This window comes from Podarcis filfolensis, assembly GCF_964270895.1.
Source record: "Podarcis filfolensis genome assembly, chromosome: Z".
In the NCBI taxonomy this organism is placed as follows: Eukaryota; Metazoa; Chordata; class Lepidosauria; order Squamata; family Lacertidae; genus Podarcis; species Podarcis filfolensis.
Genome location: NC_139617.1, coordinates 21990819 through 22062350, shown reverse-complemented (window position 1 = coordinate 22062350; position 71532 = coordinate 21990819). Strand labels below are relative to the sequence as shown.

At 44.1% G+C, this 71532-nt stretch overlaps 3 protein-coding genes and 1 long non-coding RNA gene across 7 annotated transcripts in view; 2 read left to right on the top strand and 2 right to left on the bottom strand.

Moving 5' to 3' along the window:
• The window catches only part of CHMP1B (charged multivesicular body protein 1B), a 13717-nt gene extending 2925 nt beyond the window's left edge, over window positions 1–10792 (bottom strand). Inside the window, exons 1-5 of the mRNA XM_083595308.1 lie at window positions 10613–10792; window positions 4572–4669; window positions 3585–3731; window positions 3198–3266; window positions 2989–3096 (exon numbers count right to left, since the gene is read on the bottom strand). Of these exons, the coding sequence (XP_083451434.1) occupies window positions 2989–3096; window positions 3198–3266; window positions 3585–3731; window positions 4572–4669; window positions 10613–10628 (438 nt within the window). The 5' untranslated portion in view covers window positions 10629–10792. The remainder of the gene's footprint in view (window positions 1–2988; window positions 3097–3197; window positions 3267–3584; window positions 3732–4571; window positions 4670–10612) is intronic.
• Window positions 10793–16359: 5567 nt separating this feature from the next.
• On the top strand, window positions 16360–23682 carry LOC310754638 (DNA excision repair protein ERCC-6-like). Its single transcript, XM_083596704.1, has 2 exons — window positions 16360–16798; window positions 19804–23682. Exons 1-2 carry the CDS (start codon window positions 16746–16748, stop codon window positions 23354–23356), a joined length of 3606 nt encoding a protein of 1201 aa, XP_083452830.1. The 5' UTR covers window positions 16360–16745; the 3' UTR covers window positions 23357–23682.
• A 17194-nt stretch (window positions 23683–40876) lies between these two features.
• On the bottom strand, window positions 40877–41267 carry LOC310753943. Its single transcript, XR_014543518.1, has 2 exons — window positions 41143–41267; window positions 40877–40992 (listed from the first exon to the last, which is right to left on the bottom strand). It is a non-coding gene; the product is annotated as an uncharacterized lncRNA (long non-coding RNA).
• Window positions 41268–41307: 40 nt separating this feature from the next.
• TENT5D (terminal nucleotidyltransferase 5D) lies at window positions 41308–57739 on the top strand. Of its 4 annotated transcripts, none has more exons than XM_083596052.1 (5): window positions 41313–41669; window positions 48302–48426; window positions 50500–50636; window positions 51299–51388; window positions 56446–57739. In XM_083596052.1, the coding sequence occupies exon 5, from the start codon at window positions 56462–56464 to the stop codon at window positions 57638–57640; it is 1179 nt and encodes a 392-aa protein (XP_083452178.1). In that variant the 5' UTR covers window positions 41313–41669; window positions 48302–48426; window positions 50500–50636; window positions 51299–51388; window positions 56446–56461; the 3' UTR covers window positions 57641–57739. The 4 variants fall into 4 exon arrangements, with proteins under 4 accessions (XP_083452175.1, XP_083452178.1, XP_083452176.1 ...); XM_083596050.1 differs by lacking the exon at window positions 51299–51388 and adding an exon at window positions 44348–44491 and having other exon boundaries at window positions 41344–41669; XM_083596049.1 differs by lacking the exon at window positions 51299–51388 and having other exon boundaries at window positions 41308–41669.
• The last annotated feature ends 13793 nt before the right edge of the window (window positions 57740–71532 follow it).

Genomic DNA, 71532 nt, shown 5'->3' with positions numbered 1-71532 from the left:
TGGAATCCAGCGTAATAGAAAAGATCATGTGCGGTTTTTTGAACCTGTGAATACCACTAGAGGGAGCTAACACATTCACAAAGCAAACCTGGCCTCTCAAAATGCAGCTTCTTAACAAGCAATTAAAACTAGTGTTATCTGCACAAGCCTATGCCTATTTATTGGGGGGGGTAAGCCCTACTGAACTCAGCAAATCTTACTTCCAAATAACCATTCATAGGATTGTGCTGCATTACACTCAAGCCTATTTTTGATTTGTTTTTATTCATCATTTAGCGATGCTATCACTACATTTGCATGTATACTTTGTAGCTTAAAGATGCTGCTGCTGAGACTACTACCACTACTACTACTACTAATATTACCGTATTTTTCGCACCATAGGACACACTTTTTCCCTCCTAAAAAGAAAGGGAAAATGTGTGTGCGTCCTATGGAGCGAATGCAGGGGGGAGGCAGGCGGGAAAAGCCCCCAAGAGCCGCACACAAGCTTCGTGTGCTCTTGCGGGCTTTTCCCCAGGAGGGAGAAGGGACTGACTGGCCGCACAGTCCCTTCTCCCTCCTCGGGGAAAAGCCCCCAAGAGCGGCGCGCTCTTTAAAGGCTGCGCTGCTCCTGCGGGCTTTTCTACGAGGTGGGGGAATCCCCCCACCTCCCAGAAAAGCCAGGAGAAGCCGTGCAGCCCCTTTAAAGAGCGCGCGGCTTCTGCGGGAGGTGCGGGAAGCTGCAGCAGATTCCCTCCTCCCGGGCTCCCTTTGAAGCGGCAATGTGGGAGGGGAGCAGCTTACACTCGTGTAAGCAGCTCCTCTCCCACTTTCCTGCTTCAAAGCAACTACGGAGGAGGGAAGGAAAGGGACCATGGATCCTCCACTGCTTGCGGCTGCAGCGGATTCCCTCCTCCTGGGCTCCCTTTGAAGCAGGAAAGTGGGAGGGGAGCAGCTTACACTCGTGTAAGCAGCTCCTCTCCCACTTTCCTGCTTCAAAGTGGAGGGAATCCACTGCAGTTGCGAGCAGAGGATCCATGGCTCCGCTTCCTTCCCTCGAAGCAGGGTGCGGGGGTGCAGGGGGTAAAGACGGCAGGAAATAGATGCCGGGCAGGAAGACACAACCACACTTTGACCACTGGAAAGTCCACCTCAGCCTCCCCAGATTTCCACTGAGACGGCCAGGCTAATCTCGATGGCCATAAGTGAGGCTCAGCATTATTAACTGGACTTAGATAAGCCATGGTTCCCTTTCCTACCCTCCTCTGAGGCTCGATTTAAAGCAGCAAAGCGGACAGGAGCCACCCGCTTTGCTGCTTTAAATAGTTTAGTGCAACATTTAATTCAGAATATTTTTTTTCCGTATTTTCCTCCTCTAAAAACTAGGTGCGCCCTATGGTCAGGTGCGTCCTATGGAGCGAAAAATACGGTAATTTTATTATTTATACCCTGCCCATCTGCCTGGGTTTCCACAGCCACTCTGGGTGGCTTACAGCACATATAAAACATAGTAAAATATCAAACATTAAAAACTCCCCGATACTGGGGCTGCCTTCAAATGTCTTCTACAACTAATCCAGAATGCAGCAGCTAGACTGGTGACTGGGGGCGGCCGCCGAGACCATAAAACACCGGTCTTGAAAGACCTACATTGGCTCCCAGTATGTTTCCGAGCACAATTCAAAGTGTTGGTGCTGACCTTTAAAGCCCTAAACAGCCTCGGTCCAGTATACCTGAAGGAGCGTCTCCACCCCCATCATTCTGCCCGGACGCTGAGGTCCAGCGCCGAGGGCCTTCTGGTGGTTCCCTCATTGTAAGAAGCAAAGCTACGGGGAACCAGGCTGAGGGCCTTCTCAGTAGTGGCGCCCTTCCAGCAGATGTCAAAGCGATAAACAACTACCTGACATTCAGAAGACATCTTAAGGCAGCCCTGTTCAGGGAAGTTTTTAACGTGTGATATTTTACTGTATTTTTGGTTTCTATGGAAGCCGCCCAGAGTGGCTGGGGAGGCCCAGCCAAATGGGCGGGGTATAAATAATAAATTATTATTATTATTATTATTATTATTATTATTATTATTATTATTCTAAAAGTTATGTAGCTCTTTATCTCATTGACATCTGAAGGGAGGGCTTCCCACAGGGAGGCCTTCAGCATTCTACTAAAACAGTTACAGTGGTACCTCGGGATGCGAACGGGATCCATTCCAAAGCCCCGTTCGCATCCTGAATGGAACGTAAGACGCGACGGAGCATCTGTGCATGCACGGGTCACGTTTTGCCACTTCCGCACATGGCGTCATTTTGAGCGTCTGAGTATGCACGAACGGCAAAACCCGGAAGTAACGTGCCACCCAAAAGCGCTCAACCTGAAGCACATTCAACTCAAGGTATAACAGTACTAATTTTTCCTACTTTTAAAAAAACAAAACACACACCCAATAATTAATACTGACAAAGTTCCTAGTGTAGATGCACTAATGGTTTTCTAACTTTCTGTCTTCAAGGAGAACCTTCCATACTGACTCGTCTGCAGAGGAACCCTGTTTATTGTAGAGAATATTCTCTGAATATTCTAGGCTGCACATCTTCCGGGCCTTGCCATCATCCAAAATATATTGGCAGCAGGCCACTGCAAAAAATCAGAGGAGATGGACAAGCTGCTGCTCAGGAGAGTTTCCAAGCTCTTCCTGATTTCCTCATTAAATAATCGCTGAGAAGCACTTGAGGAAGCCCAGTGAAAAACCACTGTAATAATTATTATTATTATTATTATTATTATTATTATTATTATTATTATTATATTATTTTGTCAGCAGAATAAATGGAGTAAACTTGACTCCATTCTCTAGCTGAGTCAGAGAAGGTCCAGCTATAAGGGCAGAGTCTATTTAGCCCAGCCATATTTTTCTCTGAAAGTCTCTCTCTCATATTAGTCAAGAAAGCACCCAGGGGCAGCTAGATAGGACTGCCAATGGCAAATTATATCTACTTCAATGTTACTTACTTGTGGTGTTGTTAGTGTAGTAGTATTACTCATTGTGTCTTCCATCTGTGCCGTCTGAACATCTAAGGTTTCAAACTGCTGCTCAAATTTGTCCATCAAGGCAGATATCTGCACATAAGCAAATGATGTCAAGCCAGGAGCACAAATGATGTCAAGCCAGGAACAAAAGGAAATACCTTAAAACTCAACTTCTGAATTTATTTGTTTACCTTTTCCAAGTTCATACTTTTCAACGTAGCATCCATCGATTTAACTACTCCAGCCATTGACTTTGTTACCTAGGAGAACAACGTATATAGTAACCACATTTTTTAAATTTCTTATTTGAAACTTTGGGCAACTATAGCCCAAAATAAACTAACATGACATGAAATTGCACAACACTAGCCATTGTTACAATAGTTAGCTGCTTCTTCAGGAGATTCAAATAGACCACATTTCTATTTAACACAGCATTTGAAATTCTACAGGGTTTTACCTACTTAGCAGCAAAAGGTCTGTGGACTTGCCTTGTACAAACCATCTTATGAAAACGTACATAGTGCAAGTTTTTCGTAAACTTGTGTTTCTTGCTAAAACATGATAAAGCTGATTACCTTGCCCATTGTTACTGCTGTTTGAACTCTTGCCGCTACAGCATCAACCCGAGCACTCATCCGCAAGAAGTTGATGGCTTGATTCTTCTGCCGGATTGCATTTTCTGCATGTATTCTTGCCACTTCAGTATTGCCTTTCTGAATTGCCTTTTATTTAAACAAAGAGAAGCAGAACACAGCTTTTCAACTAATTAAGAAATGCACCCTAATAAATCTTAGCTTTCAGACCTAGACCGTCACCGTCAGATTGCGGTACACACATGGCAATAAGAAGGATGATGGCATATGATTACTATTACACTTATTTCCTTGGGTACCAGTGCTCTCATTGTCTAAAAAAATACAGGAAGAAGGCCAGCACTCTACATTAACAACACCAAACTGGCAGGTCCCTCAGGAGAGCTTATCGAAGCTTTGCAAATTGCTGGCAGACACATACCAATAGTCCAACTAAAGATCAAATCAGATGATCTGCTACAGATGGGATAACATCACTACCCATCACTACCCACTCTCCTGGACACACACACTGGATTCTGAATGAGGAGCTGGTACTGTATGGATGGGTATGAAAACTGACACTGTTTACTTTTCGGCCAGTAAATTTACTGCTGGGTAAGGTTCAATAATTCCCCTACCTGAAAAAGGAAAAAAAGGGGGGGAAGGGGGATGGGGAAAGGGAAAAAAGAAAAGAGAAGAAAATCCACTTTGAAAATGGCTGCTTTAGAGTCCAAGGATTCATGTTCAACCATTATCTACATGTGTTGGGGGATGGAGATATTCTGTTAATTAGTTTGCAATAAATTAATATTTTATTTTTAGTTTCTAATGCAAACATATTGCAGTAAGCAACTGTGCCATCACCAATGATGTGTATAAATAGTGCAAACTTTTATTTATAACTTCCTACTGTCACAGCGAAAGATCGTGCACACACACTATCAAACAGTATATATGGGGAACTTCCAATATAATTTCATGTCTCACCTTCTTAATTTTGGCTTTTTCAACCTTTTCTTCTTTATCACACTTTTTGGCATTTCTGTTAAGTTCTTTGGCAGCGAACTTCAAGTTAAAAAGATGCTCTTAAATTTAAGTTAAGGATGATGTTCTCAGTTAACAAGTAATATAAATGCTGACAGTATGAAGATGGTCTCGTTGAAGTTTTAAAGCTATATTCATGGCATTGTACACAAAATTCTCTCAATTCAGTACTGGATTTGATAGTTCACTGCAGACAAGGCCATTATTAAAAAGATGGGCTCCAACACACCAATCCCACCTAGAGGAAGTACTGACAACCTTGATCAATAAATTCATCTGCCCTTTACCAGTCAGCTATAGAGTACACATAGCACACTCCAAAAATTCATGCACCTTGTCTACTTTCTTCAGGGGTGGGCAAGCTGAAGCAATTAAGCAACTGAGATAAGCAACTGCTTGTGACATCTCCAGCCCAGGCTCTGCTGTAGCAGCATTAGATTCAAACCACATCCCAGTGATTGTAATCAGCAATTATTTAAAAATCTACATTTGATAGAGATTCTTCTCCACAAAAAATGTCTCCTCACAACTATGAGTATCTCTGTTGATGCAATGGCATCAGAGAAGAAGATCTGTTCAGCTCTGCCACTGCCATTTCATTGGTCCTTCAACCAGATACCATGATACAGACAAAGCCAACCCAAGTATCTTGTGATTTAAATTCCAGCCATTTCCCAGGTGTTTGGACAGTCTAAAACTCCTTATTATATAAAGCTCCTGGATGTCTCCAAAAGGGAGGGGGAACCTGTTCTTTAGTATATCCCGACTATTAGCCTTCTGATAGTCTTGGGGAAGGACACAGTAGAAATATCAGCTCTTCCAGTAATGAGGCAGGCAACAAAAAATAAGAGCAACAATAACTCTCTAAAATCTCTGTAGTGTCCACCTACAGGCACCCAACAACAGGATGGGCTGGGGTCAATAAAAGAAAAAGTTGGTTGCATCATTGCAAGAATCCTGCCTGTATCAACTGGCCACATAAACTGTGATTGATCCCACAGAGAAGGCATTGCACTGGACACTTCAGCTGGAGTTGCAACAACAGTGGTATCTATGGCGCTATGGAGCCAAGCAACTTTATCCTCAATGTGCCATGCAAAGTGCTCACAACTTTCTGCCAAGTGTTCCAGAAGTCCAGCCATCATCCCTGGTACAACTAGTCTTCAGACCACCCAAAATGATTTGGCTGGCTGGCTCTTGGAGAATGCAATGGAAGCAGCAAATTAGTTCTCCTTCACTGCCCTTAGTGCTGCTTGGTATGCAGTTGTGTCCGATTTGGAGTGAGTTTTCAGCCACCAAGACTCCAGTTGTCTCCAAGTCTGCTTCACTAACTACAGATCCTTAGTAAACTCTGCAGCTCCTTGGTAAGCAGGGAAGACTCTGCAGGACCAGAGACGAACCTTGGGAGTGTTTGTGTTGATAACCCTCCTCATCTCATTATCCCATAATGGCAGCAGGGACTTGACAGTATCACTAGCTCTGGCTTCTGGAAAATCCTCTAGAGCAGTCAGGAACCTACCAGGTTCATTTATCCTCTGGGTTGGACCATCTGTATCAGTTATCACTCCTGCAGAGTGGGACTGCTGCCAAAAGTCCAAACTTCTCTAGGATGCAATCTGACAGTGACAATAACAACAACAACAATAGTAATAAATTTTTATTTATACCCCGCCCTCCCCAGCCAAGACCAGGCTCAGGGCGGCTAACAACCAATAATAAAAGCAAGTTGATTAAAATACAATTTAAAAAGATTAAAATACAACATTAAAACATTAGGGTGCAGCCTCTTCACAGGAGAAGAAAGGAAAAAGGAAGAGGGGGAGGGAATTAAACTGATTCTAAGCCAAATGCCAGGTGGAACAACTCTGTCTTACAGGCCGTGCAGAAAGAAATCAGATCCCGCAGGGCCCTGGTCTCATGAGGCAGAGCGTTCCACCAGGCCGGAGCCAGTGTTGAAAAGGCCCAGGCCCTGGTTGAGGCTAATCTAACTTCCTTAGGGCCCGGGACCTCTAGGGTGTTGCTATTTAGGGACCTTAAGGTCCTCCGTGGGGCATACCAGGAGAGACGATCCTGTAGGTACGAGGGTCCTAGGCTGTGAAGGGCTTTAAAGGTCAAAACCAGCACCTTAAATCTGACCCTGTACTCCACCAGGAGCCAGTGCAGCTGGTTAAGACAAGCCCTCCCTCCATATTCTGATAACCCCTCTCTCTCTCTACAAAGCCCTGTTCTATAGGTTGAGACCAAAGACCATCTGAGGCCGTCCCATGGTTCCCATGAAATCCTGAGCTGGCTCCGAGGCATTATCGAAATGGGTAGTGAAGTCACCCAGGGCTAGAGTCTGAGTCTATCCAAACCCACACTAGAGACCACCTCAGCTAGCTCAGTAAGGGAAGCTGTTGGACAGCAAAGTGGAAAGTACATCAACAGTATCCCCAATCAGTCTCCATGACCCCATGCCACATGCAGGGCTCTCCAGTCCAGCTCTTAAGCAGAGATGTTTCCTAGTAAAGGAAAGAGAACTTCTATAAACTATGACATCTTCTCCTCTCAGAGGCTCTGGTCTGAACTGGTGTTCCACAGGGTATCCAGCTGGGCAAAGCTGTGTCAGATCAGGCCCACCTAGCCCCGCAATACAGACTACATCAGCTATTCATTCATGTTAGGATGTTCAACATGGTCTTTTTATGAATTGGAGTAGCACTGAGAAACAACAACACCAGACCATTGAGCACACTGGATGAGCTTCCGAAGATATTCCTGATTACCCCTGCCCAGTCTCTCATCCAGAATTGATCAACATCCAGATCATCTAGAAGATCAACAGGGTCTTATTATGGGATAATAGTGCCTCTGAAAAAGAATGGGAACCATTTACAATATATCTGCAGAAACAACAGAAAGAAATGGTCTCGCTGGCAGGATTTAAATAAACGTTTACAATTTTATTTACAGAGAACAAGAAGTACTACAATGTGATAACATAATATTGTATATAAACAGCAGAATGTATCATCTGACGTAACAAACCAGAAATGGTAGTTGAGGGAAGTCAACAGGGAGGGGGGAAATTGGAAAATGTATGTTTAGCAATGATATTGGATACTTGTTTTGAGAAAAGAAAATTAATAAAAAAATTTTTTTAAAAGAACAAAAAAAACCCAGGGTCTTATTATGAATCAACAGCATTCAGAAACAACAGCAGACTAATAGGCACACTGGACAAGCTTCAAGTGATACTACAGATGGGAAGCAGGCAACATACTGCAAGCATCTGCAAGCGTCTTGCAGACCTACCTCTATACAACTATGTCTATCTGTCCCTGCACCCACAGGAATACTTGAGATCTGTGTCCCTCCCAGACACACTTGTCAAGCACCCTCCCCTCCAGAAGCGCACACTGCTCCAGCCAAACATAGACTCACAGTACAGGCAGTAACAGGAAGCAAACAGTCTTACCAACAACACTAGTTAAATAATTTGTTTACCCAAATTTCTTTTGGGAAACAAACAAACTCCCCACCCAGTCTCTCACCCAGGGTACCAGCCCAACAGGACTGAATCAGTCCCACAATCTGAACAGTCCTGGGACCACTAACCAACCAAGTATGAGCATAAACTGCAGCCACACCTCATAGAGCCATACTACACATTACCCCAGCATAAAACCAATCAGAGTTGTTGGTGCTCTTGCCCTTGCCTCAACTCGAAGTGACTACCCCTTTGCTGTCATTTCCTACAGCTTAAAAGGACTCACAGAAACACATCAATAGTGTGCTTCTTTCCACACATATAGAGTGGAGCCTACTGGTCTGGACTCCTAAGAAACAGTCAAAAAAGGGTAGGACACACCCTATAGTGACAGACATTCCATTATGGGCAACCTGGTGGGGGGAAAAATGGGAACGAGGAGGAGGAGGAGGAGGAGGAAAGGAGACAAGGGTGGGGGAAAGAGATAAATTTATGTCCATTTACTTGACTGTACAAGATTTTTAAACACATGGATGAAAACTGTATTTGCTGCTAAAAGATAACAAAGAAAACACTACGGTCTCCTACTTGTTGCCTTACTAGTCCTGGGCTAAGCAGAGCAACAGATCTTAAGATGAGATATTTGAGCCTAACATCTAAGAGTGTGTGGCCTAATTTGGGGGGAGGGGGGAGAGGAGAAGAGGGGACCCCTGCAAATGAATGGTATAGACTCACAGATCCCAAGCCCTAATTTGAGAAGGACTACTGTAGTGGGGAAAATCCTAGAAGGAAATTGTATTGCTCCTGTTTATTTTAGCAAGCACAAGAGGGGTAACCATGCTAATCTATGACAAGAACAGGGAGAAGGAGCACACTGAGAGAAGTCTTTAAGGCACTGCTAGAACCTAATGGCTTGTGGCAGAAACTTCCATGAACTAGACATTGTAAATTATATGTCATCCACACTTCACAGAGACACATACAGCCATAAAGTAACACAAAGCACAGAAGGTCATACTACCACCAATTACACTTGTGTATGGACAGTACAGTGGGACCTAAGCTCCCAAACGCCTTGGGAGCCGAACGTTTCAGCTCCTGAATGAACGAAAACCGGAAGTAATTGTTCCAGTTCTTGAACATTCTTTGGAAGCCGAACATGACTGCAGAAAGCTGCTGCAGCCAATCAGAAGCCGTCCCTTGGTTCCCAAACTGTTTCGGGAATCGAACAGACTCCAGGAATGGATTAAGTTTGGGAACCAAGGTTTCACTGTACAATTACATTGTATATGCTGCAGGGTGTTTTGAAAAAAGAAAGAAAGGCCACCTTTCATGTTTTCTTCACCCGCTACTGTATGCAATTATTTTCTCTGTACTCATTCATGTAAGAATACCTTCAGATCTGCTTCTACAGATGCACAAATAGGTGCATCTATGAAAGCCAACGTTGCAATAAACCTGCAATCAGCTTTTATGGTACCACCACAGATACTTTCTTTTGCCTTAGGAAGTAGTGCTATTAAACCATAGTGGTGTACAGGTTGAAGCACTGGATCAGGGCTGGGTTCAAAGTACAATTCAACCACAAAGCAGTAGCTTAGGCCCAGTTTAGCCCCCACCCCCTCAAAGCATCTTACCACGCAGGCAAAGGTGTGTGGGAGGAAGAGTGCCAGTGTGGTACAGAGATTAATAAAATCATCTAAAGGAAAAGGGGAGAAAATTGTCAGACTAGGACCTGGGAGACCAGGGATCAAATGCCTACTCTGCCATGAAACGCACCAGGCGGTCTTGGGCCAACCACTGCCTCTCTGGTTAACCTACCTCACAGGTTTGTTGTGAGGATTTTTTAAAAAATGGGGAGGGCAACCAAAAGCTTCTTGGACGAAAAATGATATAATAAATAAATTTCTTTCCGCAGGGCCTGTAAGACAGAGTTGTTCCACCTGGCCTTTGGCTTAGAATCAGTTTTATTCCCTTCCCCTCTTCCTTTTTCCTTTCTCCTCCTGTGAAGAGGCTGCATCCTAATGTTTTAATGTTGTGTTTTAATCTTTTTAAATTGTATTTTAATCAATTTGTTTTTATTATTGGTTGTTAGCCACCCTGAGCCCGGTCTTGGCTGGGTAGGGCGGGTATAAATAAAAAATTATTATTATTATTATTAAATAAAACAAGTATGCAAAAAGTGCAATAACACCCCCCACCCTCTCTATTATTGTAAACAGAGCAGTACACCTCCTAGGAGGGGTTTTTGGGGAAGGGGTTAGAGCCCTCTCCCTCAGCTGTCGCTCCCGAAGGGAAACACCAAGGTGGGAAAGGTCTGCTCCGAAGCTCCGCCCACCCATAGAACACCCGAAGCCCACCAATCGAGAGCTCCCTCTGCCGTCCGGGTGGTTCCAATAGCCACGCCCTTCGCCCCTGTCTACCGCAGCGGGGGAGGGGCTCCCGTTGCCCCCCCAGGCTCCATTCCGGAGATCCCACTCCCCCCGCCTCCTCCCTCCGGCGTTACCAAGGATACTCTCCATGTTGGACATGGCGGCGCTTCAGGGCCGGCAAAAGTGGGAGGCAAGTGAGCTCCGGTTCGATGGCGTCTGCTGCTTCTTTAAAATCCCGGCTTGTTTGTGTTCCGTGTTGAGTGTTTTTTTCCCCCTCTCTTCCTCCTTTCGGGAATCCACTTCCTACTTCCTCCTCCTCCTCCTCCCATCAGCATCCTGTCACGTGGTCCGGGTCAGTGTCAGGGCCGCAGAAAAGACGGGGGGGGAAAGGGAGGGGACTGAAACTGCGCGTGCGTACAGAGCCCTGGCCAATGAGAGCGCAGCCTTCACTCTGAGGGGAGTAGAAAGGAGGGCGACGGGAGGAGCTTTTCCTGCAGCCTAATGGGTACTAGTACTGGGTGGTGACGTCACGGCCCTGCGAGTAAGGCGGGGGCGCCTGTCAGTGCTCGCTTTGGGATTTTGAATCACTGCCCCCTACAGGGAAGCAGAGGCAACTGACTGGCGCTGATCGCTCGCTCACGTGTCAGCTCCAATTTGTAGTGTAGTTTTTTGGAACGCGCAGTGATTCTTGAGGATGAAATGGAGAGAGCAAACATGCTTCTAAATCTTCAATAAGGATTTGTTACACTTCCATCCTTTCTCCCGAATGAGCCCAAGGCATCAAGTATTAAAGAAGAAAAACAATGCAATTAAAAATTAAACAAAAAGTTCAGTGGGTACAGTCAGTGCTTTTTTTAAAAAAAATGTTTAGGGGTACTCTCATTTTGACTCAAGAAAACCACCATTTTATAGTTCAGGTGGGGGAGGAGAATACAGTAAACGGACCAAAGTACAGAGATTCACAAAATGTTTAGGGGTATGTGTACCCCTGTGGTCCCCCCCCCCCAGAAAAAAGCACTGGGTACAACATGAGACTCTTAATCTCAGGGTTGTAGATTCGAGCTTCACACTGAGCAAAAAAATCCAACATTGCAGGAAGTTGGAGCAGATGATCCCTTGTCCCTTCCAATCCTACTATTCTATGATTCTGTGTCTTTAAAAACATTTAAAACAGGAACAACAAAAAACAACAAACCCTTCATTCACAACTTTCAGGTTCAGGACTGCCAGCTTGGCCCCACAACCATGGGTGCCTGGGGCTGTGGGTGCCATTCAACGTGCATGGCCCTGGAACTGAAATATGTGGGTGCCTGGCCCCTTCATGGGAAATTTCATGGGTGCTTGAGCACCCAGGGCATCAGGTTGTTGGCACCTATGTTCAGGTTAGTTTCAACCACACTGGTTCTCTTTACTGCCTCCCACTCCCCTCCGGTTTGTTAGCACAAATGTTAATTTTGCTAGAATCTGTTATGAGACTGTGATGCAAACAGCCTGCAGAAGGATAATCATGCTGTTATGTACTGAAGTTCTCACCCTGGGCCAGCAGGGGGATACTTTAGATAGTTTTCACTCAGGTCCACTTATGCAAATAAGGAATTGAAAGTGACAGTCAGTGATTGGATAGATACAGAAAGTTGTTACTGTTGTTTGTAGTTGAGCTCTATATAAGCAGGCTGGCTGAACCCTTCAGCCCAGCTCTGTTCTGACCTGTGAATAAACAAGAGCTGTCTGAAGAATCGCTGTGTCGTCTGATATGTTCACCCACAACTTAACACATGCATGTCTACTAAAAGTTAAATCCCACTGAATTCAATAGAGTTTGCCCCCTGTTAAGTGTAGGATTGCAAGTTTAGTATTCATCCGATTCCCTCCCACCCCCCAAAAAAATCCACAGGAAGTGATAAGCAGGCATATTACATTAATGTCCATCACTGAACCTCTCCCTGCTCCAAGCTTACAATTCATTCTGCTGATTTTCTTCCATTTTATGAACACCCTGCAGTCTTGGCTGAAGTTTTTCTCTGAAGTTGGGTGTATGTTTAACTTCACTTGATGAAACAGTTTCAGCCACCTTCATCTCCCTGGCCAGTAGCCTCAGGCAAAAGAAGGAAACAAGAAACCAAAGAAGCCGGGAAGTGGGAAACATCTGTCTGGATTTTCATTTCATTAGCCTTCTTACTGAGCATTCCAGATTACTGCTTTATGTTACATAAGAAATGTGCAAAGACGCTCTCAAGGCAAATCTTTAAAAATGTAGTATAAACACTGACAACTGGGAATCACTGGCCTGCAAGCATTCCAATTGGAGAATAGCCTCTACCAAAGGCATCATGAACTTTGAAGAAGCACAAAATCAGGATAAAAGGGAGAAACAAGCTAAGAGGAAAGCAGAGCCATGGCTAGAGGGGGTCTAACAATGGTTTCTGCTCCAGGTGAAACCTCCATAAGGGCGCCATTGAGACTCCCAGCCTCCCAGGATGTCTGGGCTTCAGCCAGAGAGAAAGATGAAAAAGTGAAAGGTAGCCACAAATTCCACCCTTCGCCTTTCGCCATGAAGCTGAAGAAGGCTCATTTACAACTCGATCCAGGCTGAGGGGGAGTTGGAAAATCTGGAAAGGCTGTGTGGTTCTCCCCAGCGAAGCAGAAAATAGAAATCCCCTGTGGGTTTGCTACTGTATGAGAAAGAAATTCTGGAGGGATAGAGGGAAGGGCAGGAAGCTGAGGAAGAGAATCAGTTGGCCTGGATCAGAGGTTTTCAACCTTTTAAAGTCCATGGATCCCTTGACCAACTACATTCTTTGTGCGGCACCCCTGTGGGGCTCAGGAGCCGAGTTATGTCACCCCTTGCTTGCAGAGCTGAAAGCATCTCACCCTTTTTCGAACACACTCCCTTGTGGAATGTTCCCTCCCCCTCCTCTCCTCCCCCCTCTCCTTGGGAGTCCTCCAGGCAAGGGGCGGAGGAAGGGGTGTGTGGTGGGTGCGGGCCACCCCGGGTGTCACCACTGAGAGGGGTGACAAACTGCCGGGCGGCACTCACCACAGGGCCTGCAGTGTGCCCGAGCCACACATCTCTCCTGGGAGTGACGCGGTGGCTTGAGAGCACACAGGCTGTGCGCTGCCCAAACGGTCTGCTCGCCACCTCCACCCCAGCTTTAGGGTGGCTGAGTGGCAGGAGGCAGGCAGACTCCAGAGTTCCGTGGTGCACCCTGCCCCTATGGGCAGCTTGCCCAGCCACTGGGCGCACCACCCCAGGCGCCTGAGCGGCTTCCTCCACCGCTGCTCCAGGCAGCGGCTGCTGCTGCCCTGGTCTCTAAGCTGCCCCCCTCCTCCCCAAAAAGAAATACTTCCTCATACTGCCCCACAGGGGCCTGGGAAGAAGATGTCCCCAGCCTTAGTGACCCAACGGAGACTTAGTGACCCAACGGAGACTGGCCAAAGGTGAACCTTACCTTGGGAAGCAGCGGTGGCAGCAGTGGGCACTGCTGGGACTGCATAAAGGAAAAGCCTTCAGCACTCGGCACTCAACTCCAAGGCAGGCCTTGCACACAGCAAGCACAATAACAGCCAGCGCAGTGCCTGCCTGCCAACCTGGCCTTGCACTTGCCTATCCATTTCCAACAGCAGGGACTGGTAGACTAGCTGGCTGGGTTCCCTCACCCACTTGCTTGCTTACTCCAAGGGCACCTCAGTTCCTGGCAACCAGCACCCCCTGGCCAGCCCCAGAGGCATCATTCGCCTGGAGAGCTTGTAGCCAGGGCTGCAACAAACAGCTGTGCAAACCTTTCAGTAAGCAGAGATGCAAGAGGGTTTCAGAGGAGGGAGGGAAGAGGGACAGAGGCCAGCGTTGCCCGCAGCACCCCTGATCTTCATTCAAGGCACCCCAGGATGAAAACCCCTGGACTAGATGATCCTTAGGGTGACAGCAGTCACAAAATTAAAAGACGTCTGCTTCTTGGGAGAACCTAGACAGCACCTTAAAAAGCAGAGACATCACCTTACCAACAAAGGTCTGTATGGTTTTCCCAGTAGTGATGTATGGAAGTGAGAGCTGGACCATAAAGAAGGCTGATCACCGAAGAATTGATGCTTTTGAATTATGGTGCTGGAGGAGACTCTTGAGAGTCCCATGGACTGCAAGAAGATCAAACCTATCCATTCTGAAGGAAATCAGCCCTGAGTGCTCACTGGAAGGACAGATCCTGAAGCTGAGACTCCAATACGTTGGCCACCTCATGAGAAGAGAAGACTCCCTGGGAAAGACTCTGATGTTGGGAAAGATTGAGGTCACAAGGAGAAGGGGACGACAGAGCACGAGATGGTTGGACAGTGTTCAATTCAAAACCTGATCTCAGATAGACAATTGCTGCACATGGAAGTTCTACTTTTGACAAACAATTTGCTTTTACTAGAAAGGGATGCTCTTTTTGACTTTGGTCATGCAGTCATAGTTCTTCCTAGGATTCCTTTGCATTAAAATGATATATTACCTACTTTTTATGCCCTTTATGAATAAATGTATTGAGATGTGTGTGTATGTGTTTGTATGTATATGTATGTATGTACGCAAACACACATCCGGGGCGTGGGTATTTGACCTGGGTGACAGAAAACCTAGGAAGGCACGTTTGGCAAATCCTCACCTTGATCAATTTCCACCTGGAAACCTATGTCCCCAATGTGGAAGGATGTGCAAATCCAGAATTGGCCTCCACAGTCACTTAAGGACACACTGTTAAGACCATATGGAAGACAATCTCATTCGACTACAAGTGACAGCCAAAGAAGATGATGAATTATTGGGTAAAAAGACAATTCCGAGCATACATGCCAACTCCCTGTGGCCCTGGGTGCCCGAGCACCCACATAATTCCTCACGAAGAGGCCGGGCACCCACATATTTCAGTTCCAGGGCCATGCACGCTGCATGGCACCCACAGTCCCAAGCACCCATGGTTGTGGGGCCAAGTTGGCACTCCTGATTCTGAGTAAACATGAGGGGCTTCTGGATCATCTCTATTTTCATATATGGTTAAGATTGCACTGTTGGTAATGCAATGAATAGAACAGTATCTTGGAGATCACAAAGTGAGAATGTTGAAGCTCAAAAGTGGCAGCACATTGTTCTTTTCACCCCCATTTTATCCTTACAACAACCCTGTGGGGTAGGCTAGGCTGAGAGACTGTGGCTGGCCCAAGGTAACCTTCTGAGTTTCATGGCTCAGCAGGGATTTGAATCCTGGCCTCCAACATTCTAACTGCTACAGGACACTGTGGCACAGAATTCTTTAATTGCCTGTAGGGTGATTTTTAAATGGCTAAAAAGTTGCAGTCTTTTATCCTGTGAATCCAATGCTGTCAATGAGACTTTATTCTGAATACATGAATAGTACAGTACTGCGGTTTAACTGTAAAGTACTGTGCAGGCCTATGGGACATGGGTGGCGCTGTGGGTTAAACCACAGAGCCTAGGACTTGCCGATCAGAAGGTCGGTGGTTCAAATCCCCGCGACGGGGTGAGCTCCCATTGCTCAGTCCCTGCTCCTGCCAACCTAGCAGTTCAAAAGCACGTCAAAGTGCAAGTAGATAAATAGGTACCGCTCTGGCGGGAAGGTAAACGGTGTTTCCGTGTGCTGTTCTGGTTCGTCAGAAATGGCTTAGTCATGCTAGCCACATGACCCGGAAGCTGTACGCCGGCTCCCTCGGCCAATAAAGCGAGATGAGCGCCGCAACCCCGGAGTCGGCCACGACTGGACCTAATGGTCAGGGGTCCCTTTACCTTTACTGTGCAGGCCTACTCAAAAGTAAGTCTCATTAAAGCCTAAATCATATTTTTCACACGAAATACGATCTGAATTAGGAAGAGCATCAATGCTCCTCTTTTCTTCTCCAGTTACAGCTCCTGCCCCCAAATCATACATTCTTCAAAGTTTTCTATGGTCACTTAACGGCGGCGCGGGAGCAGCCGGAGTAAAACGAATCCAGGAACCGAACTTCCACACATCTGAATTGTGACTCTACATTTTTATCTCAGTGGTGTGAATGAATGAACGAATGGTGTGAATGAACGAATAAACATTGAATGAGCCGCCACCTCCTTCTGGAATGAGAACGCCTCCTCTGTTTTCGGAACGAGCTGAAAGGCTAAAAACTTCGTGCCTCATTTGCATTCCGCTCAGTGATAGGCTGGGAAGGTTAAGGAAGTAGACGCTGCTGCTTGCCGCGCAGTTTTGAAATCTCACTGGCAGCCGGTTCCGTGTTTGTTTCTGCTGCGAAAGTATGGCTGAGCCGTTGGGCACTGATAATCCTGAGCGGGATGAACAGTACCGGAGGTAAACGAAAAGGATTTGGAACGGGAGGGTGATTCTGCATTTAAGGTTTACTTCTGAGCTAAGATTCCAGAGCTTTTTTCCTTTCCCGGATAAGAAATGTGATAACGCCGTTTCTCCTGGGCAAGTGGGAGTCAAGACTGTACAATCCCAGCACTTGCCCGGTGGACTCAGTTGGTCTTACTTCTGAATACACCTGTGTATGGTTACTTTGCAGAGCTGTAATATTCGAAATATTTAATAACAGTTATTTCAATGATTACTAGCTCACATTTCACGGTGCACAAGTTCCCTTGGCAGGTTGCAGCAGATCTAAAAAATGCAGTGTTAAAATTCCAGGATGTAAAACAGCAGCAAAAACAATTAATAGTGTTAAAATAACAGCAGGTCAGAAAGTTATTCAAAATAACAATAGTAAAATGTATGTAGCCCTGCTGGCTTATTTTTATGAGGAAGAGGTGGGGACCCAGTACAGAATAGCTTTATTTCCACCACTCAGAATGTCCTAAAATATAGCATACAGTGGTACCTCTGGATGCGAACGGTATCCGTTCTGGAGCCCCGTTTGCATCCTGAAACGAACGCAACCTGCTTCTGCACATGCGCGGGTTGCCGCTTCCACGCGTGACATCATTTTGAGCGTCTGCGCATGCGCGAGCGGTGAAACCCGGAAGTAACGAGCTCCATTACTTCCGGGTCGCCGTGGAGCGCAACCCGAAAATATTCATCCCGAAGCATATTTAACCCGAGGTATGACTGTACAAGCTTTCTGAGTTCTTCATGCTGGATGTTAAAGGGTGTGTACAGAGAAAAAGCAGAACCTCCAAAATCTACCATTTTTAAGATACCCACTGAATGCTTTTAAAGCACATTGCTTCCCCCCAAAGAATCATGGGAACTATAATTTGTTATGAGTAGCTCTTTGAGGGAAACCACATTTCTCAGGATTCCTTGTTGGAAGCCATGTGCTTTAAATATGTGGTGTGCCTCTGCCCTAACACTACAATGTCCACTCAGAAGTATATACAGTGGTACCTCTGGATGCGAACGGAATCCGTTCCAGAGCCCCATTTGCATCCTGAAGCGAACGCAACCCGCGCTTCTGCGCATGCGCGTGACGTCATTTTTAGCATTTGCGCGAGTGGTGAAACCTGGAAGTAACACGTTCTGTTACTTCTGGGTCACCACGGAGCGCAACCCGAAAATGCTCAAGCTGAAGCTACTTCAACCTGAGGTATGACTATATCAGTGAATTCAATGGTACTTACTCTCATAGGACTGCAGCCTTAATCAGGTTAGGTTCTGCTAGGTGTAAAAAATATTTCAAGATGCATGAAAAGCTGCTGAGGCGAAGAAGCAACATTCCTCTATATTTTTAAAATATAAAATCTACCAAGTATCTGCTAAATCTCCAGCTTTGCAAATATAAGGATTACTGTGTTGGTGTTTTTACTTCTGCTCACTTTAAGTTCCTGATTGTTCCTTTGCAATCACATCTGTACCTGCCCCACAACCTTGTGTTCAGATTAGGACCCATACTGGGCCTAATTAGAACCAGAGGTTGGGCCAGAGGTTTCCCATTGATGATAAAAGCTCAATGGCATGGTTAATCCTGTGATTTGGCCTTTTTTAAAAAGAGAGAGAGAGAGAGAGAGACTTTTGGTGGTGTCACTGCAGTTCTGTAAGACCTGTGCTATAGATTTAAGCACTATCATACCAACTGAAACAGCCATGGCTTCCCCTAAAGACTTCTGATGGTGCTGAGAGTCTCCTGATTCACTTCACAGAGTTGTTAGAATACCCCTATTTTCCTCATAGAGCTACATTGGTTCCCTGGGAAGACGGATTGCTATGTGGAAAACAGGGATCTTCTAACAACTCTCAACACCCTCAACAAACTACAGTTCCCAGAATTCTTTAGGGGTAGCCATGACTACTTAAAGTGGTTTCTTAGAGATTTAAATGCATAGGTCAGGTGGGGTCTTGTGGAACTGCACTGACAGCACCCAAAATACTGTGTCCTTGGGCAGATGAGGCCTAATTCTCTCTGGAGAAACTTACCAAAACTTCACTTCTAATTTTTCCAACGCAATCCTATTTAGTCTACTCAAAAGCAAGTTCCATTGAGTTGAAGTGATCTTTGGGTGTTAGATGGAATAAGGCAGTTGGGAACAGGGTCTGGGCAGAAATCGCAGAAATGTCCAGGAAAATCCAGACGTTTGGCAACCCATGTCAGAAGTCTCGATTTTGGTGAATTTCCTTAAAAATAGCTCAAAAACTGCAATATTTTTCTAGCTGAGATTTTGCAAAACAAGCTCAACAACTTTGACAAAAGAAAAAAGCTCAACAACTTTTGTGCCCGGTTTTCACTTTTTGAAATATGGCAACCCTAGTGTTGAACATCTTTTTATTCCACAAAGGTTTTAATATTTTATATTTATTTATTTAGAAACTGCTTAATCAAACAAATCTTTAAACAGCGTGCATAAAACAATTATCAGTAATACACAAATGAATTCAGCAAATATTGGTAAACTAATATGTGTCTGGACAGGATTTCTGAATTTTAAAAAAATGGTTTTAGCAGATTTCTAATATAGAAAGCAAGGCTATCTGTCTAGCTTTGATTGGAAAGGAAAGCATACATGGTGCCACGCTGAAAGATAAACTCCTAGCAAATGCAGAATGAACATTATATGGCACTTATAGAAGTGCGAGTTCTGCAGATCAAAGTGCTTGAGCTAGAACACATGGAGCAAGTAAATGATACTAGTAAACCAGTCCCAAATTTTTATATAATTTCTAATGCTGTGTGTGAGTGGTCTCTGAGTTTTTAGAGCTATTGTGTGAGAGAGAAAATAAATAATAAACAATAAAGGACCGTTGTTTTGTAGGCATGCTATATTGTGTGAATCAAATGCATGGATGCTGCTGTCCTTCCTACATTTTAAGACCCTGAGTTGATTTTTGCGGGGTATTTCTGACTCTTCAAACTTTATATTTTGCAGATTTGTCTCTCAAGCAAAGCAGGAAGCAAAAAATGGCAATCTGGAGGAATCTCTCTGCCTTCTCAGGAAGGCGCATCAAATCTATCCCTGTGAAAAGCTGACAAGAAAAATGAAAAAAGTTGAGGAAGCATTAGCTTCACTAGCCCTGGATCAGGAAGATGGTGTCTTTGTGGACGTCTGTCAGAGTGGACTAATGTTGTTTGGAGAAATACACGACAAACTATTTGACCACCAGAGAGAAGGGGTTGCCTTCTTATACAGTTTGTACCGCGATGGAAGGAAAGGCGGTATCCTTGCAGATGACATGGGCTTGGGGAAAACCATTCAGATCATCGCTTTCCTCTCGGGCATGTTTGATGAAGAACTCATTCGGACTGTGCTGTTAATTATGCCACCTAGCCTTTTGAGCAACTGGCTTAAAGAGTTTGCCAAGTGGACTCCTGGGCTGCGAGTGAGTGTCTTTCATGGACCCAACAAGTATGAATGTGAGAGAAATCTAAAGAGGATCCAGAAGAGGAGTGGTATTTTGCTCACGACTTATCAGCTGGTCCTCAGCAGTTGGCAGCAGTTATCGAGCTTTGATGGGAAGGAGTTCGTCTGGGACTACGTCATCCTTGATGAAGCTCATAAAATTAAAACACCATCTGCCAAAACGACAAAATCTGTGCATGCTATCCCTTCTCAAAACCGCATTCTGCTCACAGGGACTCCAGTCCAAAACAACCTAAAAGAACTCTGGGCTCTTTTTGACTTTGCTTGTCAGGGATCGCTTCTAGGCACAATGAAAACCTTCGGGATGGAATACGAAAAACCTATCATAAGAGCCAGGACAAAGAATGCAACCCAGGAAGAGAAAGCACTGGGACTTAAGATCTCTGAAAACCTGATGTCCATAATCAAGCCGTATTTCCTAAGACGGAGTAAAGATGAACTACAGAACAAAGCTAAGCCAGAACTCAAAATCAGTCTCCCAGAATATCAGAGCAAGACTGTTGCTTCTGAAATGCCTTCTCTGCCCAGAAAAAATGACTTCATTGTGTGGGTATACTTATCACCCATACAAAAAGAAATATATAGGGACTTTCTGTCTTTGGATCATATCCAAAAGTTGCTAATGACCACAAGGTCCCCACTTGCTGAACTGAATGTCTTGAAGAAACTCTGTGATCACCCCAGGCTGTTGTCAGCACAAGCATGTAGCAAACTTGGTCTGGAAGCTCCCAATTATAATATGGTGGATGGTGGTGAAAATGAAGAGCCTTCCAGCATGAAGAGAAACCTTAGGGACATTTTGGATGAGACTCTGATGGCGGAATCAGGAAAGCTCTGCTTCCTCATGGCCCTGCTGGAAAGATTGCAGGAGGAGGGGCACAGAACACTGGTGTTTTCTCATTCAAGAAAAATGCTGGATATTATAGAGCGCATCTTGACTCACAGGTGCTTTAAGCTAATGCGCATTGATGGAACAGTAAGCCAGTTGGAGGAGCGAAAAAGGAGAATTAGTGTCTTTCAGAAGAGCAAAGAATACTCTGTGTTTCTGCTTACTACCCAAGTCGGTGGAGTTGGTCTAACCTTAACAGCAGCTACCAGGGTGGTGATTTTTGATCCTAGCTGGAATCCAGCTACAGATGCTCAAGCCGTAGACAGGGTTTACAGGATAGGGCAGAAGGACAATGTTGTAATCTACCGGCTAATTAGCTGTGGGACAGTGGAGGAGAAAATCTACAGAAGGCAAGTATTCAAAGACTCATTAATCCGACAAAGCATGGGAGATAGGAAAGACCCATACAGATATTTCACTATGCAAGAACTAAGGGAGTTGTTCACACTGGGAGATACTCAAAGCTCAGTAACACAGCTCCAGCTTCAGTCTTTGCATGCAAGCCAAAGAAAAACAGATAAGCAGCTGGACAAGCACATTGCGTATCTCCATTCACTGGATATATTTGGCATATCAGACCATGACTTAATGTACACACATGAAGCGGTTCATGGAGATGAAATTGAGGATGAAGAAGTCCTCATGGACATTGAACACAGGGTACAGAAAGCCCAAGAGCTGGTACAGCTGGAATCCCAGCTAAAGAACCAATTGATGGGAAACCTCCAAAACACGACTGAAGGGGCATGGCTGAGAGAAATGGAATTGTCCACCCAGCCAAATAAAAAGCCATCAAAGCCTTCTCCGAATTATGCTCTCGTCCCACCTGTAACTGATGAACCCACAAGCAGTGAGAATATCAGTCTTGTAGGTGGCAGTGATGATGACATTGTCAACGTGAGTTCTAAGATGACAGAGCTACTTATTGAGGAGGATGAACGAGTGCTTCAGAACATAACTAATATGGATATCTCTGCATCCATGAACGAAGAATGCAAACCAGCCAGTCCACAAGAAGTAACTCCTATATCTTCTTTTACTCAAGATCATTCATTATCTTACAAGGAGAACTGCAGCCCTGAATGTCAGGTGGTTTCCCATGACCCACCTGCTGAGGCAAATGGCAAGTTTAACGATGCCCAAGTGGCCCCACTGCAGCAGTCATTTCACTATGTGCCTGATGATGATCTACAAACTACTCAAAACCATGATCAAAGTCATGTATCCTCTTCTTCTCAAGCTCACTTGTCTTTCCAGGTAAACTGCAGTTCTGAAATTCAAACAATCTGCCATGACCCTCCTGTCGAGGCAAATGGCATGCTTACTGATATCCAAGGGGTCCCATTGCAGCAGTCATCAGAGTATGTGTCTAACCATGTCAAGCAACAAGGCGAGACTGACATGTCTCTCAATGTTCCTACAAGTCCACATGGAGAGGCAGGTGAAGTTGCTGAGCCAGGTGCCTCAGAAGCATCTCAACTGCAGACCAGTAAAATGTCAGACTTCAGTTTTGCGCAGAAATCTGGAATGAGTGTAATAATGGTTGATGAAGCTCTATCTGGTTCTCCCCAGTGTGATTTCAGACTTGTCTTAGAAGATTCTGAGGATCAGTTGCAAGATATCTCAGGAGTGGAAATGTCATTGAAGGATACAGAGAACACAAGATTTCCACTGAATAACCACTGTAGCTCTTGGGCTCACTCTTGGCTTCAGGAAAATTCGGACAACAGAAGTCTCCAAGCCAGCAAAAGTATAATGGGATCTATGGTTATTGGGGGCTCTGATGATGTGTTGATGAACAACAGTGAGCTTTCTTTTCAGCATAAAAATATGCCCGTTAAAATAATCGTTTCAGATAGTGAAGAGGATGATGATTGTTTTATAACTGATTGGGATGATAGCAAGCACAGACAAGAATCTCCCACAAACAAACTACCTGATATCATGTCAACGCCAAAGTCTAAATTGTCCACAACCAGCCTTTGTTTCTCTCCTAGGATAATAGTTAGTGGAAGAAGATCAACCGCTTCACGAAAATCCCTTGCTAGTATCCTATTGGATCAGGTGGAGGATATTGCAGAGACCATTGAATCCACCAGTTATATGTCTTGTGAAGAAGATTCTTTTAAGCTTTACCTTGAAGCAGAAAAAACTCTGGACTATTGTGATTAGGAGTTGGAGTGGCTGGAAAAGGAGCCATCCAGTGAAATGATAGAGTATGAGAGCGAAGCTAGAGTTTTACTACAGCAGTTTCCAGAGTTTTTATACTGTTACACTCACCCCTTTTATGGTAACCTTTTATTGATTCCTTCCAGAGCAGATTTTCATCCAATCACAGCAGTGGAAAGATGAACCTGCACTTTGAGGGAAATTGCTTCTGACATTGATCTGTAACATTTAAGGCCCAGCTTCTTTCACTTGGGGTGTGTGTATGTCTCTCTCTTTTTTGTAAAAACTAGCTGTTAAGATTTTAAAATAAACCTGGTTTAACTTTGAAAGCCTATTGTATTAGTTGCTCTTTCTTTTACCACATTTTAGTTAAGTGCCATCTACTTCTTTGTCCCCACAGAAGGCAAGGAGTCATTTTTTCCCAGGTAGATATAGGGAGCCTGTGCTCGCCAAAACATTGCTGGATCACACCTCTCATAGTCCCTGGCATCACTTGGACATACTGGCTGGGGCTGATGTGAGGTTTAAAAGTTCCTGCCTCTGCTTCAGGGGCTTAGTTCTCACCAAAATGTCCAAGCCTATATTTGGACTGTTCCTATGTTCACAGCTGGAGGATCACCAAACGAAATGCTCCTCATATTAAAAGTTCCCTGAAGAAAGTAAACTGGCGCGATAAAGGGGAAAGGTAAACTAGAGCTCGGCTGCATTACATCTAACAGATAAATAAGTGGGAAGGGCAGCGAACAAATTCTTGCATGGCTTTGGAGTTCAGGTAGAATAGAGACTGATGTTTTTAATGAATGAATGGGCCCACTAGCTCATCTTGCTTTTTTTAGCTCTCCTGAAGCAGGAGGTAACCAAGTGCTTGCTGGTGATTGGTTCTGTTAGGAATCCCCTAAATCACAGGTGTATAAAATGAAAATGAGATACTGTATTAATGAAATAAAAATTCACCTAATCTAAGCTTGGTGCAGGCAAGATTGGTACTATTAAATGTTCCCCATTAACTGTTGGACATTCTCAAAAAGATTTCAGAGGAGATTATTCTGATTCTTCTAACCAGGTTTACACAAAATAAATACAGTCTGATGTCAAAGTTATTTTCTCCTAAGTACTATATATACTTTAAAAAGTTTTGGTTTAAAATTTGTTCTCCCCTACCCCATCCTAGGTTGCAATCTAGCAGTGTCTGGGAATAAGTGCCATTGAAATTAAGAAAGGGAAGAGAGACCAGAAATTGGATTGCATGCTGGGTCTCAAACCATATAATGAAAATAAGGGGGGGGGGGAAATACTCAAGAAATAAGTACACTTGAGTGTCTCTTTACAGTATCTTTTTGTTCATATAAAATATCATTTTCCTATTCTTTCACAACTCTTGTTTGATGCAAGATCCTTCCTATATTACACACTTCTGTTAAATGTCTGCTAAACCCTCAAAATGTTGCAAATATGTATTCATTTCCTGTTGAGAAAGACTGGTGGAATAGTTTGTGGCACCTAGGTGCTTGCAATGTTATCTGGTGAAAAACGTTTTGCTGCAGAAAAGCTATATAATATTGTGTTCCTGTCTATCTTGTCCAATATACTCTCGTTGGATGTATCTGGGCTCCAGCTCTCATCATCCCTTACCTTGGCCATGCTGCCTACAGTTTATGGGAACTGGAGTTTATAACAACATCTGGATGACCAAAGGTTTCCTGCTTTAAACAGAGATCCATCACCATTTATGTACTTCTTGAGAATCTTTTAACATTTTATCCCACTTTTTTCTACCATAAGAGACCCCCATAGGTTGATGTCCCAAAGGACATGCATTTGTTTGACATACAACAATAACAAGCCAATCCTGGCTAGAGTACTATTCTTTTGTCATGAATTTATAAATATAGAACACTGACTAAGGTTACTGCTTTCCTCTGACTCATGCCTAGCTGACATCACTCCTCAGAAGAGGTAAATGGGCTTTAACGTCACTGGAAGCAACACAGCTGCATGCCTGTCAAGTTCTATTGATCTTCTATTCCGTCACAGAGTCGTCTCCTAGGGCTAAATTCTCCTCTGGCTTTGAAGTATCAGAGCATCTCTACTGATTTCATAGGATGTATTTTTATACTGAAAAGTTATGCCAATGTGTTCTAAGTTAAGTAATTTTCAGACTCAGGATTCACCTTTAACCCTAAGCCTTTACTACTCAAACCTGCTTTTAAAATTATTAGTTACTGTATGTATGTGTTGGGATCATCAGTAGGCTCCTCTGCAAGCCTTCCAGAAGTTGAGTTGTAATTATTTTTCCATAAGCTACTGCCTGTTGCAGGTCATAATCCCCCTGTGAACCCAATAGCTTTGTTGATTAGGACAATGGTTCCCAAACCCACCCCCTGAGGGTTTTGAGGGACCTCTTAAATGATTTTCTAAACCAGTGTTTCCCAAACTTTTTCTGACCGTGGCCCCCTTCTGACCTGATTTCCTTCCTGTGCCCCCCCAGACGTAGCCAAAGGGGGGCAGCTGATAACTTAAATAGAATTACTTGTGAGTAACAGATTGGCCTAGGATTTAAATATGTGATATGTAGAAGACTATGGATAAAAGTTAAAATGAAAAGAAAGAAAGTTGTTAATTGACCAAGTAAATATTATGTGAAAATAGTTTTGGAAACTGCTACAATGATTGATATGGAAACTCAGCCAGGGGGATTCGAGGAAGTCACCCAACAATGATAACAAGAGTGGGATTATTACAGTTAGGATAAATGTGTTTTTGTGTGTGTGTGTGTTGTTGTTTGATGTTTTTCTTGTTTGTTGATATGTCTGTTATAAACTTGGAAAATTAATTTAAAAAATTTAAAAAAACAAAACAAAGGGGGCAGCTGCCTCCCAATAAGTAAAAATAAATATAAATATGAGGTTCTGCCCCCCTAACAAAAGCCTGTCCCCCTAACAAAAATCTTGGCTACACCCATGCCCCCCCATCCTACTGATAGAAAGGTAGCTATTTAAATGTTTTGTTTGCAAATAGAACATGTTTTATTGATAATTTTTATAATTTATACAAAACATTTACATAAAATGTTAGGGACATAATGGAATGCTAAAGCATATCCATGACAGATGACCATCCAACCTCCACGGAAGGAGAGTCCAGAACCTCCTGAGGGAGATCCATCTTCCATGTATTATAAAAAGTAAACAAGACTTATTTGACCCCAGTTATTTGACAGAGAGGGGGAAACCTACAGATACAGTCCAATATACAGCTGTTGCTGCTCCTGTGAGTGTTTGGGAAGACCACTCCCCGCTGCAAGCCAATTCCATCAGGCCCAAGGGACCTACACTCACACATACTCTGAGCAGCTCTCTGCAGCAAGTCGCGAAAATGTTTTTAAATGTTTAAAAAGTATTCTTAATCTGCTGCACCTTGAATGGTGGTTTTTAAAAATATTTTATTATTTTCTTTCTGTTTGGGGTGGGACAAAGGTTTAGTCGGGGCGGGGAGTAGTTCAATTTTAGCATAATTGTTTCTTGCTTTGTTTTTACTTTCACTATTTTGTTAAGTTATTGTATAGTTTGTATTTTGCTCCCCCCCTTTATTATTTTTTATTGTTACTGTTCACATTAACACACCATACAGAAAAAGAAAATAAATTTCCATCACCACCAAAGAAAAAAAGAGAATTAGTACATAAGCTACAGGCAAAGGGACCCCTGACCATTAGGTCCAGTCATGGCCGACTCTGGGGTTGCAGCGCTCATCTCGCTTTATTGGCCGAGGGAGCCAGCGTACAGGTCATGTGGCCAGCATGACTAAGCCGCTTCTGGCAAACCAGAGCAGCGCACGGAAACGCCGTTTACCTTCCTGCCGGAGCAGTACATATTTATCTACTTGCACTTTGACATGCTTTTGAACTGCTAGGTTGGCAGCAGCAGGGACTGAGCAACGGGAGCTCACCCCATCATGGGGATTTGAACCACCGACCTTCTGATCTGCAAGCTCTAGGCTCTGTGGTTCAACCCACAGCACCATCCGCATCCCTAGTACATCAGCTAGTAACCTTCAAAACATAAAATTAAAGTGGTTTTTTTCTATCTACCAGACTTCCCATCCATTCCTTATTACAGATTCTGTATTACAGACGTAAAGGTAAAGGGACCCCTGACCATTAGGTCCAGTCGTGACCGACTCTGAGGTTGCAGCGCTCATCTCGCTTTATTGGCCGAGGGATCCGGCATACAGCTTCTGGGTCATGTGGCCAGCATGACTAAGACGCTTCTGGTGAACCAGAGCAGTGCACGGAAACGCCGTTTACTTTCCCACTGGAGCGGTACCAATTTATCTACTTGCACTTTGACGTGCTTTCAAACTGCTAGGTGGGCAGGAGCAGGGACCGAGCAACGAGAGCTCACCCCGTCACGGGGATTCAAACTGCTGACCTTCTGATCAGCAAGTCCTAGGCTCTGTGGTTTAACCCACAGCGCCACCTGCATCCCTCTATTACAGACATACCTCGGGATAAATATGCTTCAGGGTAAGTATTTTCGGGTTGCGCTCCGCGGCGACCCGGAAGTAACAGAGTGCATTACTTCAGGGTTTCGCCGTTCGTGCAAGCGCAGACTGTCAAAATGGCATCACACGCATGCGCTGAAGCGGCAACACGCAGACGCGTCTTACGTTCTGTTTAGGATGCGAACAGGGCTCCGGAACAGATCCCGGATCCCATTCGCATCCCGAGGTACCAATGTAATTGTTTGCTGCCATTGCATAACGAGTTTTGTTCAATTTCAATATCCCTTGATCCATATCAAGGGTTTTACCACATTTTAACACTTTTTAAAAATGTATTTTGCTTTTTAAGGGGAAAGGGTCAGGGCTGCCTGGGAGTGGGCCTCAGCCAACAGAATGTCGGGGGCAGGTTCCACAGCAGGGAATGTATTGGGACACCCGATCTCAGTGGTCACGGGCAGGAGGAGGAGTTACACTAAGACCAGACCATGTCATTATCGAGGAGGCAGATTTAGTCGTTGTTTGAGGACTATCCCTGCCTCCAGGTCTGGTCCTGACTGGAAGGATACTGGAATCAGCAAGGGAAACCCACATGACCTGTGGGAACCAGAGGGCCTTCTCAGTAGTGGCACCCACCCTGTGGAACGCCCTCCCATCAGATGTCAAGGAAGCTATCCTATTTTTAAAAGACATCTGAAGGCAACCCTGTTTGGGGAAGTTTTTAATATTTAATGCTGTATTGTTTTTAACACTCGATTGGAAGCCGCCTAGAGTAGCTGGGGAAACTCAGCCAGATGGGCGGGGTATAAATAATAAATTATTATTATTATTATTAAAAAAGGTGCAGAGGGAGTTCTGTATATATGGGAGAACTTTAAAAAGCAAGTGGTCCTCACTGACCTGGTGCAAAAAGATCTTGTTATCCAGAGGAGCTCTGACTGCCTAGAAGAATAAAACACTATAGCCCCCTACACCCTTACCTGGGAGGAGAGCCCACTGAACTCAGTGTGGCTTTCTTCTGGGTAGACACTTAGTTATTTGCTAGATGCAAGTCAGCAGCACCAGATGACCCCACTTGACTAGGCGCTGGGGTGGATTTCACCCCAGGCCTTGCAGAGCCGGGGCCAGGCTGCCACCAGGTCCAGCACTGGTGGCAACAACAAGCAGCTCCAGCTCGCCCAGCCCTACTCATTGCCACCCCACCACCACACTTACCTGAGCTGGGGGCTCTCAATCATGAGCTCTGCTGGTCAAAAAACAAACTAGGACTGCTTGAATAAAATGCATGTGGCAAAAAGGCATGATAGGCCCTGGTGGTGCCCTTACCCGCTTGTGATTGGCCAAGCAGATAACGAGGCAATCAGGATTTTATATATATATATATATGATTTTTCTTCTTCACTTCTCACTTTGTGGCCCCCTAGCCTCATGCTGTGCCCCCCCCCATTTATGTGATTTTCACCCGTGGCCCCCTTGAAATATCCAGGAAACCCCCAGAGGGCCATGTGGCCCCCGGTTGGGAAACACTGTTTTAAAGGGAAACACTACCTTTTTATTGCTTCTGCTTTGTGTTTAATTGTACTATAATTTTAATTCCATAGAATTCAAATCTAACATGTTTTTTCATAGAAATATAAGAAGCAATAAAATTCAAATTAAAAATCAATATAAATACTTAATGCAGTGGATGTGCTATCTCCTGTCTGCACCCATGTTGTAAATACATGTTAAACCATATTTCTCCATCATGCCTTGATTCCCAAGGGGAATACAAGCCTGGGTGAGTGCTTGGTAAAGGTAAAGGGACCCCTGACCATTAGGTCCAGTCGTGGCCGACTCTGGGGTTGCGGTGCCCATCTCGCTTTATTGGCCGAGGGAGCAAGCGTACAGCTTCCGGGTCATGTGGCCAGCATGACTAAGCCGCTTCTGGCAAACCAGAGCATCACACGGAAATGCCATTTACCTTCCCGCTAGAGCGGTACCTATTTATCTACTTGCACTTTGACTTTGACGTGCTTTCAAACTGCTAGGTTGGCAGGAGCAGGGACCGAGCAACAGGAGCTCACCTCGTCGCAGGGATTTGAACCGCTGAACCCCTTGGAATCTTGCAGAGAGTGAGAGTGGTACACAACCTTTCCAACAATGTGTTATATTTTTAGGTGTACACCTAAAGGAATTGTGAATGAAATATTTGCAATTTTGCGGGGGAGAGGGGAATCCAGCTGGCTCTAGTCTGAATCTGTTGCTGCTGATAGTGATGCTGTTTTAGGCTGCAGTCCTAAACACAATAATTAGGAATATGAATGACAATTAAATATTCCAGCTGTTTGAACTGTTGTAAGTCAGTTTTTTATATACGTCTCAGTAAGCAAGCATAGGACTGCACTGGTAGCAGCTGTTACTCATTCTCTAGCTGCCCTGTGCATTTGAAAAGTGTTGTCAAGTCTTCTCTGTGCGAAAGAAGCCCAAATCTTTCAACATGTGTTAACATTCTCCGGACCTGAAATCTGGAGCTGAGGACACATGATGCTGACTAATAGGCCATAGCCTGTAGGTTTCGCTACATTATGTCCCCAGGCTGGGAAACAAACTCAGCTCTCTATACAAAATATCACATCCCTTCGTATGATTCATAAGATGACATTCCTGTTCTCTGAACATGGCAGATGTGCCCCAGGTAATTTTGTATCCATACAGCTGTGTTTCAATCGAGTCTCTTGACAATGGATGTCTAAACACATTGGGCTGTTTTTTAATAGTATGGCGTATTAAGAGCAAGCTCTGAAATGAAGGTATGTAAGGTCCCTGTGTTGTTCCTTAGTGGCATGGGTAATACTGAGTCTGATAAAACTATTTATATCCTCTTTTAATGGGGGGTTTAATGAATTGCACAGTTTGCAATAAAAAGCTACAGCACTCCACAGCTATAGTTGCTCTATGGTCCAAATGACTGCCCTTTCCTTTGGTTTAAGCCCCCCCCCCCCCCTGTATAGTGCTCAGCAACACGCACTCTTTGATAGGCAGGAACACTGTGCTTTGACCCCCATTGAGTTCCAATGTGAAAGTAAAAGACTAATAGTATTACTCAGCATAAGTAACAGAGAAACATGGCTTTTGTTTAACATAATGACTTGTTGTAACCGTAGCTTATTCATCATTGCCCAGCTGGTCCAAGGTAGTTGATTCATTCATGAGTAATATTTTGGACACAAGGCATCCTGAATCAAAAGGCAAGCCTCTCTGTTATCAGACTGTGGTTGCTTAAAGATGGCCTGTTTTGGAACACTGGTTCTGATGGCTTGTGCACATTTATGGTGGTGGGGTTCTACAATGGCCAGTGTTTACTGAACATTCATTCTTCCTGGTTTGCTGGAAGGCTATGTGAAAAAACCAGACACTAGTTATTCCACACTTTTCTCTGCATTTTCTCATCACTTACAGCAAAAGGGCTGGTTTTGCAGGGAGAAATGGAATAGTTGTACAGGAGTGCCAACTCCATGGGGACAAACTGCCTTATGCCAAGCCAGACCATATACAGTGAGGGGGGAAAGTATTTGATCCCCTGCTAAATTTTCCCGTTTGCCCTCTGACAAAGAAATGACCAGTCCATAATTGTAATGGTAGGTTTATTGTAGCTGTGAGAGACAGAATAACATCAGGAAAAACCCCAGAAACCCAGAAGACAAAAGTCAGAGATTGATGTGCATTATAATTAGTGAAATAAGTATTTGATCCCTTTGCAAAAGATGACTTTGTACTTGGTGGCCAAACCCTTGTTGGCAATTACAGAGGTCGGACGCTTCTTGTAGGTGGCCACCAGGTATGCACACATCTCAGGAGGTATTTTGTCCCACTCCTCTTTGCAGATCCTCTCCAAGTCAGTAAGATTTCGAGGCTGATGTGTAACTACCGTATTTTTCGCCCTATAAGACGCACTTTTCCCCCTCCAAAAATAAAGGGGAAATCTGGGTGCGTCCTATGGGGCGAATGCAGGCTTTTGCTGAAGCATGGAGAGCGAGAGGGGTCGGTGCGCACCGACCCCTCTCACTCTCCAGGCTTCAGGAAGACATCCACAGCCTAGGCAGCCCTGCAGGAGTTCCTGCAGGGCTGTCTAGGCTGCGGATAGTAGCCTGCTTCCCGGAGCGTCGGGCGCCCTGAAAGCAGAGCGCCCGGCACTTCGGGAACACATCTGCAGCCTAGGCAGCCCTGCGGGAGATCCCACAGGGATGTCTAGGCTGCGGATAGCAGCCTGCTTCCTGGAGCGTCGGGCGCCCTGAAAGCAGAGCGCCCGGCGCTTCGGGAACACATCCGCAGCCTAGGCAGCCCTGTGGGAGGTCCCGCAGGGATGTCTAGGCTGCAGATAGCAGCCTGCTTCCCGGAGCGTCGGGCGCTCTGCTTTCAGGGCTCCCGGCGCTTCGGGAACACATCCGCAGCATGGGGAGCCCTGCAGGAGTTCCCCGCAGGGCTCCCCATGCTGCGGATAGCAGCCTGCCGCCCGGCGGGTGGGGCACCCTGAAGCAGAGCGCCCCGCACGCCGGACAGACATCCGCAGCATGGGGAGCTCTGCGGGGAACTCCCGCAGGGCTGCCTAGGCTGCGGATGTGTTCCTGAAGCGCCGGGCACTCTGCTTTCAGGGCGCCCGACACTCCGGGAAGCGGAGTTCCCCGCAGGGCTCCCCACGCTGTGGATAGCAGCCTGCTGCCCAGCGCGCGGGGCACCCTGAAGCAGAGCGCCCCTCGCGCTGGGCAGACATTGGCCAGCCCCACAAGCTCGGGGGACAGCAGGGAGGCGCAGCACCGCCATCCCGCTGTTCCTCGACCTGGTTCAGTTTCCCAGACCTGCTTTTGGGGGGGAAATAAAGGAAAAATTTTTTTCCTTATTTACCCCCAAAAAAGCTAGGTGCGTCCTATGGGACGGAGCGTCCTATGGGACGAAAAATACGGTACTTGAACCTTCAGCTCCCTCCACAGATTTTCAATGGGATTAAGGTCTGGAGACTGGCTAGGCCACTCCAGAGCCTTAATGTGCTTCTTCTTGAGTCATTCCTTTGTTGCCTTGGTCATGTGTTTTGGGTCATTGTCATGCTGGAGTACCCATCCTTGACCCATTTTCAATGCCCTGGCTGAGGGAAGGAGGTGGTCACCCAAGATTTGACGATACATGGTCCTGTCCATCGTCCCTTCGATGCAGTGAAGGTGTCCTGTCCCCTTAGCAGAAAAACACCCCCAAAGCATAATATGTCCGCCTTTGACGGTGGGGATGGTGTTCTTGGAGTCGTAGGCAGCATTCCTCCTCCTCCAAACACGGCGAGTTGAGTTGATGCCAAAGTGCTCGATTTTGGCCTCATCTGACCGCAACACTTTCACCCACTTCTCCTCTGGATCATTCTGATGTGCACTGGCAAACTGCAGACGGGTCTGTACATCTGCTGTCTTGAGCAAGGAGACCTTGCGGACTCTGCAAGATCTCAGTCCTTCACGGCATAGTGTGTTACTAACTGTTTTCATGGTGACTATGGTTCCAGCTGCCCTGAGATCATTGACAAGTTCCCCCCGTGTAGTTCTGGGCTGCTTCATCACCATCCTCCTGATCATTGCAACTCCACAAGATGAGATCTTGCATGGAGCCCCAGACCGAGGGAGGTTGACAGTTATTTTGTGTTTCTTCCATTTGTGAATTATTACACCAAATGTTGTCACCTTCTTACCAAGCTGCTTGGCAATAGTCTTGTAGCCCAGTCCAGCCTTGTGCAGGTCTACAATCTTGTCCCTGACATCCTTGGACAGCTCTTTGGTCTTGGTCATGGTAGCTAGTTTGGAATCTGCTGGATTGATTGCTTCTGTTAACAGGTGTCTTTTGTACAGGCACTGTAACGAGCTGGGATTACAGGTAAGACCTCTCCCTTACAGCAGGTGCTTCTAATCTCAGCTCATTACATACAGTGAAGATACCAGGTAGCCTGACATCTGGCTGGTTGATAGGGGATCAAATACTTATTTCACTCATTATAATGCACATCAATCTCTGACTTTTGTCTTCTGGGTTTCTGGAGGTTTTCCCTGTTGTTAGTCTGTCTCTCACAGCTATAATAAACCTACCATTACAATTATGGACTGGTCATTTCTTTGTCAGAGGGCAAACGGGAAAATTTAGCAGGGGATCAAATACTCCCCCCCACTGTATGTATGTAGGAGAGGGTATATTAATTTCAATTTATCTTGCAGGCCTCCATGTGTATGGGTTGTAGAGAGTTCTAAAATCCCATCCTTGGCAGTGCACTTAAAAGCATAGGAATTAGGCTGTAAACCGCCTTGAGACCTGCAGGTATAGGGCAGTATATAAATTCAATAAATAATAAATAATAAAACCTTGTTTTGAGCAAGTCTAGCTATGAAGTAAGCTGGATCCCTTTTCTTACACTGCTAAATAAAGAATCAGGCAACACTTGTAAAGTAAGTTTAAAAATAAGATTCACTTACTTGCATTGGTTCACAGTAACTATGCAGGCAATATACTTTTATTTACAGTATAACCAGCTTCAGGCAGCTGGAGCAAACATCTGCATCCAACAGTGGCCAAAGGAAAAGAGAGAAGAACAGAAAGTACTATATGCTCCTTCCTCTCCAGGAAAGAAAGGGAAAATGACATCAGACAGAGCCCTTGCTACCAGTTGTATTCCTGTGGTCTGAGTATCTGCCCATCAGCAAAACAGCTCTGTAGCAGTAGCCTCTTCCATGTTAACTATAACAAGAATACACATCTGTTAAGTTTGGCTTCTAACTCAGTATTGTCTACACTGACTGGCAGTGACTGTTCAGCGTTTCAGCTCTCTTAGCCCTACCTGGAGATTCTGATTAAACCTGAGACCTTCTGTAGTACATTCAAGGCAGTTCTACTACTGAGCTATAGCTCTTCCACTTTAATTACAGTCTGAATTTGCCAGTATGCAGTGGGTCCCACCTGCAAAGTAGCAACAGTCTGAAATCATTATATTTAGTGTACTGATTATATTTAGTGTACTATATTACATTATATCTTTCTTTCTTGTTGTTTTTCTTTGCACTTTTTCTCTCTCTTTTTCTTTTCTCTCTTCTGTCAAGAGCTTGGGCGTAACCTTTGACGCCTCTCTTTCCATGGAGGCGCAGGTTGCAGCCACAGCAAAGGTGGCATTTTTCCATCTCCGCCGTATCAAGCAATTGGTCCCTTACCTTTCTTGCCCTGATCTGGCCACAGTGATCCATGCGACGGTCACCTCCAGGCTTGATTATCGTAACTGCTTTATGTGGGGCTGCCCTTGAAGCTGACCCAGAAACTCCAGTGGGTGCAGAATGCCGCGGCAAGGCTCCTTACGGGGTCGTTGCCATGGGATTACATTAATCCAGTGCTATACCAGCTGCACTGGCTCCCGGTGGAGTACAGAGTCAGGTTTAAGGTGCTGGTTTTGACCTTTAAAGCCCTTTGCAGCCTAGGACCCACATTCCTACAGGACCACCTCTCCTGGTATGCCCCGCGGAGGACCTTAAGGTCCACAAAAGACAACACTTTGGAGGTCCCAAGTTGCAAGGTAGTTAGATTGGTCTCAACTAGGGCCAGGGCCTTTTCAGTACTGGCCCCAACTTGGTGGAATGCTCTGTCACAAGAGACTAGGGCCATGCGGAACTTGACATCTTTCTGCAGGGTCTGCAAGACAGAGTTGTTCTGCCTGGCCTTTGGTTTGGACTCAGTCTGACCCTTATGTTTCCCTCCCCTTACGGTTTTGATCTATGGGCTACTATTAAAATGAGGCTGCATTTTAAATTGTATTTTTAACCTGTATTTTAAATTGGTCCCCCCCCCCATTATGTTTTATTGTAATTTTACTGGTGTTAGTTGCCCTGAGCTCTGGCTGGGGAGGTTGGGATATGTATGTATGTATGTATGTATATATGTGTGTGTGTATATATATATATATATATATATATATATATATATATATATATATATATATATATATATATATATATATATATATATATATATATATACTTATTATTTTATCTCTTTATCTTATATAACTGAAATTCTTTTAATAAAATATTAGTAATAATGAAGTCTGGAAGCTGCCTAAGGCAGTGAGGATCACAGATGAATTGTATGCTAAACGCTTTTCAGCATGGTGGCTGCAGTTTCTGGTATGCAGCGCTCTGAGGATGACCACATGCCAGCAGTGTGTGTAGCTACAGCAAAAGCAGGTATTGCCAATCCACATTCTTGCATGTACACAGCACACAAGTGTTCTTACCACACATGTAGTACACACATATGCAGATCACACACGCAGGCCACTTGCTGGCTCGTCTGTTGTGTCACAGCTGGCTAGGATTGGTGAGAGTATTGGTCTAAAAACATCTGGGGACCCAAGGTTCAAGAGCATTAGTCTGTGACACCAACAACGCCCATCATCCCTGACCATTAACTAAGTTGGCTTGGGACTGGGGGAGCTGTAGTCCTATCACATTGGAGACCTGAGGTTCAAGAACACTGATCTGCTGTGATTCTCCAGGATCTCAGACCAATGCCTTTCCCAACGACTGCTACCTGATCTGTTCAACTGGTGAAGCCAGGGTCTGGACCTGGGACCACCTGCATGCAGGGTGTGTTATCTCTCCCTTAGCCTAAGCCCCATCTCCCTGCCCAATGTCTATTGGCCTATTACAAGTGTTTGATAACATTGCAATAGTACAGTAGTATTACCCTGAGATGTGGGACGCGGGTGGCGCTGTGGGTAAAACCTCAGCACCTAGGACTTGCCGATCGCATGGTCGGCGGTTCAAATCCCCACGGCGGGGTGCACTCCCGTCGTTTGGTCCCAGCGCCTGCCAACCTAGCAGTTCGAAAGCACCCCAGGGTGCAAGTAGATAAATAGGGACCACTTACCAGCGGGAAGGTAAACGGCGTTCCGTGTGCTGCGCTGGCTCGCCAGATACAGCTTGTCACGCTAGCCACGTGACCCGGAAGTGTCTGCGGACAGCGCTGGCTCCCAGCCTATAGAGTGAGATGAGCGCACAACCCTAGAGTCTGGCAAGACTGGCCCGTATGGGCAGGGGTACCTTTACCTTTACCTTTATTACCCCGAGATATGAGCCGTCACCCCTCTTGCATCACAGTTCCTTCATTATTTCCTGTCACCTTAATTCAGATATAAGCAGAGAGAGAAGGCAGGATGCATTCTGCCTCCCCCCCCCCCCCATCAATTCTCAATCCATAACAGAAGAAGAAGTGGGCATGATACCTGATGTGCTTGCCAATATTTACAGAGTTTTCAATCTCAAAAGTCAGTAAGGTGAAGTGAACATTTTGGCTGCAAGAAGTTCCTGCTGAGGTGGTTTTAACCCAAAGAAAGGCCTGGAAAGTACAAACCTGGAACTTGGGAGTGTGGCAAGAATTTATTTCTACATCACTTTTTTCGTTACCCAGGTGAGAAACAACCTTTTAAATGAAACACAGAGCTAAGGAAATTAATTCAAATCCATCGAGGGAACCAGCGTTTATTGTAACTATTGCAATAGGTCAGGGCTCAACTTAACGTGGTTGTTATAGCTAAACTGCCAGTTAAGAAGTCCGCCACAAGGAGAATTAGAACAAGGATTCATAGGGAGAGAAACCAACAGAGTTATAAAACACCAAATATCTTTCTACATACGTAAAGAAAGGTTACAGATCAAAGAATATAAAGTTGCATGACTTCACACTGGTATCAACTTCCTTGGTGTGTTTCAAAACATGTGGTCTCAGCCTACAACTTATCTGGCAGGTGTCTAGACAACCAGGCTTTCCCGTATCTGTTCCTGGAACCTCTTGAGGCACTGCTGGTGCTAACTCACAACATAGGAAAACATCCTATCATTTGCGCCGCTTTCAGGGTCAGATAGGAGAGATGGAATGCAGTGAAGGGGGGAGGAATGAGTGTTACAAAATGCAGGCACACATGAATAATTCATGGATGCATTCTGGTCAAAGTTTAAATGCAATTAATATTGGAACATTTAAAAAATAAATTTAAAAATCTGCACCCTTGGTCTCTAATTCTTATACAGTAGTACCTCGGGTTACAGACGCTTCAGGTTACAGATGCTTCAGGTTTCAGACTCTGCTAACCAAGAAATAGTACCTCGGGTTAAGAACTTTGCTTCAGGATGAGAACAGAAATCGCATGGTGGCGGCGCAGTGGCAGCAGGAGGCCCCATTAGCTAAAGTGGTGCTTCAGGTCAAGAACAGTTTCAGGTTAAGAACGGACCTCTGGAATGAATTAAGTTCTTAACCCGAGGTACCACTGTGTCAGGAGGGAGTTTTCTTACTTATAAAAATGTTCGAATGAATAGCTCTATATTTCTAGAAGTTGCCTCAGTGACTAAAGCTTAGCTGGCCTTAGGATCCATTAATGGCTACAGACTATTGCTGAGAAACCTCAGGCTTTCAGGACCATGGGTAGGCAAACTAAGGCCCGGGGGCCGGATCTGGCCCAATCGCCTTCTAAATCCGGCCTGCGGACGGTCCAGGAATCAGCATGTTTTTACATGAGTAGAATGTGTCCTTTTATTTAAAATGCATCTGTGGGTTATTTGTGGGACCTAGGAATTCATTCTTTTCTTTTTTTCAAAATATAGCCTGGTCCCCCACAAGGTCTGAGGGACAGAGGATCACCCCCCTGCTGAAAACCTCGACTCCTGACCCCTGACTCAGGACAAATGCAGCCCTCCAGTCCTGTCTGCGTGGCTCTCAGAACTTTCCTCAGGTCATACTCAAGCCACACCCTCTCCTCAGGTTACAGCAGGGGTCGGCAATGTGCGGTCCATGGGCTGGATGCGGCCCATGAAGACTGTTTTACTGGCCCATGAGCTGAACAGAGCTGCCTGCTCAGTGAGTCCCTTGCACGCTGCGCTAAACTGGCGTAGCACAGGGACTCGCCGAGCAGCACCGGATATTGCATCTGCGCACATGCAGATACAGTGGATGCTCGGGTTGCGAACGTGATCCGTGCTGGATGCACGTTTGCAACCGCAGCATTCACAACCCACAGTGGCGCATCTGTGCACGCGTGGGTTGTGATTCGGCACTTCTGTGCATGCACAAAGTGCGATTTAGCACTTCTGCGCATGCGTGACCACTGAAACCCGGAAGTAACCCGTTCCAGTACTTCCGGGTTTTGGCGGTCTGTAACCTGAAAAATTGCAACCTGAAGTGTCTGTAACCCAAGTTATGACTGAACTGGAAATCACGTCTGTGCATGTCCAGATGCCGAAAATTGCTTCTGCGCAGGTGCGATTTTTTGCATCTGGGCATGCGCAGAAGCAATTTCCAGTGCCACAGACATGCGCAGATGTGAATTCTGGCATTGCACTGTGCCTGTGATGGCCTGGGAATCTGATTCAGAGGCTGAACCGGAGGAATCCCAGGGCCAGCTGAGCCGGGGCAGGGGCTTGAATCTGAAGGGCCCTCACCTGTGCTGGATCCTCAGGAGCAGACACCAGCTGAATCCGCTCTGGCTCCGGAGGTGATTGAGGACCCATTGCCTGCAGGGGCTCCTCTCCCAGCCCTGTCAGGGGAAGGTGAGGTTGCCTCTGGGTCCAGTAACCCTCCAGCCTCTCCTGAGCTGCAGAGGCTCAGGGCAGAGAGGTGGAGGGAACTAAGTTCTCTCAGTAGGAGTGCTTGTCTTAAGGCCAGGGGAGGCGAGTCACCTGTGGGCCGGGACCGCCCTAGGCCTCAGAGGAGATAAAGGCCAGTCAGCCCAGTCCCAGGTTGCAGGAGCAACATCGTTGGAAACCTGTTCCTGTCAGCACCCTGACCTGCTCTCCCAGAGTTCCTGACCATGCCTGGCTCCTTACCTTGGACCCCGCATCAGCCTCGGACCACGCCGCACGGTAACCCCCCAGGACCAACACAGTGCCAGTCCTTTCCACGGACAGTCTCTGTGGGAGTGATCCAGTCCATGGCCGGTAATGGGCTTCAGACACAAAGCACATTGATGAGGCAGTCTCAAAGTACCAGCTCTCCTCAATTTCTAGTACAGTGGTACCTGGGGTTAAGTACTTAATTCATTCCAGAGGTCCGTTCTTAACCTAAAACTGTTCTTAACCTGAAGCACCACTTTAGCTAATGGAGCCTCCTGCTGCCGCCATGCTGCCAGAGCCCGATTTCTGTTCTTATCCTGAAGCAAAGTTCTTAACCTGAAGCATTATTTCTGGGTTAGCAGAGTGTGTAACCTGAAGCGTATGTAACCTGAAGCGTATGTAACCCGAGGTACCACTGTAATAGATCATGGATGGGGAACCTTTTTCAGTCTGAGGACTGCATTCTCTTCTGGATAGCTTTTTTGGGGTGGGGGGGGCACTTGCCAGTGGTGGGCAGGACAAGAGGTAAAATAGGTAAAATAGGTAAAAGAGGTAAAATAGGTCAACTAAAGCAAATTTTACCTTTGCTGAGTAGTCTTGTTTCTAAACACGCACACACTGCATCTCCAAGGCATTATGAGATGATAAGAAGACATTCCAGATAAGCAAATATACTGGTAAAGGTAAAGAGACCCCTGACCGTTAGGTCCAGTCACGGACAACTCTGGGGTTGCGGTGCTCATCTCACTTTACTGGCCGAGGGAACCGGTGTACAGCTTCCAGGTCATGTGGCCAGCATGACCAAGCCGCTTCTGGAGAACCAGAGCAGTGCACGGAAATGTCATTTACCTTCCCGCCTGAGGGGTACCTATTTATCTACTTGCACTTCATGCTTTCAAACTGCTAGATTGGCAGGAGTAGGGATCGAGCAACAGCAGCTCACCCCATCGCGGGGATTTTACCTTCTGATCTGCAAGCCCTAGGCTCTGCGGTTTAACCCACAGCGCTACCCACAAATATATTGGAGGAGGATGCAAAATAAGGTGAGTCAGAGGTTGTGGCCCAGGGTTCGGCAAGGTTTCTCAGAATCTCAGTTTCGACGGGCTAACTGTGGTTGGCCATTGGTGAAAGCAATCATACACCACATATGACCTGAATCTCTCTCTCTCCTCTTTATTGTAACCCACAATAATTATGGCTTGAAATCAGGTGCAGGGGCGTCACGATGTCCTGCTTCAAGCTGAGCCCTTTCTCGTAGAACTGGGAATCCTTTGAAAGAAAGAAAAAACACTGCCCCCCCTTTTTTAAATGCCGGCAGTTTTTTAAAAAAAAAGAAGAAGAGAATTGGGGTCTCTGGTGAGAAGGAAAACCTTAGACGGGAGTGAAATTAACCAGGCAGAAACTGACAGGCTAACTAACCAGGCGGATCGCTGGGCTTCCCCCTTCCCTGCGATGGGGGGGTCGGGTGTCCTAACCCCCACGGACTCTGTCTGCCGCCTCCCACGGGCACACAGCAAGGAGGAAAACCCATTAGGCAGCCGCACCTCAAACTGTGTGACGCGGAGTTGCCATGACCACTCTTTTACGCTACAACGGCTGAGCCAGGGGAGAGGCACGGGGCGCATTTCAGCACCGCCGTGGCCGCGGACAGCAGCCTCGGCGCCGAGTCTCCGCTCTTCTTTCCCCCCTCCCTCCCCTCCCGTTCCCTGATTTCGGGCTTCCCTCCCCCCCTTGGCTCCGAGGGGGACTGGCGGGAGGCGGAGCCCTTGTGGACTTATCTCTCCCCCTGGCGCCCTCACAAGCTCCAACTGATCCATCCCCGAAGGGAAACGGAGGGAGGACAAGGGCTGTGAGGGGTGCGCCTTGCCATTCTCTCGCCTGCAGGCTTGAGGGACGCTGAGGGGGAGAGGGGGACCAGGATCTACCGCTTCCACGAGGCCAACTCGGTAAGTGCTTGACCGAGGCAAGGAAAAGGTCTACACGAAGGGGTTCCTTTTAAGGTAGCTCAGAGGCATATATTTCTGGAGTCGCCTCTAGCGCTCCAGGTTGTTCGTTGTGATCGTTCGTTGTTGTCACCAGCATAAATGTGCGTGGCATTCAGAATAACACTAGAGCGTAAGGAACCTAGAAACTACACCCTCACATAGGGTCTGTCTTTTGGACGTAGTTCTGCATATAGTTCTATAGAGACGGAGGACAGCGCGTCCGTGCATTCGGTTGTTTTTGGGGCTTGGATGAACCTTCTTGAGGTTTAGCAGCCCAGCAATTGTTTGACTGAGCATATCTCACTTTTGCCGACTGCTGTAAGACCTTTGGCCGCAGCCCATCAAAGTGTCGGGAGACGCTCAAGTTCCAGTGAGTCGCATTGTTTTCTAGCCGAGTTCCATTGGTTTTCCGTTGGTTGCAAGGAAGCGTGTGTTGGAAGTGTCTAACTTCTGTTGCTTTGTCCTCATCCCCCGACAATGGAAAACTGAGGGATGCTGTCTTTGAACATGGGAATTCCATCCGTAGCATATAACATGGAAAAGGAAAGAGGGAAGGAGTTGAAGCCGTAGCTTGTGCAATTCTTTACTATGTGTAAAGAATCCCTGGGTTCTGTGTAGTGTCTTGAGATCCCCGGTATCTTTCGGACTTTCTAGAGCGTCCTTAGAAACTGTCCGGGGTTGACTTTTTGGATTAAAAAATAGGGGCTGGTATATACTAACTGGATGTTCTATGAAGTCTGCTTTTTAAAAAATGTTTTTATTGAAGTTTTTCTTGGGTAACGAAAGTACATACAGCGTCTCTGCTTTCAGTTGATAGAGTCCTTTCTGTGGATCGTTTACATTCAATGTTAGACACTAATGTTATAGACAGTATGAGGTTCGGGGAGAAGAGAGGTTGGGGGGATAGAACGGGGAAGAGAAAAGGGGGGGTAGTAAACTTTCGTTATTTTACATAATCTATGTGCAAGGTTTTTGTGTCAGCGTCATGTGGGTCGCTCCCCCCCCATTCATTTAAAGTCTGCTTTTGAGTAAAAATGTTCATAACTATAGAAGGTCTCCAGACTGCAGGACTTCCTAAATACAATTATAGATCCTTTGCAAGATGTGCATGTGGGCTAAAGAATCCTTGAGTCATGTATAAGTGCTATAAAAGACCATCTGAGCTACAGAGGTGTGCACATGTTGAAGGACTAGGCATGCTGTATAATCTTTAAGTGGTATATATAAGCACTCTTTCTCCCTCTTGCTCGCGTGCTTTGGATACTATAGGAGTTTTACATTTTCTGTGGGAACTCTCGATGCTATAGAAGATCTGCCCTTTGCATATTGATTTCATGAATTATGTTCTGAAGTTTTCTACAAGGTTTTGGGAAAGCTATATTGTGTAGGTAAATGTCATTCTCTTAAAGAGTTATACAAAATCCCTGGACATGCCTTTGCATAAAAAGTTTCTGTCCATGTAGAGCCCCTGAGCTTTATATAGGACCCCAATTTAGGGTTGTTATGTGTTCTCTTTTTCCAGGACATGTCCTCTTTTTCAGGGGTAAAATTTGAGACAAATTGCATTTATTTGCTTTGAATAGCTGTCATAGCGTCCTCTTTTTTGATCTTCAAAATATGGCAACCCTACCAAACTAACAACCATTATATTCTCCAGTCTTTCTGGATGCTGTATACTTCTTGAGCCTCATATATAGTCCCTTGGCAAATATATGTTCCCTTTTGCTAAATGGCTTCTAAAGCACTATACGTTCTAAAAGTCCACCGACTACCTTTAGTTTAAAAGAAATCTGCATAGTTGTAAGTATATAAAATGGTGAGTGCTATGACATTATTCGTCCCTGGGACTATCTAGGAACCTGTTGAGTTTTGGATTATGAGACTTCTCAAGATACATTTGGATTCATCAGTGGACTGTAGACTTATTTTATCGAACCTGCAAAACCCCTTTATATATGCAAAGTCAGATCATTAGTCCATCTAGTCCATGGTCATTTACTATTAGAGTGTCAGTATGGTGTAGTGGTTAGACTGTTGGATAAAGCCCTGGGAAATGGAGGTACAAATTCCCATTCAGCCATGAAGCTCACTGGGTGATGTTGAGCCTGTCACTGCCTCTCAGCCTAACCCAGCTCACAGGGTTCTTTATGTGGATGAAATGAGGAGGGGGAGAACCAGGTATGCCACCTTTAGCTCCTTGGACAAAAAGATAGGATGTAAATGCAATCAATCAATCAATATACTCGGCAGAAGTTCTTCAATGTCTCTCAGGAAGATGTCTTTCCCAGCTCCTCTACTTGAAACTCTGTCACTGAAATTAAGACTAGTACCTTGCATGTACTAAGCATGTGCATTTAGCACTGGTGCTTTTGGCCAAGTTAGGGTTTTAGAACCCCAAAATATGCTAAGATCCCTGGGTCTCTTTAAAAAAGTATTTCCAAGCTCTGAATAGTTTCGGATACTAGAGAGATCTGACCAACCCCTTTTCTGCCCTAGAATTTCACTTGTGTTATGTGATACTAGGAAGGCCACTGAATTCTTATATCACAGGGGCGTGTGTGCGTGGGTGCATGCAAGTGTGTAAGCAGTGAAAAACAGGGGCATTTGCTTCTAGAGTTGACAGAATTATTCAACCTTAGGTCTTCAGATGCTGTTGGACTTCAACTCCCATCACCCCTGACCATCGATTAAGCTTGCTGGGGATGATAGGAGTTTTAGACCTCTGGGAATCCAAGATTCAAGAGCACTTTCTATAACATCCATTGTCACTATTGTCCTTTAAAGCCTTACATTTATTTTCTCTGTAGTGGATGTCTGTGGGGGTGTGAAATAAGTGGTTTTATGAGCAGAAGTCAAGGCAGTGCATTTGCCTTTCATTTATTCAACTTGCACTGTAAACTCAGATTTCTAGCACTAATTCTTCAATAACTTCCTATCCACAGGGTCAACTTTCTCCTGCCACCCTCTCTCCCATTTTTCTTATTTTAGCCATCCCAATGTGCTTCATTCAGTCCTTTCAAGTTTGTCAAGCCAATTCTCCCCATGGTGCTTTGATGACAATAAATTTTCATAAATGAATCATTGGTGAAAATGATTTGGTTCTCTGAGAAGCTGTTAGAAGCTGGAGAGAGATGTTGGAATAATTTCCCCTTACAGCCACAGGTGGGTTGAGGCTGTATAAACATTTGGTACTGAGGGGCAAACAAGCTAGAGTTTCCGCTTCTAAAATTATTCCATGTTCTTTATTTTTCCCTTCTTTTTATATGACTTGAATTGTCTTTATCTTGTCTCTGTGCCCCCAAAGCCTACGATGAATCAGCAAGCTGAAAAGAGCAGTCACTTTGATGAATTCATCTGCACTTCTGTTTCTTAACTGTTTATTATTTTACCATAGCAGGAGCTATGGTTCAAAACAGCAACATTGACTCTAAACAGCAGTATTTATTTTTGTTGCATTTCTCAGCCAGTTAGAAAGCAAACACAGTTTAAACTGAACTCAGATGCAGAATTTGCTCCGAAGCTTCAGAAGGGGGCTCTACTTTATAACTTGTGTCATAATGCAAAAGCAAGAAAGTACTTCTGAACACACAAACAGTGAGTGAATTGCCACATCCTAACCAATGCAGACTGCAATTGCTTTTCCACCTGAAGCAACGGTATTAAAATGAAGCCCACTAATTTTCACCTCCATCTGACTCCACACTAGACCAGGGTAGAGAAATTCAGACCCAGGCCTCTCTGTATGACCCTTGATATACTTCTATGTCCTATCTGCAATCCACCCTCCCACCCAACCTCCTAACCTTGACTGAGTGTTTTCGTCTGGCTAGAATACGTCCTAAAACTCTGATAACGACTTTTGCTTGCCCTGACAGAGGAGACTAGTCTATTGTACAAAGCAAAGACGGACATTCATCCCACTGACCACTTTTGTCTTTCACCCTGCCAGTCACTGCAAGTGGACCCCAGAAGGTTGCCTTAGAAGGAATTGCAGTTCTTTAGTTGAAAAAGATTCCCCACTCTTGTTTTAGACTCTGAAATTCATGGTCTTGAACTTGAAGGTGGGCTATAAGTGAAAGTGGTGGGATCTGCAACAAAATGTTGTAATATGCCTGTATTCCTGTTAGGGCTTCAGAGGTCCAGCAGCCATGCCTTCCCCCCAAATACTGCCCACTCTACCAGCCAGCCAGCATCTCATGACCATGGTCACTGAGCTTTACTTCCTCCCCTTTGTCCCTGCTTCTGCACACTTTGGAGTTCACTGGAGTCTGCTGGTACCTCTCTGTTGTCTGTGGATGGTGCCTTTTTGACTACGTAAAAATATCCATATTCATTGAATGAGCTGGCTATTCATACATAGCAGGGGTAGGAAACCAAGTGTGGCTGGCTGGTGGGCTGGATCTTGACCTCCCTCAAACCCTGCAGGCCATTCTGGCAGGGAGATAAGGCCACCCACCTGTCAATCTGCTGAAATCACCAAGACATGAAGAGAAATATTTTCTTAGCCTGTGCAGAAAGCTTAGCCTCTATGAAAGCTATTTTTAAAAATTTGAAGGGCTGTGCATAGGCCCCCAGCCTACCCTGTGGCCCAAAAATCTGCAGCCCCTAGATTTACCCTGTTCCTGCCCCAGGGGATACCCACCACAGATTCATACCTGAAGCAATGCAGAACTTTTAAGGGAGTCCACCAAAGCAGTTTGTTTCCCAGGTAGGGATGTTAAATAAAAGACAAGACCAGGGAGTATAAAGTAAGGCACCCAGTAGCTCCCTAGTTTATTCTACTGCAGTAAGTAGCACCCATAGAACAAGTTTAATTGGAACTGCCCCAAACAAGGAGACTTCATACATTGGCACAATATACATTTTCTATCACAGGCTTAAGTAAAGTTGCCATAAAGTTGTTGAGCTATTTTAAAGGAATTTTTTTTGGGGGGGAGAGCCCACTTACAACACTTATGGGTTGACATATGTCCAGATTTAAGCGATTCTCACCCGGACACTGTTTCCAATGGCAAAATCTTGGCAATTTCTGGGAAATTCTGGACTTATGGCTTTGTTAGAGACTCATGCAAGAATCTTCCTCTTTGTACGGGCACTTGGTTTTCTGGAAAATATATATTGGGGTGATTCTGCTTTGTGAAACAAATTTAACAGGTGTTGGGGGTGTCTTTTGATACCTTCTACATAGGGGAGTGCAAATCCTGCCAGAGGAATTCTGCTTTGTAGTTTGATTTCTGAATCTTAAGCCAGCTCCTTCTGCAGAAAGCCCTGATTCCATTGATTTCACATCCTTCGCTCCACATGATCAGCTTCTTCTTGCTGACAGTTAATGACCCTAGATAGATTGACACAAGAAAGTTTTACACCTGTTTGCACTGCTTTGTGTTTTCTGGTCTTATTACAGCCACATAAAGTTAATTGTGCAATCAATGTTGCCATCAGGGTAGGACTTCAGAGCAGAATGAGCAGGGCAGCCCTTAAACACAGCAGGACCAGCTTTCTACATTTTCAAGTAACTGAAATAGAGCATATTGCCACCTAAAGGATACATCTCAATACAATTAAGTCTACAGTCCAAAGTTACCTAACTGCACCACTGTCTGCTGGTGTTGCTTCAAAGTCTGTTTCAGTTGCATTAGGAAAGAGGATAACTGCTAGAACCGAAAAATCACAATGCTGCTACTTTTTCCTATGGCCAGAATGGATTGAAATGTCACTGCTGACGTTATTACCATGCTGCTGAAAGACGAGGAGAGAATGATGGATGGGGCCAAAGTGAGGAGCTTTGCTTCAATATGCATTGCAAGCCTTTCCCACCTGTAGCATAAATAAGATTTGCTGAATGCCATTGCCAGTTGCTTCTGTATGAAGGTGTGGCTCAGCTTTCTTAATGACCATGCTAAATCACTACAAAGCTTAAATGTGAAACTCCCATCTGCCAAGCAACAGTTAGGACTTATTCACAAGACCACGTCAGTAATAATGTGGCTGTTAATAATCACCATACACAGACATCCCCTTCAAGTGTTCCGATTGTTCCAGGACATCCCCAGAATTACAGAAGCCATCCCAGCTTTGATCCTGGAATGTCCCATTTTGCTCCTCTAGTGTTGCCGCCACCAAGCTTGGGGAGGAGGATGAGCCGGAGCTAGCAGTTGACGCTGGCACTTGCAGTGCTGCTGCTCACTCACGCAGGTCAGCTGATTCATGTGAGAGCATAGCACCAAAAGACACGTGCTCTGATCTTCTTCAGAGGAATGTTGGAAGGTGTGCCTGGAGGTTACAACAGAGGAAGCCATGACTGTTAGGATGGTATGATATGGCTTTAGATGTATAGTGCAGATGGGGCCAAGCTTAAGTCATTTCCCCACCATAACATTTAACACACATTTCAAGTGCATGGCTTCCCCCAAAGAATCCTGGGGGCTGTAGTTTACCCCCAAACACTTGTGTTTGACAAATCACTGATCTCACCTATGTCTTTGAAGGGCAATGTCATGAATGCAAGGTTAGAAACTTGTCCATAACTTAGTACAGCAGGTTGACTCCTCAGGTTTCAAAAAGCCATGTTACTGTTTGTTCTTATCCCACAGCATTTCATTGGGAGGTTCACGCTTTCATCGGTGACAAGATGTGCATTTCATATTTTTGCCAAAGGATCCAGTGATTCATCACATTGACTCTTCGGCAGTGCAGACTTGGCAAAAATCCAGCTAGCGTAAGTTTGAATCTGTTTATTTCTCAGTGGAGACTCTGCTAAGAAAGTTAAGCTCTTGCAATAGGAGGTAGAAAATATATACGGAAGCCCAATTGTAAGTTAGATAATAGTGTGCAAGCTTTCTGGGTTTCATCAGGAAGAAATGTTCAGGTATATTATTTCTACCCCAAGCTAATCCCACCTTCTTTCTGCCTTTTGGGGCAGAGGACACATCTGAACAAAGCTCATCAACCAACAGGTGTCTCAATAGGAGCTTGATAAATTTGATTCCCCCCCCCCCCAGCTAGCAAAACTGGAGGGGGGGTGTATGTCAGGCTGGAAATACTACCTCTTACTTTTCAGAGCATGATCTGTGCAAAGTTAAAGGCCACCACAGATTTGGAGTGAGGAGAGCTGGAAATGGTGTGTGTTTATGGGTGTGTGCATATGCATGTGTACATGTGTGTGAGAGGGGGGCATATGTGGTGGGTGTATGTGGTCTGAAAGTATAGTGTGTGTATGCATACGCTGGTTACTCCCACTGCTAGAATATGGCCCTCAGAGAGGTGGGTGCCTAGCAATGTGCTCCCTGGGCTTGGAAACAATAGCCAGTCCTGTTCTACACAATGCACTCAAGCACAATAGGACTTTGTATTATATGAATGTCATTATTGGGTACTAGGAAGGTGTCATTATTGGGTACTATGAAGGCTAGGTCTGTTGTAGAGATCATTGAATGCTAAAAAATTGGCCTATTTTTATTTATTTAAAAAGAGCAGTTACCTAGTCCTCAAGAGCCCTTTTCTGATTATTGAAATATGGGAATACTCAATATAGAATCATAGAATTGAAGAGTTGGAAGGTACTCAAAGAATCACCTAGTACAACACCCCCACCCCACCCCCACTGTAATGCAGGAATCACAGCTGACATACGGCCGTCCAACTTCTGCTTAAAAATCTCCAAGGAAGGAGAGTCCATCACCTTCTGAAGAGGTCTGTTCCACTGTTGAACAGCTCTTACCACCAGAAAGTTCTTCCTCACATTTACCTGGAATTGCCTTTCTTGTATTTTGAATCCATTGGTTTGGGTCCTACCCTCTGGAACATCAGAATGCAGACTAATAACATAAAGAAAAACACATAGAACAGGAGTGAGGACACACCTTTTGTCTCTACTCCTGATCTCTACGCATTGACCATTCCATTGTGCATAGAGCCTGAGGAAGTGGTAGGTGCAATTTGATGCTCTATAAGGTTCCCCATCATGGGGTGAACAGCTGCACTTATTTAATCTGCACATGTGTAGAATCCATTCAGAAATAAACAATATGTGGAAGTCAGGACAGGAGTCAGAATAGCAAGGGCATTTCTGCTCTCCCTCCATGTCTACTATGTGTTTTGGAAAGTTGTTTGCATTTGGACACCTCTTAAAATATTATAGCTAAATTTTTCATGGTGGTTCCTGAGCTCAAGGAGTAAATTTATATTTGGATAGAACTGGATGCCATTTTAAATCAAGATGGTGGGCTGAGCCTATCAAAGCACCAGTGATTTGAACCACTGATTTTGAAACTGAAGTGCGCTTTTTATGTTGTTGTTCCTTATACTTCCCAAACAACAACAGATATGAGGCTGTTAGGAATAAATATTCCCAGATTTCAACTGTGTGAAAAAGGGTTCAGAATCAGATGGGAGGGGCCTCAGAAACAGTATGGACAGATTCTGCCCAGTGCTTAGCTATGTTTTTATGAGCAGTCACGTTTTGTAGATATTGATGTTTTAGTTTGGTTGGGTCTGGCCATCACCATGTAACTTGATGGCTTGGTGCTATTTGCTTCACATTTCTTCTGAAGTGGGTGGGAAGTGCTATTTTACCCAGAAGTAAGTACTGCTGAGTTCAATGCAACTCTTAAATAAGGCTGCTTAATATACTAAGCAAGGCTTAGTATTAATGTTCCCCATTAGTATTGCTCAAAACCAGTTTGTGTGGAAGACGCTGTGATATTTAAGGCAACTTAAATGCATTTTTAAAGGCTACAAAAATACAGTTAAATAAAAAAATGCACTGACTGGAGAAGTTATCTCATACCAGATCCATCCCACCAAGTACTGTCTATTCCGAGTAGCAGTGGCGATGCAAGATCTCCAAGGACAGAGGTCTTTTCCATCACTCGCTGCATCATCAACTACCAAATCTACTAACCTGGAGAGGCCTGGGAACTCCTGCAGGTAAAATATGCGCTCTATCTAACACACAGGTATGGCCCTGGTTACAATTAGAATAGTATATAAAAATCCAGAAGACAGGAGAGTTAAATACCATCAAAATATTTGCCAATGTAAACCAGCTTTAACCTGGTACCTAAACAATGCTAATGGTGGCGCCTGGTGAATGTATTTTGGGAGCAGCATTCCATAATCAAGGAACTGCAAGAGAGGGCCTTGCTCCTGGTAAATGTCCGTGTGATTCTAGCCACAGCTCAGGGGTACAGAATATATTTCAGCCAGAGGGCCACAGTCCCTTCTGGGCAACCTTCTGAGGGCCACATGCCAGTGGTGGGTGGGGAAAAGCAATTAATGTAATATTTTTCCCCTTATATGGTAGGCTAGCTTCTATACTTACTATCACACAACTCTCTCTATCTGCCACCAAGGAGCATTATCAGGGTTCATGGACACATTCAAGCCAGGCAACAAACACTCAAGGAGGGCAGGGCGCGTGAAGGGTGTAGCCTGTGGAGAGGACCAGACAGAGAGCCCTAGAAGGCTGCATTTGGCCCTTGGGGCCCAAGGTTCTCCACCCCTGCCATAGATGAAGTTATAACCAGGACTTTGATAGCTACCTAGTGGCCTTCTGTTCAGGCTAACAACCTGGCTAATGCTTGTTTCAGATGGTAGAAAATCAATATTGCGTATTTCCCCAAGACCATTGGCTTCCAAGCAGCTGACTCTTTTTCTCTCTTCTTCCTGCCCCCCATCAGGTAGGTTAGGGGCATATGGTTTTTGGTTACCATGAGTCTTGTAAGAGATATAAGACGATAATGGCATGGACGATAATGGCATGGAAAGCTTGCAGCAGCAGTCCATGTACTACCATGAGATAAGAGAGTAAACAAACAACCACAGTACGTATGTTGAAATTAGCTTAATGGAGCATGTCTTCAAAGCCCATGATTAAAAGAGATTGGCTCTAGCCTGCTTCCATTTCTTACACCCTGGCTCATGTGATGTGGTGAGGGCCAAGGGTCTTTTTGTGTGAAGTTTGGCGCATGACAATGTGTTCACATGCCCCACTTCTACAAGGTAAACTGCCAGGGAGCATTTGAGGCACCACATTAAGAGTGATGCAGGTAGAACCGATGGATGGTACCCCTGTGGCATTGTCAATACTTAAATTTGTTAGGTCCATTAAAGGATCATGTGTCCTGGCATGAATTAGATGCAGTAAACTCTGGCCCATGGGCAAATGTGGCCCTGCATCATGCAGAAAGTAGATTTGAATTCACCTCTCAACAGCTGATGGGTGGTGAGTTGAAATGTGCTAGATCAGCTGTGCATCTGAGTTCCCCAGGCAGAACTTGATTGCGCAACTGTATCCCTGCAGAAAGCAGTACTGCTCAGTACTTTGCATGGGATTGGGAAAGCCCTTGCACTGTCATTTCCAAGTGCTTGAAAACTGCTGCACAAGGTACTTTGGCAGGCGGGAAGGGCAATGCACCTGCCAGTCACTGCCCACCATCAAAGCTGGCCTGTTGAGGTAGGATTGGAGATTCCCTGGCAAATCCTGAAATGTGTTTAATCATTTAGGAGCATTTGTATGCTACTTCAAGGCAGCTCACAATGCCCACTCTTCAGAAGCATCTCTTGATGCGATGCTTGAAGCTGCCTAGAATGACTCATATGAATCATAATGAGCCCAAATCTTTCTTGCAATCATAGACACAATTGCCTAAGAGTATTTGAGCACATCATGATTCATATGGTGCATTCCAGGTATCTTCAGTCACTACATCAAGAGGCATTTAACATATTCCAGAGGACTCTTCCAAATAGCAAAGTGGATGATTTTCTTAAATTTGTATTTATTTTATTTTTAATTGTTCAGACATATTGGGGATATTTTAGCTGGAGGATTCTGGAATTGTAATATTCTTAAATGACTAGGAAAGCTAGGGACAATGTGGTCCTAAATGTTCTTAAAAGGTAAAGGGACCCCTGACCATTAGGTCCAGTCGTGACCAACTCTGGGGTTGCGGCGCTCATCTCGCTTTATTGGCCAAGGGAGCCGGCGTACAGCTTCCAGGTCATATGGCCAGCATGACTAAGCCGCTTCTGGCGAACCAGAGCAGCGCACAGAACACCATTTACCTTCCTGCCAGAGTGGTACCTATTTATCTACTTGCACTTTGGCATGCTTTCAAACTGCCAGGTTGGCAGGAGCAGGGACCGAGCAACAGGAGCTCACCCCGTTGTGGGGATTCGAACCACCAACCTTCTGACTGGCAAGTCCTAGGCTCTGTGGTTTAACCCGCAGCTTACTCAGCAGTAAATCTTATTGAGCATAGGAACTTTATTTCTCAAATCCACTTCAGAGTGCAAGCTAATTTTTGTCTCTTGCATTGAACCTAGTGGAGGCTGGTTCATATAGACTGAATGAGGGATTACCCCACTAGCTCCAAAACACCCTCAGCCTACTGCATCTGCCTGCCTTCTTGCCCACTGGTTATCAGCCTATAGTCTAAGTGCTGCTGTTATAGAACACGGTAGAGAGGAGACTAGGCTATGTCATTGGCTCTGGCTCCTCCTACTGTTGAGCCTCCCTGCCTGAAGCCTACCACCAGCCCCAATGGCCATTAGTCACCACTGATTAGACTAGATGTTTCAAATTCACCTGAGCATCTCTACATCTCTCCAAATTTAGGCTACACCCATAACATTTAGAATTATAAATATTGGTTTGTTAAAGAAAGTGTCAGTGTGGGTTTCAGTATGCAGGGAGAGAGAATACCCTTAATTTTTGTTGGCACAAAACCAATGTTTGCTAGAGCTAGCCAGCTAGTTTGCCAGGTGCTTCTGCACTGTCTAACTTGCAAGGCAACATGAAGATTGCATCTCTGTAGGCCTAACACTTCATGCCATGCACCCATTATATTGGGTTTCCATGGCAGCAAAACACCTTTTCCAGGTGTCTCTCTCTATATGTCATCTCCACTCTTCCTCATCTCTGTTTTCTTGCTAGAGACGAGCCATTCTAAGGCACAACTTAATTTCAGAAACAAAATCTTGAACTAGGTGCCTAAATTATTTAATTTAGAAAAAGAATATAAAGATGAAAATGTAGGGCAGGGAGAAATAATTTTTCATGTGCAAGGATACCTATTTGATACAATTAGGGATACGTCCTAGGGGAGAAAAGGACAGCCAAATAGAGTCAGTTGATGTCTTCTGAGCTCTTCTGATCTTCCACCCATGGAGATGCTCTGCGTTTCTTATACAGTGGTACTTCGGGTTACAAACGCTTCAGGTTATATACGCTTCAGGTTACAGACTCCACTAGCCCAGAAATATTGCTTCAGGTTAAGAACTTTGCTTCAGGATGAGAACAGAAATCGTGCTCCGGCAGCGTGGCGGCAGCAGGAGGCCCCATTAGCTAAAATGGTGCTTCAGGTTAAGAACAGTTTCAGGTTAAGAACGGACTTCCGGAACGAATTAAGTACTTAACCTGAGGTACCACTGTAGTAGCAAGCACCTTTGAATCCACTTCACTCCACCTCCAAAGAGTAATTGCTGATTCACATCACTCTGAAACAAGGCTACTATGCAAGCTGCAAGGTATCTGAGCTTGGGTGTGCTATGAAATAACTGTAGGTTGTGTCCAATGCTAGTCCTACTCAGGATAGACACATTGAAATCAATGTTCATGGCTAATTTCAGTTCATTAATTTCAGCAAGGCTATTGAAAATGAGAAGTTCAGTGGGTCTACCCTGAGCAGAACTTACCGGTAGTTGGTTATAATCCAATATCATTGTATCTTTGTGCAAGTTTGTCTCTTTCCCCCCACCATACAGGGTATTGCTTCACTGCTCCACTACAAAGACATCTGAGTCAGACACAGTTCTGCAAGGCTTTAGATTGTATTGAGATGCCTCACCATAAACTCCTATTCCAAAAACACCACAAAAATAAATATAATTTTTATATATAAATATAAAAATAATTTTAAATTACTTGATAAATATGTGCAGTGAGGGAAGAAGGCTACCGCTCATTGGACGCTGGTCTTTTGGGGCAAATAGGGTACTGCTATATCAATCTTAGTACGTCCTCTGCCTACCCCCACCTGCCTGCCTTCTTTCTTACAACAATTGAGGTGATAATCCCTTCATGTCAGCTTGATCCTTCTGCAGCTCAGTGTTGCCCTTTGTAAAACTAAGCAGGGAAGAGGATGAGAACAAAACTAGAATTAGTGGGCTCCACCTGTCATTGGCTCTGGCTCCTGTCCATCTCTTGTTGGTCTCCCTTTCTTATGCCCTACCAGTCCCAACAGGAATCAAACACCACTGCCCTTACTCAGTGGTCGATCACATGCTTTGCATGCAGAGAGACCCGTGTTGGGTCCCAGACAGTTCCAGTTAATCAGATCAGCAGGTAGTGTCAGGAAATACTTACTTCTGCCTAAGGCACTAGAGAGTTGCTGCCCTTCAGAATTGACACTACTGGACTGGATGGCCAAATAGTCTCACATAGTATTAGGCAACTTCCTACTCACCTAAAACTCCATTTTAGGTATCTACTGGTATGTACAAGATACTAGAAAAAGCCAAATTGTCATTACTGTTCATTGTCATCTCCCTCTCCACCCTGCTTCCCATTCCCCAATCAATAATCAGGTGTTCACAAAATATAAAGAAAGGCAAATTTATTTTCCACTTTGAGTAAGAGTGCTCTAAGCAACATTTATTTCTTATTCTTTGAGGGGAAACCGGGCCAGTCTTTTTTTAAGAAATGAAATGAAATAAAAATATAGCGCAGACAATTTATTGGACAAGAGCACAAAGATTACAGATCCACAATATCAAGATAATTCCTTGAATGTAAATAATCAATGCTATAGACATTACAGAACATTTGTTATTATTTTTAAATCTACTTGCATATTTGCCATATTTGGTTGTGTACTTAATTACTGTAATTTCCTCTAATTGCACAGTACTGTAATTTCCCTTAATTACATTCATAGTGTGCATACTTAAAATCACAACACTGGGGCACTTAATTTTACAACAACCCATAATAAACCTCCAGGAAAACAATGCCTTCCCAATGTTGTGTTGGAAGCATTAGAAACCTGACATTCTTTTGGATTTCCCCCCTTGATACACACATTTTTTGATGGCTGAGATAGATAGATAGATCTACCTACCTACCTACCTACTGTAGCAAAAAATAATAATACAAGCTCTTAATACTAGCCACGATGGTTATGATGTATCTCCACTGTTGGTATGCCTGTCTATGCCCATTGCTGGGAATCACAAGTGGGCAGTGTGCTGCTGCATTAAGATCTTGCTTTTGAGCTTCCCATAGGTTTGATTGGCCACTGTAAGGATGCGTTGCTGTACTAGGTGAACCATTGGTCTGATCCAGGATGGCTCTTGTTATGTTTTTCCCCACACAACCATTGTATTTATGAGTGAAGAGTAGGATGTTGTCCACTGTTGGTACCTCTGTGAACTGCACGTTCAGTGATAGCTTTAACAAGGACAGCCTTAACACACACATAGTGAGCAGTAATTTTGGGGTCAAGGTTTATGGCCATAAGGCATGATTCTATCGCCCCCTTTCCAATGTAACTACTGAATACATGAATGAAGGAACCCCTCTCTAGCCAATTAGATTGGGTGGGTAGGACTTCCTTCCAAACCCGAGGTGGGGCAATCAATCAATTCCTGTGCTATTTGTCATGTCATTGAAGTGCTTGATCTGTCACTGCTTTTTAAGATGTCTCTGACTTCTTCCTTTGTGTTTTCCTCTTAGTTTACCAGCTGATTTCATGATGACTGAGGATTTAGATCCAAGATTCAGTTTTCTCACTTGGGATCAGATTAAAATACTGGATCAAGTGTTAAGTGAGGTGATCCCCATTCATGGAAGAGGGAATTTCCCGACGTTGGAGGTGAAGCCAAAATACATCATTTGTGCCGTCAAGGAGCAGCTGATCAAAAATCAGATTGCTGTCCAAGACATACGCCTGAATGGCTCCACAGCAAGCCACATCCTTTTAAAACAAAATGGTCCCAGTTACAAGGACCTGGATATCATTTTTTCTGCTGAGCTTCGAAATGAGCATCAATTTCAGGTTGTGAAGGAGTCTGTCCTTAATTGCATCTTAGACTTCTTACCAAAAGGTGTCAACAAAGAAAAGATCACAGCAAAGACAATGAAGGATGCCTATGTGCAGAAGATGGTGAAAGTGTCTACAGATTATGATCGCTGGAGTCTTATCTCCTTGACAAACAACAGTGGGAAGAATGTTGAGCTTAAATTTGTCAACTCTCTCCGACGGCAGTTTGAGTTCAGTGTTGATTCCTTTCAGATAATCCTCAATCCTGTGTTAGATGTCTATAGCAATGCAGATGGTGAGCTGTCAGAAGATTCTAATTTGTCCATCATTGCTGAAAGCATGTATGGAGACTTCGATGAGGCTATGAAGCACCTGAAGTACAAACTGATTGCCACAAAAAAACCCGAAGAGATCCGTGGTGGAGGCCTTTTGAAATATAGCAACCTTCTGGTTCGGGATTTTAAGCCAGTAAATGAGGCAGAAATTAAATCACTGGAACGTTACATGTGTTCTAGATTCTTCATTGATTTCCCTGATGTAACAGAGCAGCAGCGGAAGATTGAGTCATACTTGCGCAATCACTTCATTGGGGAAGGGAAGAGCAAGTACGACTACCTGATGACTCTGCGTGGGGTTGTGGACGAGAGCACGGTCTGCCTTATGGGACATGAGCGAAGGCAGACACTGAACATGATTACCATCTTGGCTCTCAAAGTGCTTGGAGAGCAGAATATCATTCCCAATGCAGCCAATGTAACATGCTACTATCAACCTGCTCCCTACATCAGCGACAGGAACTTCAACAATTACTATATTGCTCCTAGACAGCCACCCATTATCTACCAGCCCTATTCCTTTCACATCCCCATGCAGAGTGGCATGGTGTAGCCAACCACAAAACCTCATTGCCTTACATCATTGACCAACCTTTCCCTAGCCCCCCATTCCCCTGAGGGCTCTTCAAAATAAAGCCCATGTTAAAGCAAATTTTCCTATCACTTTTGATTTTCAGGACATCTTTTTTGGGGGTGAGTCTGTGCATGTTGCCAAACATTGGCCTGCTACTGAAATATTGTCCTACATATTGAATGAACTGTGTGCTGGAGTTCATGTGAGATTCTCAGCAAGTTTCCTAAAACAGTTTATGTGCACCCTCATGTTTCTTTCTGTTTTGCAGCAATTTGGCCAGACCACCAACATTGCCAACCAAGCAATAGTATCTTACAAATGGCACAAGCACTGAGACTAATGTTGTGTGCCTGGACCGAAATGCAAAAGTTTGTGAGTTTGGCTACAGCATCAAGTCTACACTCCTGCCTTTTGTTCTTTTGTTACAGTGCTGTGTTGCTACTAAGAGACTAAGAGGCAAAACCCGCACAAGGCATAGGGATGGAGACTGGAATATATTATCCACTTTTGTGACAGTGTGACGCTTCTGGAGAAAGCTGGCAGTGTCCAGTCTAAACAAGCAGATATAGGAGATAGGCATGAAAACAAGACCTTGGGCAACTCCAGCGGAACACTGATGACATAAAGCATTCTCCATTTAACGGAGCTACAGAAGTTGTTGCCTCTGCAGGGAGCACAGCCAATTGAAGTCTTATGTAGGCTGAACAGACCTGAGTTATAATAGGCTCCATTGTCATGGAGGTGCAGGCTTGGTGTTTAAGTTTTTGGCTCCAGTACGACTGGAGAGATAGCAATACCGCAGGATGACAGAGCTGTGTCTTCTGGCTAGAAGATCACTAAATATGGCATGAGTGATTCTGTCCTCCATTCTCAATAGATTCATCTGTTGTACCTGTATATGCATTCTGGAGTGAAAAATTGAGCTTTTGTCCCTCAGCTGCAAGAAACGAAGAGAGTGAAGACTCTATGCCTCATTTCATAGTGAAAGTGTATAGAGCACGAGCCCACTGAAGTGGGGGAATATAATACCAGTGCAACTGAACTGGAAATCTTATCCAAGTGCCTCACTGAAGTGAATGTTGAATGGTTCGTGAGTGGATCCAATTTTAATGCCATGTTGCTGTGCTACCTAATGTGATAAGTATCTAATCAATTTCAGAAATTCTGTAGAAAACTGTGGAAAGCCAAACAATTCAGTATGGCAAATTCTGATAGAGAACTTCACAAGTTTTGTAAAAGCTACTCACTTGTTTCAGTAATTGACACTCTGATCCTTGAGATATGGATGATCACAAAGCTTCTTGTGTGAGCCTGGTCATCCTACGTATGTGTTTTCTGCAGTTACCAAAGCAACATGACATGGAACTGTGGAACAGCTGCCATCACAATGCTCCCATAACTTTAAAAATGGGCCTCAATCCTATCTTCCCCCAAAATGTAGTGTCTTTTTTACAGTCTGGACATACTTAGTGCTCAGCTGACTTGCTGAACTGTTAAGCTTTAGTAATTACTACAGGGAAGTAGAAGCATTTCAAGGAGGAGACAGGTTAAGTACAAAGGCTACACCTGGATGGCCAGGAAAGTTGCCTCAAATATCTTTTATGCTCATTCCTTGCCTTCCCATCTCTCTGCCCTGGGTCCTGGGGATGACAGTTGGTTGATAATGCTGATAATATTCTTTAATTCCACAGAACTATAGTTTCCTGGACAGAGTATTAAACCAGTTTGGTGTAGATGCATCATTACTAGCTGAAGCAAAATTTTGCAAAACATTTGGCCATGATTATAAAAGAAACAGCATTCAAACTTTTTGAATTTTGAACATGTTCAAATTTTGTTTTCAAAATTTGAATGTGAGAGATACTGTAGTCAGGAGAATCATTCACTTGGTGTGCCTTGTTGGACTTTGAAGATCAAGCTATGCCTATAAGTGTCATTTTTACCTTTGAAAACTGGCACATACTATTATTGTGTTAGATGAAGCTTTCATTGTGAAAAGTACAAGCAACAATGAAGGAATCTACTGGTGTTCAAAAACCAGCCCATGTATTCTTCTACTTCTTGTACAATTTGTCTAATTTCATTTTATATCTTTAAGTTCTGGTTACTTTTAAGCCCATACAACCTTTACCAGCTGGTCTGGAACTGAACCACAGAAGTCAATTGATATGCTCCAGTTGACATTTTTGGTCTTTTGCTAAGATGTATCATGATATATAGATCTTCAATGTTATACATTATGAAAGACTTCAATATGCAAAAAAAAGTCTCAGGTATAAATTGAAGCTTTCAATAGATTTTAAAAGGTCTCATATTTCCTACATAGAGGTTGCAGTTGAATGTCATCAGATGGTAACCACTTGGGATATCTATATATTTTGTGTGAGTGTGGATTTGTTGTGAAACAAGTTTCTGCTGTTGCAATTGTTGCACTAGGTTCTTTTGTTTCGCAACATCAAGGCTTGCCTTTGCGCTTCCAGACAGAAAATGTTCTGGATTCAGCCCTCCACTTTTCATAAGTTTCATAATTTCTTAAAAGTTCAATTAGAGATGTATAAACATTCTAAAGTAGCATTGATTCTGTTGATTGGCTTGTTTGCTTGTTTGTTTTAATCACAGGGGATTTTCATGTCCAAACAGCAGCTTGAGAATGTTGGGTTTCTAAGATGCGTTGCAGAAACCTCTTATCTCGGTCTTGAGCACAGTACTCAGGGAGCATCCCTGGTGAAAGTCCTGTTGAAATGAATGAGAGTTGCACAACTGCACAGGTGTGTTTTTGCGTAACTCTGAGTGAATTCACAGTATATTTACTACCTAGTGGCTGGTTTTTTAAAAAAGAAAAGTCTGTGGTGGCTCTCAGGTTGCTCTATGTATTCACTGCATGTGGTAGACTATGTGTTACCAACCCTTACATCCCACTTTCCTGAAAATCTAAGTAGTGATAGGGGCTTGGCAGTGCACAGCAGTTAATAAATAGCTGGCTCTTTTGAGGGGGTACCACAGCTCAGCATTAGATCACATGTTTTGCATGCAAACAATCCCAAGTAAACTCCTTGGAAGCTACCTCATAACAAATCAGTTTTGATTAGTATTGCCTACATTGACTGACAGAAGCTCTCCAGGGTTTCAGAAAGGAGTCTTCTCCAGACCAACCTCTAGATCCTGGGTACTGAATTCATACCCGCCAACATTTCTCTGATGAAAATAGGGGCTTCCCATTCAATAATGATATTTTTACTGTTTATACACAACACATCTTATTGGGTTGCCCCAGCAACTCTGAGCAGCTTTCAACATATATAAAAACATTAAAAAATTAACCATTAAAAAAAACCTTCCCTATTCCTTCAGACAGCTCGGGAGTTGGATAACTCCACACCCTCCAACATTTCTCCCACAAAAATAGGGACACCCTAGGGAAAATTGGGACATTCTGGGATCAGATCAGAAACTGGGGCAGCTACTCTAAATCAGGGACATCCCTGGACAATAGGGACACTTGGAGGGCCTGTGAACTTCAGACCTTCTGCATGCAAAACACCATCTCTCTGTTAGGGCCTCTCCATATGTGATCTATCACTGAGCAATGTACTTTACCGCTATGACCAGTTCAGTCCCTGGCTTCTCCAGTGAAAAGGATCAGGTAGCAAGTTTTGGGGAACACCTCTGCTTATAACTTGGAGAGCTGCTTCCTGTCAGAGTAGACAATACTGGATGAGATGTACAAACTGTCCAACTATCTTATGACCTTCAGGTATACATCTATATCAGGGGTGGCTAACTGTGGCCTACCAGATATTGTCAGATCCCAATTCCCACCAGCTGCACTGCCAGCATGGACACTGCTCAAGGACAACAGCAACTGCATTAAGCAACATCTGGAGGGCCACAGGTTAGGTATTCCAGATCTATACCAAGAATTCACTCTGGTGTTGTTGGTTTTTTTTTTTCATTTTTCATATCTATAAATTTTACTCTTATGTTTATGTAATATCCTACTGTGTAATTGTTATTTTAAAAACGGTGCGAGTGCCTGATTTCAACACATTGCTTTCAAACTTATCGAAAGTTTACAGCATTGAGTAATCTAATATTGTCAGGCTGTGTGTGTTAAGGTCTAAGTTCTTTCCTAAAAGATATAAAGATATAGATATATAAAACTATAAATCCTTGAAGACATTTTTCATTATAATTGTAGAAGATTGAAAGCAGATATTTTATAGTATTTTGTTTAGGATGTAAGCTGTCACATTTATATCACTTAAACACACTGCTTCGTTTTTCACAATGAGTAAAAGGGAGGGGGGATTGTATAGTTATTCTCTGTCATGATAATATTTTCCCTGTGGTCTAGTGATCCTGCAAAGTGTTGTTTGTTTTTAAGAATAAAAAGTAATGGGCTAGATTCATCCAGTATTCTGCCACTGTATACCTGCCAAAGTTGTCATAGCCCTAAATGTATTGCCCTGATCTAAAGCTCTGCAGGTCTATAAGGCAGTCTTGTGCAAGTAATACAACCTCTGATGCGCAGAGCTCAGAGGTAGAGTCCCAGGTTCAATCCCTAGCAAGTTCAGTTATTAAAAAAGAAAGAAAGAGTGAAAGAGCAGGTGATGGGAATGTCCTCTCCCTGAGACCCTGGATTGCTGCTTCAGGGAGAGAAGACAATGTACTGGGATAAATCAACCCATGGTTTTATTCAGTATTAAGAAGCACTATGTAAGCCAAAGAGCTTTACCAATCATTGCAATGATGGAAATGCCTATACAGGGGTGCCAACTTGAATAAAATATTGGGGGAGCAGGTAAGCCCCTCCTCACATAACTGATCACAAGACGCAGCACACACACATCATTTGAATGCCAATGCCCACCAACTTGGGGGGGGATGCCCCCCTCAAATATTTCATTAGCGTGGTCAATTTACTGAAAATTCTGTTGAGATTCTGGTATTTGTTTCATGAGTTTTTACCATTGCTCAGTATAAAATGGTCCTGCTTCAGCGCATTGTGGTGGTTTTCAATCTCCACTGCAGACAAGCACAATGTAACATTTGGCACAAATTCAAAACCTAGCAATATTTCTGAATACACACACGCACACGCACAACCCAATGTTAATTCCTGTTTTTTAAAAAATACTTTGAAAAATGCATGGAAGAATCCTGCTTGCCCATTTGAAAAATACTTTGTTTTCTAAACTCATTGATTAATTTAGGATCGGCTGATTTGATTCGTGTATAGCAGTAATCCTGCCAACACACTCAGATCTAACCATGTCTGTAACTGGGCATGCTAGGTGGTAGATATATCTAATTAGAAGACTATAAATGTTCAGTTTCTCTAGTAGATTTGCAAGAACATTCTTTTCCCCTTCCATATTAATTTAATGTCTATACAGCTGCATCTCTGCTTTCAAAGAGGTAGGGTGGGGCATATTTTGTAAGGATGCTAGTTTTTGATTTCCTGGGATCTTAGTTGTGTGCTATAATTATGAAATGGAAGCTTGAGGAAGTGGCCATGTACATGTGACATCGTGGATGTATTGCACCTGTGCATACCTGGAGGTGTGTGAGTCCTGGTCAACATCACAGATTTAACAAATCAGTTCTTGTTTTGATCTGCATGTTTTTTTTTGTACTAATATCAGACAATGATCTGCTGTTCTGAGAATGAAATTGTACTGTGAGGACGTAATTCACTTGATGTCCCATCTAAAGTTGTGCAAAAGAAAAAATGTAATGCTAAAAAAATGTACTGGCCACATCTATTTGTAGGTCATTAGTCCATGTGTTGACTAGTGCCTTTGGGTATTTGGGGAAAGATCATTTTAAAATAAACATTTGTTTTTAACCTAAGTGTCTTGTCTCTTTGTGAATACAGATTCATTTCATTGTTTTGCAACATTGGAGTGGTGTAAACATCAGTCATGCAACAACTACTGATGGAAATAGGATAGTCACATCTGGAGACAAAAGTGGGTGTTGTTGTTTTTTGTTTTTGTTTTTTTGCAGGGATGGTGATGTTTCCTAACCCCATCCCTGAGAATATTTTCCATTTTTCATGCCCGTTGGAAGACATTTTCCCCTTGGTATCCTGCTACTGCTTTGCTTTTTTCTTTTTTAAAAACTTTATTCTTCTTCATAGATTGATAATCTTCATAACACCCATCATCCTTGAACACTGGCTTTGATGGTTGATGAGCATTGTAGTCCACAGTGACTGGTAGATGCCACATTCATTATCTTGATGTCATGAATGTGGTGACATCACAATAGCAGGTATAAACAGGTGCTGGTATTGTTGCGGGGCAATGGAGCTAATTGAAAGAAAAGGTAGCCCTTATTCAACTGGTCAGATGGGTGACCCTAGCCAATAAGAAAGCATAAGCAAAGCCCAGGTCAGAGCAGTGCTTCCTGAATGGATGAACCCTTTTATTCCTCTTAAAGAACTCTGACAAAGGCCAATGTATGGATAAATGGATAAGTAAAGCAATCCATACAAACAGCTCCAGTGTGGGAGGGGTTTTACTAGATAGATAAACTACAGGTGTGTAGGTGTGTGGGTGTGACTATGAAAGGGTTGGATTTGCCTGGACACGTCCTCTTTTTTGGTGGTAAAGGCTGAGTATGGGTGTGTGTGTTTTTTAAAAAAAACTTGGCAAAATGTCTGGGGTTTTTTTTGCTTGGCATCAGGCAAGTAATAACAGCATTGGGGCTTCTTTAAGATCACCAGCTGAGCCAGCCATGTGTATATGTGTGTGTGTGTGTGTGTGTTCTTTTTTGCCCTTCCAAATATGGCAACCCTTCTATGTTATGTATTGTTGTGTTTTTATCTTGTAAAACACCCTGTGGACCTCAGATGAAGGGAGGTTTCGAAACTTAATAAATTTTAAATAATAAACATGCTGGGAAAAACTTGTTGCAGCCCAAACAGAATGCTTGAAAATATTAGGAGAGATAAATAGGACACACACAGGGTGGTAATTAGATCCCATTCCCAAACTAATAGTTCATTTTTATTTTATTTCATCAATTTACATATCTTTAACACCATGTTTTCTAAGTGGCGGTGTATCATGTGATTACAAAATATATAACTGAGACGAATCAGTTAAAATCAAGGAGCTTACTCAAAGGCCTGCTGGAAGTAGTTTTCACCAAGCACCATAATGTTGAAAAATAAAACATGGAATACACACACACACTTCTCTCTCCCTCTCTTTATCATATCATATGATACATGAAATATATGCATGCATTTTATATGGCTGACTGTTGTTATTTGATTAACAACTTCAGAAGGTCAGAAGGGAATCAGAATTGGGGCCATGCCACACAGACATGGGCTTATCCCTTTCCAATTGCTCTGGGATCTCAGAAGAAAATCCCCTCCCCCACAAAAACACTACTAGCTTGCACTGATGCCAAGGCTTCAACGATCCATGATGTAGCCTCTCCATAAGAAATTGTGTGTGGGTGTTCAGTTCTATTGACATAGTGGATATATGGGGACCATACGTTATCAAAATGATCACGTTTTGTTTTACCTCTAGCAACCCTTCTGTGTTGCATTAAGTGCTCAGAAACAGACAAGTCCCAAACTTTCCCTTGCAATCACACCAGAGATGATCCTTGGAGTCCTCCTTTTTCAAATACATGTGCTTACTTTCTCCTACGGCACTTCAGTTCACATTATTTGCTGCTAGACATCTTCTCACTTTCAAGAACATCATGCCATCCATATGTTCGTTTATTTGCAGAAGAAAGAAGAGGCCAACTACTTCAGATCCCATCACAGCTGTCACTGTTGCTGTTTTTCCCACCAATTACTTTACACATTATGTTTAATAGCAACACAGAGAGAGTAAACAATCACAGATATTTCTGTGTCTCGCTGACATGCTCTTGTTAGAGCATCAGGCAGAACCATAATGGGCCCTTCAGTCCCTCTTAACTTAAACCGCTAATTATCTTCCCATAATGTTTCTGAACTTGTAGTGGCTGCTGTCCCCTCCCCAAACTGGAGATGCATGCAAGGTGATCTCCTTTGAAGCAATCCCAAACAACTCCCTCAACAATGTCTTTTTTTAATGTTTTCATTTGTATATCACCCTTCAATAAGAATTTATAGTGCACTTCACATTTTAAAGAAGATTTTAAACAATGAATGAGTAATAATAATCAGCACTGGCAGCAGAATAATAATTTTAAAAAACCAGCAGCATAAAATGCCTCACTTAAAAGATTTAGGCTATAGACAAATTGGAAGGGGTTCAGAGGAGGGCAGCTTTATGGCAGGGCCCATCCAGACTTCTTTTTTATTGTGCATTCCTGATGATTTGTATGATCGTATGCAGATGGCTATAAGCAATCCTGCTTCGATACATTTTGTGCCTGCATACATTCTGGGGCATTCATACTTCCTCATTCCCAGTTGGTACATGGCCCATAGCTTGCTGTTGAATGGTATAAACTATATATGAACTAACTCCAGCTATACAGCACTTCAGGACAGTGGCATGGGGGGGGGAGCTACAGGGGTGGTTGCACTGAGTGCAAAATTGTTGAGGTGCAAATTTTCAGCACCCAATGGTGCCTTAATACAGCTGTGCACTTCAAATGCTGGGCTCTGCAAACCAGGAAGTGACCTCTCCAGACAATTATTATTATTATTATTATTATTATTATTATTATTATTATTATTATTATTATTATTATTTTATACCCCGCCCATCTGGCTGGGTTTCCCCAGCCACTCTGGGCAGCTTCCAACAAAACACTAAAATACAGTAACCTATTAAACATTAAAAGCTTCCCTAAACAGGGCTGCCTTCAGATGTCTTCTAAAAGTTTGGTAGTTATTTTTCTCTTTGACATCTGGTGGGGGGGGATGACTCTTCTTTTCTTACCTCTGTGGCTGCAATCTCCTGGGTGATGCAGATGTCATTACGCAGTTGAATGCACATGCGTACTCTGTCCATTTGTCTCCCACCCAGCCACCCCTCCGCACAGCCCTGGGTGCTGGCAACCTGCGCTATGCCCCTGCTCAAAGGTAGAGAAACTACAGCTGTGCCAATTAGAAAATTCTCTTTTTTGGTCATTTCTGGGTTGGAAGAAAAACAAAATCCTCCCAAAAGATCCTAAAAGATCACATCCCTCCTAAGATGTTCCTGGATGCTAATTGCATCAGAATGCTTCTCTTCCAAGACCTTCCAGGATATTACATTACATCTCACAGTATCACTCCCAAGCAATTCTTAGATGCTATATTACATCAAAACACACCACTTTGAAGGAATTCCAAGAAGTGTGGCCTCTCAAGGCTCGCTCCACAACTTGCTACCCACCACACTTTCTGGCTAGATACGGTAAGATAAGTTTCAATCACGTCTGGAAATGTTATAGCAATTTCTCTCCCTGCTGTCCAGGAAAGCAGCAGAAAATCAGAGGAAGAATATTTTTTGAAAACATGGGGTGGGCAATAGGGCGGAAGGTTTGTCTTAGTCTTAAAATAATACAGTCTGATCTTGCATCACATAAATGAGGTTGCCTTAAGGGTAACATACAGCTTGCATCTGAATCAGTTTGCTTGCTCATCTTCCACTCAGCAGTGAAGATAAATTGCACAGGTTGAATGAGAAATTCACAATGTCCTTCATAAAAAGTGGTTCGCTTCCCTAAGAGGCTATTCCCATTATATTTTAATAACTCACATGAAGGAATTGGCAGCAACTGCAACAAAGCCCTTCCTTTGACCAACATAATCCTGTTGTTCACAACTTTCATGTCATATCTCGAAACAGGCTAAATGAAGACATTGATTTTAATTCAATAAACTGCCTAAGGGTTTACAGATTTCCCAGCTGATTGGCAGGTTGTAAATAATGTGTGTGTGTCACTGTGACCAGAGGAATACAGGCTGAAACACTGAGTTAAATATATTACAGCTTCTTGTGGCTGGCAAAGTAGGGGACATAAAGATTTCCATAAAGTACTGAGGGAGAATGGAGAGCTAGACTCTAAGCTTTAATTGACACCACAAACCAATTAGACATGAATGAATAGTTGTCAAAGATTAATAATGTAATTTGGCACAAAGCATTTGAGAAAATGAATCTTATACATTTATTTCTCCTAAAGCAGAGACAGGGAACCCTTTTTCAGCCCAAGAATCATATTGCCTCAGGGACAACTGTCCTCAGGCTGCATGGGACCAGAGACAACAGTGGGTGGAGCCACACAGATGACTCTTACCTTTTGATAGTAGGCTATATTCCAGCCATGAAGAAGGCAGAGATTTCTATCTACCCTTCTCAACATACAGCAAATCAAGAGGCATTGTCACAATTCATTCCAGCCATGCAGAATCACTCAAGAAGGAGTGAAAGCATGTCTTGTGAAGGGTGGAGCCTGGTAAGCAGGAATGTGGTCTGAGAAGGGGCACTGCCTACGGGGAACCCCTCAGAACAGATAGAAAGCTCTGGAGGCTTCATTTAGACCTCGGTTCTGAGTTCTCCAGCCCTGTTTTAATGGATCTTGAACTACAGATATGTTGACTTGGTGGCTATGGTGATGACCTTTGGTATAGGCACACAGAATGGTGCCTTATTCTGTGAGATAACCAGCCTCATATAACCAACGTGCTTAAGTCTAATTCATGCATGAAGTGGTTAAGATCACAGAGTAAGTTGTCCTACCAGGCTTAGCTGACCTTGGGATGGGCTAGGTAATCAAATCTTTGTCCCACCCCACACACCCCAGTCTACCTGAGAAGCTGAGAGTATGAAGAGGTCTGAGCTGGTTGCTCCAAGTTCCAACTGCATGACTCTGACAAGCCACTCTTGAGTTCCTATACCAATGGATATTGCACCCCTGTAACTAAGCCAGGTTTTACTGCCTATGCAACTTTCCGAAGCACATGAATCTGGCATTTGAAGAGCTTGTAGGTAAACCATTCTTAACTTACAAAATATGTGGTCTTTTTCTATGCTATGGGAAGAGAGAATTTTTGGAACTTACAAGGGCATATTTTTAAGATCCAACAGCCTATATTTCCACACTTTACCCTGCTGCTTATTTTGTTATTTTTATATCTTTGTTGGGGTTCTCTCACCAAAGAGTTCTTATCCCAAACTTGGATCTTGGCATCCAGGAATTCTTGAACCAACATATTCAAGGTTGGACCACTAGTACTCTGACAGAGCAAGCCTGGTGCTATCACATAACACACTTAATCTCTGTCTGTCTGTCATTCCACCCCCCTTTCCAAACACCAACAGGAATGCTGCATGGATGGACTCACCCATGCCACAATTTTAATTCCCCCAGAATAAAGGTCTTGAAGTGGCGCTGGTGGTGGATGCAGTCACAAAGGCCACAAGCCATCTGTCTCCCTGCTGCTGTTGCTGACAGGCTACCCAAAATGATATATATTGGAGAGTAGCCTGCCAAGCTCACAGAAGGGCTATCTAAGAATATAATAAGAACCCGGCTTGAGCAGACCAAACACCTGTCTAATTCAGCATTCTGTTCTCACAATTGTCCATATAACTCAGTAGTTTCAGCCTTGACTGTCAGCAGCTCACCAGAGTTTCAGGCGGGGGACATTCCCAGAACTACCTGGAGATGCTGGGGACTGAACCTAGGACGTTCTCCCACTGAACCACAAGCCTTTTTTCAGAGATGCCTATTGGGAAGCCCAAAAGCAGAACCTGAGTGCAATGGCCTTTTCCTGCTTGTGGTCCTCAGCTCTCCACTGTTTCAGACAGAATTCTCTCCCAGGCCTATCTGGGGCCTGAACCCGGGACATTCTGCATGCATAGTGGATGCTCTGTCACTCAGCTATGTTAATTCCTCCAACTATGGTCCTTTCGCTAAAGAAACAACTACACAGAACACATGCATTGCATTCTCCCTCAGAAAGAGATGACAGATGATAACTGTTTTGGTGATTGTTGCTTTAGGGTTCATCAGTATAATTGGCCTGTTTTTCAGGCTTATTTTATCATTAGCGGTGAATGCATTTATGGTCATAAGGGTTGCACTGGAAATGATTTTATTTGATGTTTGCAATAGGGCAGCTAGCATTTTAAAATCTCAGTGTGTGTCATAGCTGAAGATAAATAATGTAAACAATTTACAGGCTGTTCATTAGCAGCATTCATAATGTGATCGGCAGCCCTCTCTGGAGCACTGGGCTGGGTGATTTCAAGGTAATTGTCACATTGGCCGAGTCCTAGCTAAGCTGGCCAAGGAGATTGCAGGAATTGTTTTCTGCACACCTTTCTAAAGGCCAAGCCAGATGTGGCCAGGCCATTATTCATATGTGCTCCCTGTTCACAAAAAACAAAGGTGGGCAGTTACTTTCACAGTTTAAGGAAAGCATAGCAAAGGAATTTTGAACCCTCCCTTCCCCCTCTGTGCTTCAGCTGGTTGCTTTAAACAGCTTTCATTCATTCTGCAAATGTGACATGAGGGCTGGCAACATCAACCCTGCTGTGTGACAACTTCTTGCAGATGACTGCAGTGCACAGAGACAAACAGTCAGGTCTTGCATCCTTAGCAGTGACCAGAGGAGGAATGACTGCTGGGGGCTAAAAATTAGTTTACATGGTGCAGAAATGACTTCAAAGCAACCCATTACAATGGCACATGGGGTTTTCAGTGGCTTATTCAATGAAAAAAAATGGCTAAAGCACTATGATATTTCCAACTGTTAAGAAAAAACCCCTCTCTCAGTCTTTAAGTCTGTGTCTTCAACCCACCCACCTTTGCCCATGCAAAAAGTCTCTCTCCCCATTACCTGCTCTTGACCAGGGCCATACAAGCCCCCTCTCTCACTCTGATTTTGATACACCCCACCCTCTCTGCCTGTGCAAAAACTCGCTCTTACTCTCAGTTCTCCTCCTCATGGACTCACCCTCTGCCCACACAAACACAAGCTCAGGCTCTTGCTCTCCTCCACCCACTGGATCTACCCTCTGCCCACACAGAGGAGGTGGATGAGCTCGAATACGTGGAGGGGAAAGGCATTGCATTTGAAGTCTGAACAGGACAGGGGATGCTTTTCTCCAAAGAAACAACAATCACATTTTTCTCAGACAGGTAGCAACCCAGGAAGAAAGTCCCATCAAATTCAATGGAACTTACTCCCACTGAAGGGCTGTGGATCAGTGATAGAGCACCTGCTTGCAGAAGGCCTCAGGTTCAGTTCCTAGCATCTCCAGATAGGGAGCCTCTGCCCAGGAGTGTAGGAAATGCTGAGCTAAATGGACCAATGTTCTGACTCAGTATAAGACGACTTCCAATGTTCCATGTAAATATGCATGTATAACAACCACTAAAAGCTCTTCAGAATTTAAGAGGGCCTTCCATTTTATGACAGACAAAAAGGCTATGAACCATTGCTTTAAATATACCAAAACATTTAACAATCATTTAAAAAAAATAAAATACAACAGACATACTAATACTATTAATGAGCTGAACAGAAGCTGGCCAGCCACATGCTGCTGTCACGGTGCTCTTGATTTACATCCCAATCTATTAGTTAATCTGTACCCATTTGTGTTCATCTGGAGAAGTAATCGTATTTTGTTAAGGGGAAAAAGTAAGTTTGATTCATAATTCATCATTTTTGCAGTTGGGCCTCATTAGTGTGTTATTAAGGGAGACCGTTCCTCTTGGAGCCACGCTCCAGCTTTTAGTCAAATTGACACGCAGCACTGAATCTAAATACAGTCATTGCTGATGTCAAGATATAATGAATTTTAACTCATTTGTTTATTATTGTACAGCATGTGTTAGAAGCTTTTATGAATTAGTAGATATGCTGATTCAGAAAAGGGATCTCTCGTGGCTACACAAAAGACTAG

Bases quoted from the DNA above. Each gene is read 5' to 3' on its own strand.
- LOC310754638 (XM_083596704.1), top strand. From the start codon at position 16,746: ATGGCTGAGCCGTTGGGCACTGATAATCCTGAGCGGGATGAACAGTAC. The intron at 16,799-19,803 runs GTAAACGAAAAG...TATATTTTGCAG, and splicing joins CGGGATGAACAGTACCGGAG to ATTTGTCTCTCAAGCAAAGC.
- TENT5D (XM_083596049.1), top strand. From the start codon at position 50,542: ATGCAAGATCTCCAAGGACAGAGGTCTTTTCCATCACTCGCTGCATCA. The intron at 50,637-56,445 runs GTAAAATATGCG...TTTTCCTCTTAG, and splicing joins AGGCCTGGGAACTCCTGCAG to TTTACCAGCTGATTTCATGA.